The 72,089-nt window shown below is 38.1% G+C and overlaps 2 protein-coding genes and 1 long non-coding RNA gene across 5 annotated transcripts; all 3 read right to left on the bottom strand.

Annotated features, from left to right (window-relative positions):
• Nucleotides 1-8,962: 8,962 nt before the first annotated feature.
• LOC143267800 (uncharacterized) lies at nucleotides 8,963-10,552 on the bottom strand. The gene is made up of 2 exons (XM_076547581.1): nucleotides 10,415-10,552; nucleotides 8,963-10,124 (listed from the first exon to the last, which is right to left on the bottom strand). Exons 1-2 carry the CDS (start codon nucleotides 10,483-10,485, stop codon nucleotides 9,848-9,850), a joined length of 348 nt encoding a protein of 115 aa, XP_076403696.1. The 5' UTR covers nucleotides 10,486-10,552; the 3' UTR covers nucleotides 8,963-9,847.
• Nucleotides 9,699-11,832, bottom strand: LOC143267799 (uncharacterized). The gene is made up of 2 exons (XM_076547580.1): nucleotides 11,675-11,832; nucleotides 9,699-10,855 (listed from the first exon to the last, which is right to left on the bottom strand). Exons 1-2 carry the CDS (start codon nucleotides 11,830-11,832, stop codon nucleotides 10,600-10,602), a joined length of 414 nt encoding a protein of 137 aa, XP_076403695.1. The 3' UTR covers nucleotides 9,699-10,599.
• Nucleotides 11,833-13,940: 2,108 nt separating this feature from the next.
• LOC121821289 (uncharacterized) lies at nucleotides 13,941-57,592 on the bottom strand. Of its 3 annotated transcripts, XR_013043321.1 has the most exons (4): nucleotides 57,401-57,592; nucleotides 30,546-30,810; nucleotides 27,577-27,619; nucleotides 13,941-15,254 (listed from the first exon to the last, which is right to left on the bottom strand). It is a non-coding gene; the product is annotated as an uncharacterized LOC121821289 (long non-coding RNA). The 3 variants fall into 3 exon arrangements; XR_006062015.2 differs by lacking the exon at nucleotides 13,941-15,254 and having other exon boundaries at nucleotides 26,982-27,619; XR_013043320.1 differs by lacking the exon at nucleotides 13,941-15,254 and having other exon boundaries at nucleotides 26,983-27,619; nucleotides 30,608-30,810.
• Between the last annotated feature and the right edge of the window lie 14,497 nt (nucleotides 57,593-72,089).

The raw sequence follows: 72,089 nt of genomic DNA, 5'->3' as shown, positions 1-72,089 counted from the left end.
ATTCCTATCCATGTAGACCTTTTCTTTGTATGACTTCCTGGCTTGGATATGTTCCACATATCACTGCTGGATCTACCTCAGAGGGATTACTGTAGCTAAATTATATATCTGGTCAAAAGCCTAGGATAACATTTGTGTTTCAAAGTAGCTGCATAAATTTAAAACTTCATTTACAATGTACAAGAGTTCTAATGGGCTCTAATCTGCAACAAAGATAGTCTTTTATGTTTGCTTGTCTTTTGTGTTTTTGATTTTTCGCTTGGATTGTCCCAGTGAATGACTAGTGGCATCTCAGTTTTCAACTCTAAGTATTCATTATTAATAGACACTTTAATTTTTATACATTTATACATTTAAAAAATAAGTAAGTTTTAAATTTTGATGTACTCATATACACTTACTTATGATTCTTCGGCTTATAATCATAATTGAAATATTCTCCCACTTGAAGATTAACATTTTAAAAATTTACATGGAATTATCCAGCATCTGTCTGATTTAATATTTTATTTTGAAATATTTAAGTGATTGGAATTCATTCTCATGGAACTTTGCAGATAGGAATCAGATATTCATCACCTCAGGTACATTTTATTAGGGTGTGTAACTTTAGGGATGTTGATTTTGTTGTTTTATTTCACCCACAGGTGAGATTTGACTTGTCTATGCTGATTCTTCTTTCTGTGTATTATAAAACATTTGCAGGAAGCTCTTATGCTACATACATTTTTATTTTAATATTTGAGGGTAATTTTCTTGTTAAGTCTGCAATGTTAATTTAGTATTGTTTGAAGTCTTGATGTTTGTTTGGTAAAACACAATTCTGGATATTTCTTTCAGAGCATTTCTGAGAGAAAGCGTCATCAGTCAGTGCATTGGATGAGGCTGAATGACCTCACAAGTGGCAGTGGCTAATCCTCAATCCATGGACCACTCTGACAGAACAGAGGGAAGAGAAGGAGAATCTGTCTCAGTTCTTAAATTGAACCCTGGGATCTCAGGCTGCTGGACTCTTACTGTGACTCAGGCCATAGGCTTTACTGATCTGAAGGTTTGTGGGATTAGACTTGAGGCACACTGCCAGCTCTCAACCTGGCTTGTGTAAGAAAGAATCTGAAGCTCCTTAGCTTCAATACCTCTTGATCCAATTTATCATAGTAAATCTCCTTCTATATACGTTGTGCATCCTATAGGTTTTGTTTACCTAGAAAACCATGATTGATACACATATAGTCACTGTTTCCATCATTATAGTCATGAATGATTCCAATATAATTCAATATTTCAGTTTGATCCCTCACTTGCAATGAAGATTATATCATCAGAAGGATATTCTCAAAATGAACTTCTCCAGTATCAGACATTCAGCTGCTGTCTCTGAAATTTAGAAAAATCTTTGATATTGCTCAGTTGCATATTGCATTTTAGTCACTTACTACTGTCTGTCTAAACTGTCTTTTTTAAATTAAAAAAATATAAGATATAAGTTTCAATATCCTATACACCATTTTATAAATTTATCTAACATTTAGATACCATTCGTTATATTTTGACATAATAGTGGCTAACACATAGTAGGAATAAATACATATTTTAAGTGGATTGATAAACTAGCTCACATTGGAAAGTATGTTCATGACCCTTATTGAGAAAACTACCACTCTAGTTTGTAAATAGTCATGTGTTTGGTGTTTATAGGAATTTGAACTTTGAAGATATTAAAAGGACAAGTGCCAAAACACATAGATGAAGCCAAAATTGCAATTAGGATTTTTTTGGAACAGAGTCAACGTTTTATACATAGCACTAGTATAGAATAGCAAAGTGAGGACGAAAAAAAAATCAATGTTATAAAAAATTGTATTTATGGACACTTCACCAGAACCCTTTGACACTAATTTCTATGAATAACTTGTCAAGGACAAAGGATTATTCTCAGTTAGGTAAGATCTCTTATTTATAGGAGGCTTACTCTTTATCTCTCCTCTACTTATATTGGGTCATTTCTCTACCTTTCACATTGTATGCCTCTACTAGTAAAATTACTAAATCTGAAATAAGTATAAATTCTTATATAGGTTCTCAACACAAGTTTGTGATGGTAAGAACACATATTTATCTTTAACAATATTTTCAGACCATTATGATGTTCTCATAACTCTGAAAATGAAATGCTTGACACATTATAAATCATATCTATCTATCTATCTATCTATCTATCTATCTATCTATCTATCTATCTATCTATCTATCTATCTCTATCTATCTATCTATCTATCTATCTATCTATCTATCTATCTATCTATCTGTCTGTCTGTCTATATGAATGATACAGCATTGTTAAGCAGAACTAGTCCTTAAATTCAAACTGTGAGTGAAATATTCTGTTCTGAGCAGAGAAAACAGTTTTATTTTAGTTCACAATGTCCTAAAAATTTCATGTGCACACCCATGTGCATGTGCATGCATGTGTGTGTGTGTGTGTGTGTGTGTGTAGGTGTGTGCACTCTAGTGCATGTTGTGTACATGCATGTGGAGGCCAGATGTCACTTTGGCAGCCTGTTTTTTTTTTTTCACCAGAGGTCCCCACTTTCTTTTTTTTTTTAGAATCGAGTCTCTCAATGACCTGGAGACTCCTGAGTAGCCTAGGATAGCTGCTCATAGAGTTCCATGAATTAACCTATCTTGCTTCTCTGACACTGGAATCAAAACTAACCATTATGCCTGGGTTTTTATATGAATATTCTTAGAGTTCTTATGCTTACCCAGGAGGCATTTTATTGACTAAGCCCAAAGCCCTTAAAATATTTTTTAATAAGTTTTTATTTTATAATTTAATTTAATTTTACATATCAGCCATGGATTCCCTTGTCTCCCCCACCCAACCTCCCCCACCCCCACCCCCACCTTCCCCCCAGGGCACCCCCCATTTCCATCTCCTCCAGGGCAAAGACTCCCCTGGGGATTCAGTTCAACCTGGTAGATTCAGTTCAGGTAGGTTCAGTCCCCTCCTCCCAGGCTGAGCCAAGTCTCCCTGTATAAGCCCCAGGTTCCAAACAGCCAGCTCATGCACTGAGAACAGGTCCCGGTCCCACTGCCTGAATGCCTCCCAAACAGTTCAAGCTAATCAACTGTCTCACTTATCCAGAGGGCCTGATCCAGTTGGGGGTTCATCAGCTATTGGTTCATAGTTCATGTGTTTCCATTCAATAGCAGTGTTTTTTTTGTTTTGTTTTGTTTTCTTTTGAGGTGTATATGAAAAATAATATTAGTAAATACCATAAAGTTATTCTACTCCTCTCTCCAGATGAAATATTACATGGCTTTTATCCTATTAAGTCATTTGTCATTTAATTTATGAAAGATCTAAATAATTGAGGAAAATTATCATTATATTTCCAAACATTTTATGATAAGGTAATATTCATAAATTCTTGGAGCTTGGATTGGGCTATATATTTTCCTGGGCATGATTCCACCCATTATAGGCATATTTTGTTACTAATTCCTTTCATATAGGACAATGTCTAGCCGGGCGGTGGCACACACCTTTAATGCCAACACTCAGGATGTAGAGCCAGATGGATCTCCATGAGTTCGAGGCCAGCCTGGGCTACAGAGTGAGTTCCATGAAAGGCACAAAGCTACACAGAGAAACTCTGTCTTGAAAAAAACAAACAAAAAAAAGACAATGTCTGTAAAAACATAAAACTTTCTAAAATATTGTAGCTGATAAATTAAAGCTAAGATTTGAATTTAGCGAACTGGATAATGCACAATTTACCATTTTGACCAGTTGTTTCCAAGACACTCCAGAGACAGGTCTTCAAATAGAATACAGCATACCCTGATCACAGCCTCATCTGCTTATATAGCACGTGCCCACTCAGCTGCTATCACTACCAATTGACTCAGCACAGCTCAGCTAACTTCTCTGCTCCACATCTTTGTTGGCTTCGATCTACTACTCAGTGAAGTCCTACCGAAAGCTTTCTATTTTTACAGAAAGCTGAACTTTCATCTTACGTTTCCTCCCTCTACACATAGTATTCCATCCTCAGATAAGACTATGATTCCTTTTCAAAATTCTGCTAACAGACTCGAGCACATTTTCTGCAGAGAATTGCCTGGCTATGTGCCCAAGAGTCACTTTTGCAAGTTAGTAGAAATAGATCCATTGGCCATACTCTTATTTCTCTGTTGATACTGGGGAAACACTTTTCAATAGATATACATCATTTTTTTTTCAAGATTTGTTATTTTAAAAGATGTTTGGTTTTGGTTTTTGATACAGCAAACAGTTGTATATCCCTGGCTGGCTTGTTACTCACTGTGGAGTCAAGGCTGCCCTTGAACTCAAACAGTCCTCTTGGATAAGACTCTAGAGAATACTGAGATTATGAGCATGAACTAACATGCCCAGCTCTCAAATTCTCTATTGTATTAAATAGATAATATCTTACAATGCTGTTTTATTTTTACCAGAGATACAACTCAAGGCATTAACATAATTATATATATATATTTTTGCCTGCATACTACACAACCACACCTGCTAATACTCCCTCTTTGCTGAGGTTCCTACAAATGATGCTGTTATGTATACAACTGTCGAAATGTGTACTCAAAATTCCTTTTCAATTAAAAAAAATAAGTACATGATCAGGCAAAGTTCTGGGTAATTGAGTAAATTTCAGTTCATTGAGGAATTATCAGTTTTCACAGCCACTAAGTCATTTGACAAACTCATTTGATGATGAGAAAGTTTCCAAAGTCTCCATTTGTTTAAAAATACTTATAAATTCCCATAGTAGCCAACTTAATACAAGGAGTGAAATTTCACTGTACATTTAAGTTTGTATTGTGCTAACAATGTGTGTGTTTCAGAGGGTTTATATTTTCTTTGTGTATTGGTGATTGTTATGTGTATGTTAGAAAAATGTCTACTGAAGATCTTTACTCATTTTTTTTTTTGAGTTAGGTTTAGAGCTATTAGCTTTCAGGGATTCTGTATATTTATACCTGAAAAATCCTTATCATATACTTAAAAAAATTTTTTTTTGGTTTTTTTCAAGACAGGGTTTCTCTGTGTAGCTTTGTGCCTTTCCTGGAACTCACTTGGTAGCCCAGGCTGGCCTCGAACTCACAGAGATCCACCTGCCTCTGCCTCCCGAGTGCTGGGATTAAAGGCGTGCGCCACCACCGCCCGGCTAAAAATATTCTTGTCTATTAAAATTCCTTTTCTTCTGTTTATGTTGTCTTTGACCTACACTTTTAAAATATCACACAGTTGTCCAATTTATCTCTTTTTAACTGATTGTACTTTTTTTTCAGATAAAAGAAATTAATCACCAAATCCAGTCATAAGTATAGTGACCACTGAAAGGTATGTTAGTCCACCAGAAAGGAGAATTATGAACTTTCTTTCTTTTTGAAAAAAAGATAATTTTATTCCTGCTAAGCCATAATGTCTATACATACCTATATCTATACATACATGAACATATACACATATGTATTATAATATATAATTGTTTTATTTTCAAAACCTGAGCTTTAAGAAGACTGACAGATTCAATTTTTCTCTATGATTTGCCAATGGAGATGCAAAATTTCAGTACTTTAAAAAATTATTTTCAATGTAGCTGTTTTATGGAGTTTTTTGCATATGGCTTCATGTAACTATCTTGTCTTTCATTCTCTGCTATGTTGTTAAGAATTTCTTGTTAGATAAATGTAGTAGCAAAAAGCTCCTAGGTCTTGTCTTTCTGGATGTATTTTAATTTCTTTGCCACTCCTTTGAAAAAATAAGTTTGCCACATTGAAAATTCTTGGGAGAAAGTTTTATTCTTTTAGACCTTGCCGTAGATCAGGCCACTGTCTATTTGATCTCTGAAGTCATTTTTGGGAAATCTGTTGATAAGTTCACTTAAATACCCCTGTATATGGCAAGTCTCAGTCCTTCCAGCTTTCATGATTCATTTTTTTAATGATGCACTGTTGCCCCGGCCAGCAGGGCTTCAGCGGGAACTCAACCACCCTAAGGATGGATTGATAGGGACAGGGGACACAAAAGGAATACACCAAGACAAGATTCTGATCAAGGTACAACTTTATTTTTCTCCAGGAGGGTTTATATAGTTCCTGCAGGGTGGGGGGAGGAGGAAGCTGTTATCTGCATAGGATGGGGCAAGCTAACAGGATGTTTGTGTAGGATGTTTATGCAAGATGTTGACAGGGTGAAAAGGTCAAGGGCTCTGACTCAATGTCCTGTTGCCAGGCAACCTGACCTTAAGATGTTCTAGTTCCCTGTCTTATGGGGGTCTGTATTTTTCCATTAACTAGAGATTCTGTCCTTGTCCCTGACACACTGTCTCCATATGGATTCACTTTAGACTCTGTCTCTCTCTCTCTCTCTCTCTCTCTCTCTCTCTCTCTCTCTCTCTCTCCTCTCTCTCTATCTCTCTCTGTGTGTGTGTGTGTGTGTGTGTGTGTGTGTGTGTAGAGGAAGAGGGAGGGAGCGAGATTGCAAGCATATGGAAAGATTTTACCTGTTTCATCTTTACATAGACTCTCTGCCCATTATTCTTCAACATGCGTTTCTGTGCTTTCCAAAATGCATGCATGATTTGCTTGGCACTGACAAGGCTCTGTTCAGTTAGTTTGTACATTTGTTTTGAGCCTAGGCTGGCCTCAACTTCAAAATCCCCCTGCTTCAGCTTTTGCAGTGCTAAGATTTCAGGCATGAACTATCACGCTTGGCTCTGTTCAGTTTTATGTCTGTTTTCCACACTCTGTAATTTCTTGTCTTCATTATTTTTTAATGTGTCCTTTTGCTCGCATCTGCCTTTAAATCCTACCAGTAAAGTTTTCATTTCAGTTACTTTATTTTGTCAGCTTTATAAATAATTGCTTTGTTTTCCCTTTAGCTTTGTATAGATGATGTTTTTTCTTCTTCTTTCAATTTGGCCTTCTCCCCATGTTCATTTAGCCTTTGGAACATCTTTAAGATAATGGACTGAAAACGGTGTATGAGATCTGTCAGTGGGTGTTTTTAGGACCACTTAACAGATTGCTAAATTGTTTATTCTTTAAATTAATTATACTTTCAAGTTTTGGGTATGCCTTGTGAGTTTTTGTTGAGAAGTGGGCATTTGTATGTGCTAATTTAAAATTGGAAATGACACTGCCCATCCTTTTTGAATTGTATTATTTTATTAGGTCTTATTTTTGTATTCTGACTTTTGTAGTTTACCCATGCACAGAGTAGCCTGAGGCATATTTTCTGTATGTATAGCTTTTCATGGGTCTGTGTGTTCGTTTTGTGATTATTTATGCATATACGCAATTGGTGTTGAATGCCCCTGTCTTTAAAATTTGGCTCTCAAAATGGAAATAGGAAAGTAAAGTGGAAGTAGAATATGGTTTTGGGCTTTTCCTTCTTTTAGACAGAACATCAGCAGATAGGAAAAGGCTTAGAACAAAACAATGCCACAAGATCTCTGCAGCTTCTCTGCTTCATCCTTTGTTTCTCTGAGATTAGACACAGCTGTAGGAAGAGCCCAAATTTCTGATATTTATAAAAACACTTTTATATATTCTGAGTCCTAGAAGTGTATGTGAGCTATTCCAGGAACAGGTGCACATCTGGCAGAACTGGGCTGGAAAGTGGATAGTAACCTCTATGCAGAACTACAATGCACCAAAATTACTGAAGGTTCCCCCAGAGGCTACATTCCAACAAACTCTAGAATTTCTACATAGTCACATCAAACAGACTGACAAGGGTAATTGTTGTCTAGGTTGGAGTCCTCTGGAAGCCTCTTACTCAGTTGTCCTTCTAGAATTTACTGAATATATGTCTTAAAAATCTCTCTACAGTGTCCTCAATTACAAAGAGGTAAGAGAATTGCTACCTCATGTAAACTTCTTCTACTTAAGAGGCTGTCCAATGATATGTCATAGTTTACCTAGAAACAATGCAAGAGTATGTGACTTATTAAAGCATGGCTTAGTTCCTTTATGCTTAACATTTTTTTTTTACCTTAATATCTACTTGTAAGAAATAAATGAGAAAATATAGTGTGGATGTGATAATTCCTGTAATTTTCTGAGCTCAGCAATATTGTTCAGACAGTTTCTTATATTTTTTTTTATCTCTCAGATTACATGAGGTTGACAATATTAGTGTCTTCTCTTCATGAAACCCATACTCCAAAACACGGCATACCTCAACTTGCATAAAACAAGACATTTTGTTTCTTAATGTCTTTACAGGAGCACATTCAGCAAGTCAGACTACTTCTAAAAAGAATTTTTAAACAAAATCAACACAGGAAGAATGAAAAGTGCTTTAGACCCATAGTCACTCACAGCAGCTAAAGCAATAGTGAAAATTGAATGGCCTGGGCACCTCTGTGTGAAGCCTGGTTTTGACACCAGTGTGGGATGTGTTTTTCTGAACACAAAATTTCTCTGTCATGTGAGGTGTTTATACTATAGTAGTCATGCCTATTCACAGGCAGCTATGTTATTATTACACAGAGGAATATGATATGTGTGTGCAAGTGAGCATGTAATGGCATATGTGTGGAAGTCTGAAGACAACATGGTGGAGTGGGTTCTTCCCTTTCACCTTTATGTAGATTTGGGGGACTGAACTCAGGTCTCTAGTCGTGTGCAACAAGTGATTTTACCAGCTAAGCCACCTTAGTAGCCCCATGGTCTTTAAAATTGTGAAATACATCAAAGCTCTTTGAAAATTAAATTAAAATATTCTCTGAAAATTCATAACATGAATTGATGCACGTATTCAAATGCCATTCTATGGTCAGAAGCCCATCTTAGACAGGACAGCATATGGTATTTATGTTTCGGTCTGAAGTGTAGTAGTGAAAGACCCCCGGCTGAGATCTTTCTCCGGGAGAGACCCCAACCCCAAGGAACACACCGAAACCACAGATCAGATGCAAAAGCAAGAGGGTTTATTTAGACCAGGTACCTGGGGCGAAGTCTCTTGGAGGACTTGCGCGCTTTCCTAGGGCAAGGGGGACTTTTTATGGGATCCCAGGGGCAGAGGCGCGGTTACAGAAGCGAGAAGCATAGTTACAGGGTCCCTATTGGTTGTTTCAAAGAAGGCCAGGGTGAACTTGGGGTCATGTGTGTGGCTGATTTGGCCTTGTCCAGGCCAGCTGCTTATTTCTCAAGGCCAGGGGGCCAGCCATAAAATATCCTGATTTGACTTAACTGTCTTTCTCTCAAGGCCGCCGACTACAGTTATCTTTCTCAAGGCTGGCCATAGCTATCTCTGTCAAGGCCGGGTAGCTGGCTATGGCTGTGAACTCCTGTTTTTCTGATTCCTGCAGAATGGCGTTTCTAAGGCCAAGTTATAGGGGGGGGGGCGCATTTCATTGGCCCAAAGCCCCATGTCCTCATAATGGAGCGGGGGTCTTTCATTCCCCCATTTTCTTTTGTACCAAATGAAATCTTTCATTTTAGGATGGAGAATAAGGGGTTAGCTCTATCTCTGACTGTCTGAGCCTCTGATATTGTTTGGTTAGGATCAAAACCTGGGCAACAGAAACCTTATCCTTGATGAATTGCACCAATTTATTGAGGATGTATGACCCAAACAATAAAATGAGCAGGAGGACGATTAGGGGGCCCATAATGGTGGAGACAAGGGTCGTAAACCATGGTGACCTTTGGAATTATCTTTTAAATCATTTTTGTTGAGCATGGCTACTTGGAGCTGTCTGAATTGGCCGGTCTCCATAAGGGCTGCAGTCTTGTATCTACCCAGCAGCTATTTTGTTTATGGTAATTTTTTCCAGTAACAGGGCCAGCGTCAGGGAAACAGGCTCTCTGGTGATGCCCCTCCCAATGTCAGGAGGACTATTAGGGGGATCAAGGGGACCCCCGGGTGAGTCTTATCTTTAGTGGGTTTGGAGAGCGTTGAACTAGATGTCTCGGTGCCCTCAGCTTCGTCGGGTTCCTTGGCAGTCTTTACATGTGACGTGTGGACCCAAGCCGCTGTCCCGTCAACCTCGGCTCTAGGTTCCTGGATTGATGGCGTCGGACCCAGACAGAGTCCCCATACACCGTCTTTTGCATCAGTTGGAGGGCTAGTGGCAAAAGAGGAGATATCAGAGTAAAGGAAATTTACAATTGGTGGGGGAGCCCCATACATGATCTCGAACGGGGTTAGGCCATGAGGCCCAGGAGTGTTCCGGGCTCGGTAAAGGGCTAGGGGGAGTAGGAGCACCCAATCTCTAGTGCCAGTTGCAAGCGTTAATTTGGTTAAAGTCTCCTTAATGGTTTTATTTGTACGTTCTACCTGTCCTGAGCTCTGGGGGCTGTATGCACAATGAAGTTTCCAATCGATCCCCCGTAGCCTGGCCACCTCCTGACTTACCTGGGAGACGAAGGCGGGCCCATTGTCTGACCCCAATATCTGGGGTATTCTATACCTGGGAAAGATGTCATCTAGGAGTTTTTTGGTTACCACGTTAGCGGTCTTTTTCTTGGTAGGCAAGGCCTCTGTCCATCTATGATGTAAGCTTGTCGCTCGGGGCTCCATTCCGCCCCCATTTTCTTTTGTTAGTTCCTGGTCCTCCGGGCTTCCGCCATCCGGAGGGCCTGGGTCAGCGCGATCAGCTCTGCCTTTTGGGCCGATGTTCCAGGTGGCAGTGGTGAGGTCCAAACTATCTCCGATTCGGTGGTGACGGCTGCTCCGGCCCTCCGTTCTCCTTCTTGGAGGAAGCTGCTCCCATCCGTGAGCCAGGCAGCAGGGTTGCGGGGTTGAGGGAGACAACTGGTCTGAACATCACTCGGTCTGGGGGCTGCTGGACCAGAGCTTTCACCGCATGGGAGGATAACACAGTTAATGGCTGTCCCAAAGTCAGTTTCCCTGCATCCTTGAGCAAAACAGCAATAGCGGCTACCCCGCGCAGACAGGGGGCGGGCCATCCTGCAGCTACCGGGCTTTTATGGCCCCAGTCTCTGTACCAGCATTCCTTTTGCAAAGCCTGAGTTCTCGTCCACGAACAGTTTAAAGGGCTAGGACTTGTAGGGGGGTCCCTTTGGGTCCTGTCCAGATGTCAGCTGAACCTTTTTCTCGGTGGTCCTTTGATACCTCCTGTTACCTGTGGCCCCCTGGACCAAAGCTGTGCGGTCATTGAGAGAGCCTCCGGTATGGGTCAGGACTGAATGTTGAGCCCCGGTGTCCACTAGGAAGGTCACTGGCTGCCCCCTAATCTTGAGAGTTATCCTAGGTCGGGGGGAGGGGGTCTCCTGGCCTTGACCTCCCCAATCTTCCAGATTGAGGACCCTTGGCTTAGGTCTCCGAGACCCTTGAGGCTTTTTTTGATCAGTCACGAGCCCAATGTCCTCTCTGTTTACAGTAAGCACTTTGTCTTTGTCAAGCAGTGTCCTTTTTTGATCTCCCGTCCTAACTTCCTAACTCCCTCTCTGACCTGTCCCTGAGACATTATAGTGGCCAGGACTTTTTTTTGTTTGTTTTTTTTTTTTTTTTTTTTTCTGTGTCTCTCTAAGTCCTTTTTTTAAAAACGCGCTGCCGGCGTCTCTTTCTGGTAACCTGAGCCCAATCGGTAGGGGGTTAGAGCCCCTGGAGACCCGCTAAGAGCAACTGGCCAGAGATGTAGGTGTTCCCTACCTTCGCTGCTTTGTCCCGCCTTCCTCGTAGGCGACCGGCAATTGGGGAGGAAGCAGGAACTCATCCTCCGCTGTTTGGGGGCCGCTGCAGGAGCCGCCGGTCCCTCCGGCGCTGTCGGGGGGGTTGTAACACTCGGGGCGGGGTGACTCGGCGTCCATGGGTGACGCCGCCCCCTAGTCACCTTCCCCATATTGGGCCGGAGCCGGTCGTGGCACATCGCTGCGGGTCGCCGGCCAGGGGGCGGTCCCTCGCCGACCCCATCCCCGGCCCCGCCTGCGTGCCCCTGCCACATCCCGTGTCCGCCTGCGCCGCCGCTGCCGACTGTGCCGCTCGGCCGCCCATCGCGCTATCCACCGCCCCTCCGAGCGAGAGGCTGTGGGGCGCTGCCGCCGCAGGCTCTCCGCCGCCCGGGTCCCGGCCGGCCGCGCCGGGGGCTGCCGCGCTCCATGGCGGCTGGTCGCCGGCCCCGCCTCTGGCCCCGCCTGCGCCGCCGCGGGCCCCCGCGACCGCGCCGCGGCCGCGCGGACGGGAGGAGGCGTGGGGAGCTCCGGCACCCGCCGCCGCCACCGCCATCACCGCTGACGGCCTGCGGGGACTGGGCAGGGGGCGTCCCGGCGCCCTAGCTTCCCGGCAGCCCCGCCTGCGCGCCCGCCTGCGCGCCCGCCTGCGCGTTCCCATTTCCCACGCTCGCCTGCGCACCCGCCTGCGCGTTCCCATTTCCCACGCTCGCCTGCGCACCCGCCTGCGCGTTCTCTTTTCCCCGCACCCGCCTGCAAGCCTGCCCGCGCGCCCGCCTGCGCCGGAGCAGCGGCCTGCGGGGAGAGGAAAAGACTTGCTGGTGTGGGGTTAGGGAGGAACAGGGAGTGGGAGGGATCCGCCGATCTGGCTTCCTCGGCCCCGGGATTCCGCGAGCGCTGCTGCTGCCAGGGGGCTGAGGGGAAGAGAAACGGCTTAACCTATGGGGGAGGTTCTGTTGTCAGGAGTCTCCACATGGCAATGTATGGGACCTGGTCCGGGTGGCCATGGGGACTGGAAGCAAAAACTTTTCCCTCCACCTGTGAAATAAGACTGAGGTTAAAGGTTTCCTGACGAGGCCATCCTACATCCATTTTAACCCAATCGGCCTCGCAAAGAGTGATCTATTTTTTTTTTTTCTTGATTACGACTCCTTTGTTGTTGGCTCGTGTCTTTCTTTACGTCTGACCAGTGTTTAAGCATGAGGCTCAAGGGGGTGATGACAGTCTGTCCTATGGCTGTTTTTAGGAGGAGAACGGTTAAACAGAAAACAAAAAAAAACGACAGACCAATATAAATAAGACTAACACTCGCTGCGCGGCTTCGGTTCCAAACCGAAAGCAAAACCAGAAAAACCGTGCCCCCAGAGGGGTCTTCAGACCGTGCCACAGAGGGCACTTCAGATGAACCGTGGAACGTCTTCCAGGTTCCCAGATTCCCCTAGGACGTCTCCCAGGGTTCAGCGGCGAAGTCCAGACCCGTCGGTCCCCCCTTTCAGATCCACTGACACAGACAGATTATCAGACGCAGGCGCGGAGACAAACAAACAACATTTAACATTCAGACAAACAGACAACCCTCAGACTGGACAGGGATGACATAAATCAAGGCCGGCCGGCTTACCTCCTGATGGTGGGTCGGTGGTCCCAGGGAGGGGTCTCAATCCCCGTACGGGCCACCAAATGAAAGACCCCCGGCTGAGATCTTTCTCCGGGAGAGACCCCAACCCCAAGGAACACACCGAAACCACAGATCAGATGCAAAAGCAAGAGGGTTTATTTAGACCAGGTACCTGGGGCGAAGTCTCTTGGAGGACTTGCGCGCTTTCCTAGGGCAAGGGGGACTTTTTATGGGATCCCAGGGGCAGAGGCGCGGTTACAGAAGCGAGAAGCATAGTTACAGGGTCCCTATTGGTTGTTTCAAAGAAGGCCAGGGTGAACTTGGGGTCATGTGTGTGGCTGATTTGGCCTTGTCCAGGCCAGCTGCTTATTTCTCAAGGCCAGGGGGCCAGCCATAAAATATCCTGATTTGACTTAACTGTCTTTCTCTCAAGGCCGCCGACTACAGTTATCTTTCTCAAGGCTGGCCATAGCTATCTCTGTCAAGGCCGGGTAGCTGGCTATGGCTGTGAACTCCTGTTTTTCTGATTCCTGCAGAATGGCGTTTCTAAGGCCAAGTTATAGGGGGGGGGGCGCATTTCATTGGCCCAAAGCCCCATGTCCTCATAATGGAGCGGGGGTCTTTCAGTAGCTGTGAACACAGTGAAAAAGAAGCTAGCCTAGACCCCTGGCTTCCTTTCAGATTGTTGCCAAGTGTTTCATTCTAATTTTTTCCTGGGGCAATTTGCTTTCGGTATCAAAAACAAACTGACAATTTTTTTTTTCTTTAGAGGATTTTGGGTATGTTTTGTGTTAGCAACCGATATAAATACTGAAACTACCATTTTGTAGCAATTAGTTGTGATGTGGTCTTCATAAGCTATATTACGTGACTAATAGCCTCCTGACATCCAAAGGTAATGGCGTGCCATTCACTTTACATGTACAAATTTTGCCATTTCACGGTCAGAATAAACTAAGACCAGAAATCTGATTTCAAAAAAAAAATATATACCCAGTTTTAAAGGTGATTATTTTCAAAATGATTGGCACATTATACTATTAAGGTTGTTTTTGCATAATCAAAATTTAATTTTGAGAATTTCCACTCAATTTTTTTAAATTAAATATAGAAAATAGTTATGCGACTCACTGTGATTTGCTACTTTATTTTTGCGTTAGGGTCCATAAGAGTTAAGCACAGATGCGAAAACACTTTTCAACCTATTCTCATATTTTGCCTGGAGTCAAAACCCTTTAGAACTTCAAAAAAGTTAGATCAAAATTCCATTTTCACTCTTTTTTTTTTCTGTTGATCCCTCAGTGCTTTCAGATAATAAGCGGAGCGGGAGCTCAGAATGTCGAAATACTGTCAAGCGGGTTTTCTCATTGAATTTCCAATCTAAGCAGAAATCTCATGAAGAAACTACTTTTACCGTATCTCAAAAGTACAGAAAGTTTAAGTAGAATGCCAAAGTTTGGATTATTATTTAAAACAATCCTCAAATCATCTCAAGTTATCTCTATTTCCTTTGCTCTCATCATTAATAGGAAACTTTTCCCTTGGTCAGACATGGGTGCACTTGCCTATAATGCTACTGATTTGGGGAACTGAAGCAGGCCGGCATCCATGAGTTCAGGGCAGGCTTGGTGGATTACAGGCTGCCCTCTGTGATTGTCACCCTGTTTGGTTATGGCCCTGTCTTATTTTGATCCTGTGTGATTGCGGCCCTGCCTCCTTTAAAAGAGATGAAACAAAAGAAAAGCCTTTCTTACATAAGAATTTCTCTTATGATATTAACTTCATCCTTTATCAGAAATAATTAGTTCAATTTATCCTAGCATGTCAGCACTTGTTTTATTCCCAGCAGTAAGGATGTAGAAGCAGGAAGATCTCTGAATTCAAGGCCAGCACTGTCTGCAGAGTGAGTTCTAGGACAGTCAAGGATACATGGAGAAAGCTTGTCCTGGAAAAATAAATAAATAAATAAATAAATAGGAACAAAATGATTACTTTCAGAGGAAATGATAAAGTGATTATTTTCTTTTTCTTTCACAGTGCTGAAGAAATATTAATGAAAACAGGAAAGGTCTTAAACGTACAACAGTGAAGAGAAGGTATGGAGTGGGAAGGGTTTGCCATAGCTGTGTAAATGAACTTGTGGAAATGGAAAACAGATGGGAGGATAATGATGGATAATTAGCATTAAGAAGGGAGATGCTCCAAAGGAGGACAGAGTGAAAGTAGTTTGCTCTCAGAATGCAGGGAAGCCATGTCACTAGTAATTGGGGGGAGGCTGTTGAAGAAGTACATTTTGTGCCAGGAGTACTTGTTCCAGGTGCCTAACGACTAAAGGTTGCCTCTGGCTAGCACTGCTTCCTGCCTTGATCTATAGTGTATGTCACTCAGGGTAGAGTCTCTCTGGCAGAAGTCATCACAACAATGTACACTATTCCGTGAGCAAGGAGCCGGGCCTTTTCTATTACGAATGCTCCTTCTCAAATCCAGTAATTCTAGAATCCAGGCCCATTTATCATACAGTCATATAGCCTAAAGAAGAATATAAGTGCTTGTACATGCAGATGGAGTTTCTAGTAAGACGTGTAAGAAGTGAAGATATGTGATTTTTATAGAGAGAAAAAAATAATTCCAACAATTGGAGAAAAAAGACCAACTGCTAATACGAACCAATTTAGTCATTTTAAAATGGGAATGGGAAGTTTCTTCAAAGATCTTTAGCATTAGTTATTCCTCTCTATGTTCCTTTATCCTGCTTTTGTATCTCCTACCTCACTTAATCTCTGCCCCATTCTTTCTCTTTTCCTTTTCATGCTGTCTGTGTTTTTACTATATCCCCACCTTGTCATCCCCCTGTCTGGAAATACTCCCATGATACCATTCTAGTGTCCTAGCTTCTATGGGCAGTTCAAGCTAAATCTACAAATGTAAGGATTCAAAGCTAGGATCCATATATGAGAGAAAACATGAATCTTTTGCCTTTCTGGGTTATCTCACTCAGAATTATAATTTTTTGTTTTGTTTTGTTTTTCAAGACAGGGTTTCTCTGTGTAGCTTTGCACCTTTCCTGGAACTCACTCTGTAGACCAGGCTGGCCTCGAACTCACAGAGATCTGCCTGGCTCTGCCTCCCGAGTACTAGGATTAAAGGCGTGCGCCACCACCACCCGGCTGAATTATTATTTCTATGTCCATCTATTTATCTTCAAATTCTATTACTTCACTTTCTTTATAGCTGAATACAATCCCATTGCATGTTTTCATTATACACTTACAAGTTGATGGACATTTAGTATTTACATTTCACTGACTACTGTGCAGAGAGCAGCAAAGAACATGAATAATCAAGAATCTGTGTTATAGGATATAGTCATGGGTTATGCACCCAGGAGTGATAGAGCTCTGATTTCAGTTTGGAGGGATTCTCTAACACTAGATGAGGAACTGCTGGTAATGGATGGCTTCTGAAGGGTAGTCAGTTTTCCGCAGATTAAAATATTGTCTATAGAAAATATGAGAATAAAACCAAGAAAATTTCCAGAAACAAAGTAGAAAAGAGGAACCCTGAACTATCAAAAAGAAAGAGAAAAGTAAAAATAACATGACACCTCCAATCATTGAAAATCCAGTCATCAGCTCCTAGGAATTAAGAAGAAACTGAAACACGAAATAAAAAAAAAAATAATGACAGTAACAAAATAAGGTAGACTGAAATTTTTGACAAGCAAATATATCTTTAAATGCCAACATCCTTTAAATTCCAAATAAACTAAATAAAAAAAAATGATCACACAGACCTCAAAAACCTGAGTGGTGAACAACCTAGCAAAAACTGCTACTATTCAGGATATTTTTACAGATAATCGATCTCTACCAAAATCAACATAGATGCATCCTGTGGACACTACTCTAAAAAAAGTTCTGGTAATTGGAAACAAAACTGAAATTCTAGTTCTCCCTGGCATTAATACACCTCAACTATGACAGAAACATGTGTCTAGTTTACGTGACAAAATTTTTACAAGCTTGGCACCTTACTACCGTCAGCATAAGTGTGACAAGTGAAGACACACTGGACTTTCAGAAACTCATAAACTAAAATACTTAACTTGTATGAATTCTTTTGGCAAAAAAAATCCAGATGATAATTAAAGAAAAGCAATAATCCTCCAACAAATATATAGTAGAAAAAAGAAGCAATATAAATGAGGAAAAGAAAGTCTAGACTAGCAGCTAATTGTGCAGTCAGCCCCTAGAGCAAATATTTTATGCTTCACCAGAAAAATGTCACGCCCTAACAAGGATGCCCTTTCACAAACTATGGATTATGTACTGTAAGTAGTTTAATTAAAAGCATCTGTGCAAGGATGCCATTATGGCAGATGCTTAGAGAAAGACAAAGAAATTAGAATCCCAGAAAAAAAAAAAAACTTAAAAATTGCTCAATGAAATTTAAGTATATAAAGCATTTAAAAGGCTAGGATTCCTTTTGTATCTAGTTATACATTGGGATCCTGTCTTTATGGGATACAAGATGAGTGTCAAAGAAGTCAGAGTGTCACTTCCTCCCAAGTAGGTACAAGTTATTTGGTTGTGCAATTAAACTTCACTCATAATTTTAATGTACCAAATGCCATCTATTCATCTTTTAAGTAACAGCGTACAGATACAAAATTCAATTGCAGTTGGACTACTACAGAAAAGAAATCAGGAAAGGGTTTAAGTTGCTAAATTTTGTCTTACATATTGGAAAACAAGCTTTTAAATTCACCTGGCTTGCCGTGGGGTGGTGGCGCACGCTTTTAATCTCAGCACTCTGGAGGCAGAGCGGGGCAGATCTCTGTGAGTTCAAGGCCAACCTGGTCTACAGAGTGAGATCCAGGAGAGGCACCAAAACTACCACAACAAAAAGTTATTTCACCTGGCTCACCACCAAAAGATGAAATGAAGAATTAAAAATTGTAAGATATTTGGTTGATAAACAATGACCACACTGATTACAAAAAAGATAGAAGACGGACGGAACTGATTCAGAGGAATGCAAGGACAAACAAGCTAAGTCTCTGCATTTCAAAGTAGAGACAATGTGTCCTCTATAAACAGGATTAACAAGGATATAATATATACATTGCTATTCATACTGTACAAATAATGACACCAGGGTTAATAAGAGAATAACTTAAAGTGTTTGTCTTAAGGAAAAAAAAATCAGAACTACGTGATTTGTCTGACAACTTTAATTTTGTGTTTTCTTGAACTGTTTGATATTTTAACTTTTAACCAAGTGTTTAACGCCTGCATTAAATGTATGATTATTTTAGAAATAGAAATATATGTGGTTTGTTAAAAAAGAGAAGACACCCTTCAGAATGAGTGTGGGCAAAGAGCATGGAAATGCGTTCACCTCAAATAGCCTAAAACTATGCATTTTTAAAAAAAAAAAAAACTATGTATTTTTTTACACTCAATTAATTAATTAATTTAGCAAGAACATACTTTTGTGTGTGTATAAAATATTTCAGATATCTGTTGCCTCCTTTTATCTTGTGAGTTCAAATCCAGATTGTGAGCCTGGGCAGTGAGTATCTTGATTAAAATTGATTTTAATAAAAAATTATCTCACATATAAACAGATGCCTATTTATATTGGTAGATTCTTTCTACATATATTTTCATAATACCCTTTTAAAATTGATTATTTAAAGAATATTTAATGTTCACAAAACAAGCCTAACATCTTTTGTCTTAAAGATTTATTTTTATTCATGTGTCTCTGTGTGTGGGTTTGTACATATGAGTATGCATATGTCTTCAGAGGCTAAAAGAGGGAGGTGGATTCCCTTTTTCTGGAGTTACAGATGATTGTGAGCACGTAGTATTCACTGCTGGGAACAGAACTTGGGTCCTCAGTGAATCAGTATGTGCTCTTATCACTGAACCATCTCTTTAGTGCCATAACATCCATGTGTAATAACAGAATGACTTAATGGTATCATACTTGATAAAAATTTTTCTGTCTGTTGAGAATATGGGTAATCTCCATTTATTTAACTATATAAGTATGTAAAATGAGTATGTATGTGTATTGCTTATTGTACATGCTGAAAATTACAATTAAAAGAATTTATAGATAGTAAATTGTTAGATAAGATTTATTTATTAGCTGTTGACTTTCCATGCAACTTAAAAAATTAAAAATACTTCTGAATGGTGTGTGCCAGTATGTGGCCTCTGATTGGCAACCTATCATGCTTCAGAATTAAGTAGGTTGATTGCAAAAATATGAATATTTGAAACTAACCTACCAGCAACATTTTTCGTTTCTCAATTACAATATTTTTCTGTAAAATTAAGCCCTGAAAATTTACATTTCTGGCAAATATCCAGTTGATTCTAATGCTGCACCTTGCTTTTGAACCAGCTTGCTAGAAAGCAGAAAATATTTCCTTAGGTGGATGCAGTCTTCTAGTTTTTACTATGTCATTTATTTATTTATTTATTTATTATCATATTTATTTATTTTATTGTTTATTTCACTTCATTTATTTATTATCACTTCATTCACAATGTCAGCCTTTTATACCAATATGGTAAACTCATCATATATATTTCTTCTGATTATCAATAACCTTATAAATAAATCTAGAAAAAAGTGTGTTGATGTTTACCAGTGAAGTGGCCTCTTGGTTCTTCCCACTCTCTGAAATTAGTTCCCTTTAGCTTATTAATCTTCCTGAACAATCTTTCAGTAGTAAGTTTCCTAGTAAGGAATCCTCTTGGTTAATGTTTATCTGAACAGATCACTATTTGGAATTAACATTTACATAACACTTTTAAAAGATATGTAAGTCTCAAATGACAGTTTTCAGGGGTTATTTTTGTTCATTATTTTAGAAAAATTCTAGTTCCAGTAGCCAGCCTTGCTTTGGTTTGCCCTTGCTTTTACTGGATCGGAGTATCATTCCCTTGTTAACACCAATTGCAGTTTAATCTCACCACACTGATTTATTTTCCATCTTCCGTGTACAGTCAGTTCTTATTGAAATATGTTCTCATTATTCAAATCATAGTGTCTTGAATCATCTACTAATAAACAAATCTGTCTTTTAAACCCAGTCCCATAATACAATATCAAAAAAACATTTTTGTGCCTTAAATTCTGAACTGTTCTTAACTCTACACATTTTGTCTGACCCTACATAAAATCTTTATCATTACAGAGCACTTCTTTATGTCACTGTCTTGTGTAATCTAAACTACTAGATCAGTAGTAACTAGGAAAGTTATGTTACTGTTATATTCATATTTCTACTTCCTTAATCTCCAACATACTTATTGTATAAATACCATATATATTTCTTAGTCAAAATATACCAAGAAAATACAGCTAGTATAATAGGTATACTGTTGATGACAATAATTTTTAAGCTACTTAATGAATTTCAAACTACCTACACAAGTTTCTGGATCATTTTCTTCTCATTTTAGCTGAAGACAGCGGACATGACTGATTTGTTGCATATGGTGTGATGATCTATGGCTGGACATTGTGTGCTACCTGGATTCTTCTTTCATGAATCACAGATCTACTTCCCTAGCTCTGGGAGCACTGATGATAAGATACTCTCAGATGTTAATCCCTATCAGTGTTATAACTTCAGAGAGTCACTGTGCCCAAGCTCATGGACTGAGGGATGCCTCATCGGAAAACAACTATCACTAAGATCAAGTCCAGCTACCTCCTCACAATATGCATACATCTCCATGCAAGTCCAGAGGTATCTTTAGTGGAGACTTTAGTCAAGACTCTTACCCTCTTCTTCCCACCTATGCTGGACCTTCCATAGAAAAATTAGTCTAATATTCATTGCATTGACTTACCTGGGGAAACTCACTTCACTTCACAAGATTAAGATTAATCCAATGCAAATGTAAATTGTCATTCTTTTGTAATAAGTGTGCTTTAAAAATCTCGTTTTCTTTAGAAGATCCTAATCAATTACTGTGTAGGAATGCAAACAGAAAGCTATATTTATCCAACAATAACTACAACAGTAAATTTATTCTGGAAATACCAATCTAAAGTCATACTGAGCCAATCTGATTTTTCACTTTTTTATATATCTCTCTCCCATTGATTTTCCTGAGCTCATGTAGACAAGAGCACAACAAGTAGACAGAATATATTAACTCCATTTAATATGTGAATGTAATATAAATGAACCCCAGTGAATACTTAACATGAATGCATATTCATGGATCCCAACACCGCCCTTATTAGACACTTCCAGGGAGCCTGAAATTGTAGTTTCAAGAAAGATAAACTGAACATATTTATGGAACTGGTCATAAAGCCATTTTGCAAAAACTGCTCCCTTCCTCACCTGCTGACTGAAGCAATATCTGATCATTGTGGTTCAGAGAAGAAATCGATCATAATTTTTTTTAAACTAGGATACAAATAAAAACAAATTGAGGATAAATGAGAAAAGGTGTTTCTGTTCCACTTAATGTCTATTTAAACTGCTTACATCCTGGTTTTTAAATTGAAGCTCAGCCCTTCTGATTTCTGTTTCTTTGAAAGGTGTGGAAAAACCATTCTCAGAGTCAATAAAGAACACAAAATACAAGCACCAGCTTTGTGTACACTGGTTTTATATTATATTGAAGAAAAGGGATTTCTCATGATGCTCTTAAATTTTCTTTCTGCTTTTGATCCTCTGAGTGTTTTGTTGTAGATGAGAGGTGTAAAAGAGAGAGACAAAGCAGCCAAAGGTTCAGGTTCTAGCAAAGAAGGAAGGCGAACAAATACATTAACAAATACATTAACTAACCAAACTGCTGTTATGTGGGGCATGGACTGATGGGCAGGAAACCAGTATTTTCATTACACAGTAAGTTAATATGGGACAAGAACGAGTCACAAGAAAATTGTTCCAATATGCGGCATGGCTGACCTCTGGCTCTTCAGAGCAGAGCCTCTGCAAGGAACAAATCCTTCACTTCTTGTTCGATTGTGCACATCATCTGGAAATAAACACTTCTCACAAAAAACCATTTCAGTTAAAGCTTTATTCTTCAAACCATAATGTATGCCTGTGTATATACTGAATAAAAAGGTTTCTCAGGTCATTTACCTTTGCTAAAATGCCATTTTGACCAATTAGGTAAGTATGATAAAAAAGATACGTTTTTTAATTTCAATTTGTACGGTGACGGTAAAGTGGCTCTGGTGGTAGTTAACTTTGGATTGTATTAAGCTATTTTCATTTTAAGTTGCTACATTGTAATTATAAATATTTGTTGAATACACTGTGCCATTTTGTAACCTATATGCACTGTGAAATGCTATCAAACTTTAAAAATATTCATCATTTCTTTTTGTTAGGAACGTTGAGCATCTTCTGCAACACCGATCATGAGATAAAACGTAACTGTGGTCAGCCACAGCTAGCGGTTATTCTGCTGTACCAGACCATCACATCATTTTCCCAATTGCCCTGCAGATGAAGGGACAAAGTACAATGATATATGTATGATAATGTCATAATGGAGTCCATTATGTGTATGCTTATTTAAAAGATAAAAATAAGTTATTCTAAAAATATAAAAAATGTTATTTTTCAACCAATTGTATTATGTTTTAGTTTGCTTCATTTTTATTGTTTTGATTTTTTGTAGACAGTGTTTCATATAGTCTAAGACGGCTTTGAGCTCAGGATATAACCAAGCATGGCCTAGAACTCTGATCCTCCTGCCTCTGCCTCCTACCTGTTGGGAACACAGTTGTGAGTCACTATCCCTTGCTGCATCCTGTAGCAATAAACCATCCTTCCTCTACTTGTTTCTGATAATAGTATTATAAGTATTAAGTAGAAAAGCATATTCTGACACACTAGGCAAAAACATCCTCTTCTGTGGACTTAAATGAAAAGAAAGGCGTAGGATAGGAATTCATTAATTCATCTATTCATTTATTATTTGGGAGATTTTTTTTGAGAGAGGAATGTTTTATTTTTCCCTTTTATCTCTGACCCAAAGGTAATAGAGAGAAACTTACTGTAGAAGCAAATTATGTGGATGTGATGAAGAAAATGATTTAAAAGAAAAGAGATGGGACATGAAAGAGAAGGAACCAGGGACAGGAAAGGGAGAAGCAGATGGATAGGGAGGGAAAGAGGGAGAGGGATAAATATTTGAAGTGCTCTTGAGTTTACTCAGAGCATCAAGGAACACACAGAGAGCTGGAAAGGTGTGTTCAGGTGTATGCTAAGAGTGATGTGTAGCTAAGAAGCCCCCAAAGGAAAATCTGGTCTGTGCTTCACATTCATAGCAGACCTCAGATGAAAACCATTGTCTTAGTTAGGCTTTTATAGCTGTGAAGAGACACCATGACCATGGCAACTCTTACAAAGATAACATTTAATTGGAGTGGCTCACTCACAGTTTCAGAAGTTCAGTCCATTATTATCCTGAGGCAGATGGTGGTGGTTTTCAGGCAGATGTGGTGCTGGAGCTGGGAGTTCTACATCTTTCAGTCAATAGGAAGTCAACTGACACACTGGGTGGTATCCTGAGTGTAGGAAACCTCAAAACCCACCCCCACAGTGACACGTTTCCTCCAACAAGGCCACACCCACTCCAACAAAGCCACATCTCCTAATGGCGCCACTCCCTATGAGATTATGGAGGCCAATTTACATTCAAACTATCACAACAGTGTTCTAACTTTTAAGTGAAGTAAGTTTATAAAACCATGTATGTCGATTTTTATGAATGTGTTTTTCAAATATTTTATTTCATTCAGTGTAATGTTGTAAATACACCTCATTTTCATTCCAGTTGATAAATGTTCACCATTTTTTCTATATAGTAAAAGTATCAGAAAGTGGAATAGTCCCAGACTCTCATAATTTCTGAAAGGCTCTGGCTATGAGAGCTATTCATCTTACCGAAAGCATGCTGACATAATTGATGCCAATACCACTTCCTCCCCTTTCATAGGCTGGAAGCAGTTTTCAATAGTTCATTATAGAAGAGGAACCACTCCTCTGTCTAGTAATGAATGTATCTGATTCTATTCTGTTCTCCCCATCCCATTATCCTATTTCTGAAAGTCTACTCCTATGCCCTCAAGCTTTCTTAGCAAGTGTATTTCACAAGAAGCTTTTCGGCCTGAGACACAGTCTTTCCACTCACTCTACACATGAGCTATGTTTTACCTGTACAGTCTCTGGTATTCATTCAATTATATATAATCATTACAAGCCAAGCAGTATTCTCAGTTGTGTGTGTTAGGTAGTAAATAAAAAAAAATATATAAACCTTCTATGCTAGTGGCTCTTACAACTTAAACATTTTATTAATGTTATTCATTCAGATAGAACATGAATATTTGTTATTAGTTTGCTGACAGTAGATTTTGCAAAGTTATTAAAAATAAGAAGGGATGATGGAGATTTCTGCCAGCCTTCATAATGAGCTAAGTTTAGAAAAAGAGTGTATGTAGAAATGGTTTTGTGTGGTAAGGTCGTGAACAATCCTAAAACTAAGAATTATTTAGGCGAGATTTGCTAATTCAAGTGAGCTATCAAATTTCTTTGCACAACTATTCTCTTCAGGGTGCAATTTTTTTGTTAGTATCAGGGAAAAGGAATATAAACTCTAATGCAATATTTCAGGATTTTTTTTTCAATTTTGGAAGCTGAGTTGCAAAATATATAACTTCCTCCCAAGGCAGAGCTCTGCTTTCCCAAAGAGACACTTAGGCAGGGTGTTGGCTTGGGTGTTGAACACTAAATAGTCAAGCTGGCTTTGAAGTCTCATGCTGCCCCCCAACACGTTTGTTTTCTCAGAATCTATTTAGCCCAGCAGGGCATGGTATGAAGGTACTGAGAGCCAAGCTGCTACCCAGCAATCTAGGATGCTTGCCATGACTTCCTTAATTACCTCAGTGGTGCATATGGCTGAGCGTTTACTGTGTGTGCAGAAGCTGTGGCATATACACATAAGAGTAAGTTTATGGCTAGACCTACATTTTACCCCCAGAGAGCTAGGTAGAGACACGATAGGGGAGAAAGAAATAGAAGAACACCCATATTAAAGGTAAATATCAGTCACCAATAGATGTGATGAGATGTTCACATAGAATATACAGACATGGTCTGATTCTGTAGCAGTGTGTCTTATTTGTATAGTTATTTAGGATTTATTCACCAGTTTATTCATTTTGAAACAAGTCTTGTATGTAGCCCAATCAGGCATTGAAACTGTGATATAGCTCAGTCTGACTTGAATTCATGATCCTTGGCCTTCTTGGTCACTGCTACTCCTGGCAGCTACGTTCAACAAAATACCTCTCCCAACAGAGCACTATCATCACCCCACTATCTTTTTCCCTTGCTAGTCAGAAGGGTATGTGGACAATGAGTCTATTTCCTAGCCTCCCCTGGGCCTAAAACTAGATGAATGGTTAGTTCTTGATAATGAATGATAAATAAAATTGATAAGTACAAGTTGTAATCTCATCCTTATGAGATTTTTGTCTTTTGCTTTCCCTCTCTCTTTCTCCTAGTATGGATTATGGTAAAGAGGGACAAGGCTACCTTTTCCACTAGAATAATGAAGGCTAATATCCTGGAAGACAGAGGCACAAACAGTGGCATTTGTGTCTTTCTATATCTGTTCTTATCTCTATGTGTACAAGTGGGATGCAATGCCTGTTATTTACAGATTGTTGCATTAGTTATACTCCCTACAGATATTAAAATATGCATGTTCTTTATGAAAAATCAATTCTCCTAATAAACATTTTATGAACTTTTTAATTTTGTAGGACAAAAGTAGCTATTAAGCGTCCTGCCCTGGTGAAATATACTTTCAAAATATTGTCTGTAATCATTTAGTAATGGGCTTTATTCAGATCCTGTTTCTTCTGACAAATTGTGATATGGGCTTTCTTAAGTTTGTGTTCACATTTAGAATCCTAACATATTCAAGATGCCCTGCCCTCGAGTAGTTATGCAACAAAAATGGACTTTGGGTTTGTTGTTGTTTTTGGGCTTTTTGTTTCATTTTGATACTTTTTTGGTCTTATTGTTTTGTTTTAATTTTTCTTTTTTGTTGTTGTTGTCTTTTGAAAAAGAGAAAGATGGATGAATATGAAGGTGCAGAGGACCTGGGAAGAATTTAGGAGGGAAAATATCAAAACAAGTTGTATGAAAAGATTTTTTTTAAATAATTAAATTATAAAATTGTCAAGATCTCTTTTTATGTCTAAACAGTGCTTCTTTCTTTCTGGCCTGGTGACCAATACTGACTTGTCTCTTCATTTTTCTATTTATAGAATGTGGGAGATTTGCTATTCCCTGTGTTTTAATTACTTGACAATAGATTTTTTCTGTGAGTATGTATCAGCTTATATTTCTGGTGAACAAAATTTCATGTGCCTGGACCATTACAGTAGCTGTTTATAGGACATTTATTTCCCAGATATAGATGTGTCAATCAGAATGTATGACAGATGGAAGTCTACAAATGTTAGTGTCCAATCTCCTTCATGTACAACCTACCAGTGTAGCAACTGACCAGCAACATCCTTCCCACACTTAACCAATAAAAATTGTTCTGTTGGTTTAAACTTTGGAATATGATCTATACTGCCCCCCCCCAAAAAAAAACCTTCAAATGTCTCTTAAATTTTCTTTGATCTAGTCTTGTTAGTATTAACTAATGGTGTATAGTGAAAAGCAATTATTGGAGACTGTCCAATAGACAGGGTTGTCACAGATGCTATTTTTTATTATTATTTTCTCAGAGGAATTAAATCAGTTAACATGACTGGGTTCGTTGCTATAAGATGGACATACTGTATAGTGAGAAAAAATAATTCATATGTGCACCAATGACAGAGATGCTGTGGAAAACCTTGGACTTGCATATTTATTCCCTTATTTAATTTATGGCCAGTGTTGATGTTTTTCTTTTCTTTATATTTACTGAAATGTTCACTTAAATGTAGATTCTTTTTAAACTCTTTCTTGTCCTTGTCCTCAATCTTCCAAGGAGAGAGTACAGATGGTATTTTAAGACCCAAAGAAGTAAAGCTCTAAGAAGTCTAGAACTGAATTCTTGAATATGTATTCTTTATGGATATGCACTTATTTCCACTTAAATTTGAATAGTTAAACCCTAGTAAAATTTAAAAAAAAATAGTTCTTTAGTTGCCTTGGCTAATTCTTCAGAGTTGTCCTCTGACCTCTACATATGCACCTTGGCATGGGTGTATCCACATTCATTTGCACACCATTCACACCTGAAAATGAAATAACAATAAGTGAAATTAAAATTGTAAGATAATTTTAAAGTTCAGATAATTTTATCCCTTTAGTGTGCCAATCTGGATAATAAAGAAACTATTATCTAATGTTAACATAAGGGCAGTAATGGGGTGAGATTTACACTGCCAAAACATCTATGGTCTCAGCAATATAAATCAGTTTCCAGCTTGATTTCTGCCTAGACTCGGGGCCTGTCCCAAAACATAGAGTTGTCAACCTCTGTCTCCTTTACAGTTGCCATCAATAAATCAGTAATGTTATTGAGAACAGAAAAGCTAACCAATATAGGAGTATGGACACAATAAAAATAGGAGGAGGTGACCCAAGGTATCTACAAGGTGAGAGCCATAAAAAGCAAAAGAAGTGATTTAGTATAAACAATACAAACCATGACATGTAAGTCATGGGAGCATTACATACACTAACAATAAAACATGAATGGGGGCTTCTTTGTATTTGAGGGAAACAGCTTTCTGTTTGTACAGTATACATAAACTACAAAATTCAAGCTTTTTTTTCTTAGTTATACATGTTAACAATGAAAGCAATTTACATGAGAATTTTGCATCTAACATTTAACATTATATAAAGGAAAGAATGATTGATTTAATGTTTTGATGAGTTCCTGTTGAAGAAAGAGTAATTTTAACGAACAGTGGATTGTACAGAAGTTAACTGAAATCTTGTATTTGTTTGTCCTCTATGTAAGCCCATATTTCAAATAAACTTAATGTGGTTTAAATTGATACACCTTTTGTTTTCTACTTTCATTTATTGATTGAAAAATTTCATATATGTATGTATACAATGTGCTTTGACCCAGTCTGTCTTCCATTTTTTTCACTTCAATACTTCCCCTTTCATCCTCCACCACTTTTGCCTTCCAACTTCATGCACTCTTGAAAACCAATAACCTGATTCTCTTTAGTGCTGGTTGGATGTCTGTGACTGTGGGACCATCTACAGGTGAAAGCGTAGTGGCCCAGTTCCTGACTTTCTGAAAAACATTGACTTCCTCTTCCAGTACTGTTGATTGACAGTAGCTCCGTGGATAGGAGTGGGACTTCTTGAGCTACTCCTGGATCCATGCTGAAATTTTGGCTGGCTCAATCTTGTGAAGGTCTTGTGCATACAGTGTAAGCTACTGTGGGTTCATGTGTACAAATGGCAATGGTATATATAACTACATTGACATGTCTAACAAATATTGTTTTACTGAAGATGTCTAGGCCCTCTGTTTCTCACTTTTTAAATTAATGGAATAAAAAATTTAAAATGAAAAAAAAAAAACCCAGCAACATAGTTCCCGAGATAGCTATAGAAAGATCTTTTTTGTTGTTATTGATGATGTTTATTTGTTTCATAAAAGGAGTCTAATCCTGTAGCCACAGTTGAATTCAGTGTCCCCTGACATCAGACTGACATTGAATTCAGTGTCCTCTGAGTGCTGAGACTAAGGGTGTGTACCAACACACTCAATTATCTAGCTTTTTCAGTTAACAAATAAATAATTTAAACTGAAAAAAAATGAAGAAGGTTTACAAGATAGTTACATAAATATTAAGACAGACAGACAGACAGACAGACAGACAGACAGACAGACACATACACACACAGAGAGAGGGGGGGAGACAGAGACAGAGACAGAGAGACAGAGAGAGCCACCCTTCAGCTCCCATGGAAAGGACTTTATCACATAATCACTAAGAACAACCGTCCTTCGAACCTGAACAGTATGAGTAGGAAGTTATTGGTATAGTTAACAATTCATATTCTAAATTCCAACATACTGATCTTAGCATCTATTTTTCCAATTAAGACCTAGCCATTCTTTCTGGATCATGGGACTTCCAAACAACTGGGAGATGACAAGCTGTGGAGTAATGTTATCATCCTATGGAAGACAAATGTACTGGGAGGTAAACAGAAAGATACCTTTAGTAGTCTCTATAGCTGGACCAAGCTTATTTGACATCTTCCTCTCTGTTACAGACTTCCCTTGTCTCAAAATGTTGATTTTGGAAAGCCTATAAGTTTTTTTCCTCTTCTTTTGAGGTATAAGTATTTTTACAGTTTCTGAACACTTTGCCAGGTTGAAAAATCCTCAGTAACCTTGGGCCATTTCCTTGAAATGCAGTCACTGAAGAAATTAGAGCCTCCTTCTCCTCGTCACTGTGGGGAAAGAGATGCCTATTTTTCTTCCTTGTTTCAAGCTATAAAATAATCCTTCATGTATTGTAGGTGAAGTCAGTTAGTACATAGATAATTTGAGATCCCAGAACACAGGTAAGTAAAATCTCTCCATGTTTGTCTTCACAGAGTTGTATGTGTATTGTTGGATGAGCTCTCTTATTTATTTGTAGCAGTGATAGAATAATAATGGTAATATATAATTCATAATTTTGCCCCAGTGAGCCTCCCTTAACAATACATAGCTGACAAAAGATGCTTGGTTTTGATTTCAAGACATATTATTTTGATAATTTTCAGTCAAGACACTGAAATATTGACTTTCTAATGCTCTTCCACTTTTCCTTGTTTTCTTTTTTTTTTTTTTTTTTTTTTTTGGTTTTTCGAGACAGGGTTTCTCTGTGTAGCTTTGCGCCTTTCCTGGAGCTCACTTGGTAGCCCAGGCTGGCCTCGAACTCACAGAGATCCGCCTGGCTCTGCCTCCCGAGTGCTGGGATTAAAGGCGTGCGCCACCAACGCCCGGCTTTTTCCTTGTTTTCATATTAGAAATTCAAACTCTTATTCCTCAGTGCTCACTGTTGATAGGTTAATTGGTATTCTATATATTTTCCTATACTTCTATTACAAAACTCCTTCAAATATTAGCTAATAAAGATATAACTTTTGGGAGCTTTATTTTTCCCAGGTCATGGCTACAAATATAAAGCTAACCATCACTGATATGTCAGCCTCCATCTGAGCCTTCTGATCCAAATTCATCTACTATTCCTTACATTCTTCATAAGGTTGATTTCTTCCTTTGTGTTCACCTAAGCACTTCCATTTTCTTTAATCACTATTTCAACATTCAATCTTATTACAAATGAATCTTGATGCCTGGGATGACAGCACACACTTCTAATCCCAGCTCTCACGAAGATGATGTAGGAGAATATTAAGTTTGAAGCCAGCCCAGTTGGATGCTAATAGGAAGATTCTGAAACGAAAAGAAAAATGAAGGAGGGAGTGAAACAGAGAAGGGAAACGAACGCAAAAACAAACAGACATTGGTACTTTGACTTTGTGTGAGATGAAAGCTCTGTTTATAGGACCAGAGACACTGCAAGGGTGACTCCTTCACAATGCACTCAGTCGTATGATTTGCAGATCTTGTGAAACTTCACTCAGATCTTTTTTAGGCTGTTAGTCACTGCATCACTCTTGTTGCTGTAGCTTCGCTTTGGATAACATTTGAATGTGTCCCTCAAAGGTTCATGCATTGAGACATAATGTTTATAAAAGAAAGGGTAAACTTAATGCACATCTAGTTTTAGAGGCTGGGACTTTGGGAGGGGATTAGGATTTGACAAAGCCATCATTGGGTGAAGCTCCCCCGACTTCATCCTGGTAAACTAGCAAATAGAGCAAGATGTTAGAGGATTCCCAGGTGTGTTGCTCATCACTTGCTGTGTTTTGCTCTGCACTGCCTGAAGATGGCGCTATCAAAAAGGTATTGTAGATGTGTATCCTTAACCTCCAGATGGGGGAGCTATACAAAGTACCTTATAGGTTACCAAGTCCATGGCATTATACTATCAGAAACAGAAAAGGGGATAATATACTAATTTTCCTTGGAGAACTACAAATCATTTTATTAATAGTATTCATATAGCCATGGATAATACTATTAGTGCTTGGTATCATTTGTGCTAGCAAAGGAAGGTGGCTTACTATAGTAAGTACTTTGTGATGCTGCTGTGTGGACCAGTACACAAGAAGACCAGATTAAATATGTGGTTAATTGAGGAAGATCCATGTGGACCTTGGGATGTGTGTTGTGTTCCAACTCTGTCCATGTAGGCTTCTAGTTTCTGTGTATTACCCGAAACAATAGTGATTTGTGGTAAAGAACTATAGTGGAGTTGATTGGTGAGTCCTGTCCAGTGTCCTTATAGTTAATATGTGGCCATCATCTTAGATGGTAGCTTATTGTATAAAGGAAAAATTAAAAATAAAACTTTATTTAGAGAATTTTTTGTTTAGGTTCTTTTGATTAATGAGTTTCCAGCTTTGCTCTTGGCTTAAAAAAAAAAGATTGAGAAGGAATAAAGGAAGGGAATGAAAGTCATGAGAATGAAAGATACAGAAGAAAAATATTAAGAAAACAAAGCCCGTTGATAGCTTCATTTGTAGCTGCCCCCATTGCTGGCAAAGCCTTGGTATTTTCACACTATGTCACCATTTATTTAATGAGAATTGTGAGTGACCATGAGAACCTTTCAAAGCTATGTCTCAACAACAAATAACACACAGACATAGTCTAATAGTGATCACCAGATACTTTGTTTCCAGCTTTATTCAATGACTGCTACTTTTCCAGCGGCAACTGTAACCCCTGATTTATTTTCTATGACTTAGGAAAAGATCCCCAACATCAAGATGTATTTACGTGTTGGCAATAGCCAATACAAAGAACATGCCTGCTCCTTTCCAACTACCCTCCAGATGAAATCTTGTAAACATGAATCTCTTTTCTCTTAAGGTTTCAAACACATCTGGATCTCACCAGGTCTGGAAAGATGGCTCCATTGCTGCACCAGAAGGAATAAACCTAACTTTGGTGGTTCCACCTCAGATGCACTTTCTAGTGGCTTTTAGCTTTGCCATGGATCAAATACCACTCTATCACAGAACTTGAGGCAGATTGTTAATTCATTCATTTTTGGTCACATGACCATTTAGGGACAAAAAAAATAAGCACAGGGATTCTGGCTCATACATTCATATTCTCACATGTATGCTGTACTTAAATGATAGGCTGTGAGAAAGTAGCCAAACCAAAGAATATCTATTCAAGCTGCCACTAATGAAACCAGGAAGCCAACAGCATGCCACACTTTACTAAAAAAGATGTACAAAAGAGATGCCTGGTAGTTTCTATATACCTGGATTTAGAAGAGTTCAGCCATTTATCTAAATATTTATGATCACATATCTTATTCAAGGATTTACAATTCCTTCCATTGCCTGAGGTCTAAACAAAGCTGTAAATGTAAAGGAAGTTGCTTTTACTATGGTATGAATATACTTTTTCTAATCCTTTCCTCTTTTCTGTTCATGAGAATGTTATTTATGGAAGAATTGTTTGGCTCTAACTTAGTAATAGAAGAGAAGAAAAAGTAGGAAGGGGAATCAAAGACTGGCAAAAAGTGAATCTGAGTGATGTCGAGTCAATTTACAGGAACTACACAGAGTTACTGTGTGCTCAGGAGAAATCTGCAAAGCAGCTGACAAGAAGCATTTCATCTTCATTTTTAATATGAATTTCCCACTCTGCCTTATTGCTTTTCTGCTTTATGAATTCTCTTTCTTGTAATTTCTCCAGATATGTGATGATTATATTCTAGAATAAACATCCTTTGCCTGTGGAATACACAAAATATAGTATGCCATACTTAGGGTCAGACCATTGATTAAAAATGAAAGGTAATTACAGTTATGCAATGGAATATATATTTGCTTTTGGGTATTTTTTCTTTGAGTAAATTATAGCTCTTTGCTGTATTTTTGTAGTCCTGTGGGCAAAGCAATTAGTGATTTGAACTACCAAATCTGTTTGGAAATAATGGAGCTTATATAGTCTTGTGCTATAATTGCTTTTCTGGGCCCCTCCCCATCTCCCTGCCTCCCCCTCATCACTTACCCACATTTAATCCTGTTTAAATAGCAACATGTCAAACATGTCTGCTAATCAGCTGGCTTAGTATCCCATGGAGATTTCTGCAGTTTTAAGCACTACATTTCACTATGTAAGGATTTTTCCCAAATATTGACTTTTGGTTTTCAAGGTTACTGATGATGTGTTCCAGGACATTAATCATTCTAACCACCTCAACAAAGAAGCTCATTAAAAAGACAAATACATTTATCAAGCAAATCATCAAGAAGATTATATACTTTCTACCCATAACAGATTATAGCTGAATAAATGACTTGAGTACTTTATAATTAAACATGCAGAACCCTTAATATGTTAATACTCAGATCCTTCATTGAGGAATAGGATGGTCTGGGTTTTCTAACACATAATTAATATAGCACAATTTAGTTGCAATTATGTGAGTTAAAACAGGACTAGTGCTGTGAGTATACAAACTCAATAAGGTTTTAATATTGTGATCAAGCCTAAATGCAAGGACATTAGAAACTGAAATGTCTGGAAGTTTGAGATTTCTGCAGAACATGTATCTGGATTTTTGGTATCTAACAAACACACGGTCTCTGGCTTTGAAATAAAGCTTCAGGTGGAAGAGACACAGCTAACCAGACCTTCGCCCTCAGGCTTCACTGAAGCTGGAATGATTATTTCTTTTGTCAGCCAAAATAATACTTTAAAGGTTCAGGAAAGGCCTGAGGGGTCAGTTTCCTCTCCGGGTCCAATCTCATCTCTTGTTCTATCTCTCACCCACCTACCTCACACAGATCTGACTTTTGCTCCAGAAATTTTGCAGTCCTATCTCCAGGTCTCCAAATTAATGGTCACAGATAACCTTGAATTGCAGCCCTCCGGCAGGGGAGATATCTCAGCAAGTTCATATTTCATTAAATATCTGATTTTAGGCTCAAAGTAAGTATACTGCTTTCTAGTAGAGCCTTACTAAAACATGTGCAAAAAAGCTAACATCCTCAACTATCAAAATAAATAAATAAATAATAAAAAAAACACTGCTATCAGATCTCTCTACTGAATCCAAAGGCTAATGGGCTACAGAGTCATTAAAATTTGTGTCACTATCTAAAACACACTTGCTGACTTCAGTGAGTGGTATCAAAGTAAAAATTGCATCAAAGTTATGTGTGCAAGGAAGAGTCTATTCGATGTTCTTCCAATGGAGAAAAGAAGACTGATGGTGGACATAGTTTAGGCAAAACAGTGACTTTAAGAACTGGCAGTGGAGGGTGGAAGATGGATGTCACATGTTGTCTGTGTGTGACAGCTGGCCTTACCTAAGGGAAGAGTATACTTTATCTTTACATCAAGTGCTCCTGTGTTTTGAGCTCATTATGTTCTGCTCTAAATTACTGCTGATTACATAAAACAGTGATTATTTTAGACTATGTCTTGCCTTCAGTGAGTTCATTTTACAAGCAGCGTTGGACTCTATTTTGAAGATGGTAGATCACTGTTCACCTGAGAGGACACATGAATGCCACCATCTGTCTTTCACCAACCATACAGCACAGACTAGTAAATAACTTATTTGGGACATTATTCTGTAAATTTCTTGAGGTGAATTGGTAATCTAGGGGTATATGGAAGAGGATACTAACATCATATCAGGAAAACCATGCCCAAGAATTTATTGGACACATTGGGATAAAAATGAAATTAACTCACTCACTTAGATACCATAAAGATGTAGAGAGCTAGCCTCACCATGGTGATCGACCTTACTAATTCTGTCATTTGATTACCATGCATGTGTCAAGGAACATTGATTGTCCCAGGGGATTCAGCTTGGTCCCCACTATTGAAGTTGCATAGTCAGCTTCTGTCAGCCAGTCCTCCTCTTTGTCCATCTCAACACACTCTCCATGCTTCCACCTGCTCCTGCATCTTGATGAGGTCATGCCCTTTTCCTTGCATCTTGCCTCATGTCTAGAGTTTTGCTTAAACCTATTGCCCAAGCAGTTGTGTTCTTCATCTTCTTCCCTGAAGCTTGCCTTAGTTCCCCGTCTTTCAAATACACATTCTATATATATTTTTATCGCCCACTTCTCAACCCTCTTTAACTTTTCTGGGACCATTTAGCCTTTTTAGAAGCAAAGAGTGTAGCTGGAGGGCTTCTCTCCAGGTTCCCCAAGCCCCACAGTCCCATAATCCACTTATAAAATAATCACTCAGATGCTTATATCACTTGCAAACTGTATGGCTGTGGCAGGCTTCTTGCTAACCGTTCTTTTATCTTAAATTAACCATTTCCATAAATCTATACCTTGCCACGTGGCTGGTGGCTTACTGGCATCTTCACATGCTGCTGGTCATGGCGGTGGCTGCAGTGTCTCTCCTAAGCCTTCCGCTTCCCAGAATTCTCCTCTCTCCTTGTCCCACCTACTTCCTGCCTGGCCACTGGCCAACAGTGTTTTATTTATTGACCAATTAGAGCAATTTGACATACAGACCATCCCACAACACTTCCCCTTTCTTTTTTTTTTTTTTAAAGGAAGGTTTGAACTTTTACACATCTCCAAAGTCAGCTTGGTATATTTGGGAATTTGGGCGTAGCTTCTCTTACTACTTCCTGCAGGAGGGGGGCGCTGTATCCTATGGGGCATGGAGTAGTCCACGAGGCTGTATCGTCTGAGCCAATTGTCTTGAAACGATTCTGGATATTGGATCATCTGGGCCATGGTGTCATCACAGACCTTTCAGGGGGTCTTGGCTGGTCAAACCTGATGTATCTTAATCTGGAACAAATCCATAGCCTCTGGCTTTCTGTAGAAACAAAAACAGAGCCTCCTTTCCAAAGCAACATATCCTTACATCCAAATTTTGAAGTCAAGGTACCTTTAAATAATACATTTTGGCATAACTCAACAGCTTTGGCAATCAAATGTTTTTCTTCAGTTACAAATATCAAAGAGAACATAATCCAGATTCTCTGTGTGGTAGCCATCTTTATGTGGCTTTTTTTTTTATATTACCTTGAGCCTATTGCTTTAAACTGCAGCCTTTTAAGCCTGAAACGGCACTGTGGCTGCTGGCTCCACCCACTTCAGCTTCCCAACATGGCGGTGGTACGTTTTCTGCCAGCTCTGGGAGCCATCGTGGGTCTGTGCTTTTATCCAAGCAGCGTGTAGCCCAGAAACCTCTTTTTTTTTTTTTTTTTTTTTTGTACTAGCAAAGGCTAAATCCACCATGCAGCTTAATGTGCCACTTGCAGAGGCCTCATTCCCGCCATACTACAGATCAAGCTTGCATGCTAGGAACCCGCCAGTAGCTCAAACCGGCAGGCTGCTGCTCATTTGAGAGAGACAATTAGGAAGCTGTTTTTAGTTTCATTTTAGAATCTTTTCTCAGGTTTTAGGTGAAAACTCTTGCCAACTCGTTGGGCACCATTTGTAGCTGGAGGGCTTCTCTCCAGGTTCCCCAAGCCCCACAGTCCCACAATCCACTTATAAAATAATCACTCAGACGCTTATATCACTTACAAACTGTATGGCCGTGGCAGGCTTCTTGCTAACTGTTCTTTTATCTTAAATTAACCATTTCCATAAATCTATACCTTGCCACGTGGCTGGTGGCTTACTGGCATCTTCACATGCTGCTGGTCATGGCGGTGGCTGCAGTGTCTCTCCTAAGCCTTCCGCTTCCCAGAATTCTCCTCTCTCCTTGTCCCACCTATTTCCTGCCTGGCCACTGGCCAACAGTGTTTTATTTATTGACCAATTAGAGCAATTTGACATACAGACCGTCCCACAGCAAAAGAGATAGACTGTGTGAAGTGATCTGAGAGCTAATATCGGTGAATAAGTTTGGAGTGAAAGGACATGCGTTCTCCACAGTCAAGATGACCAAGGAAAGTGACAACATCTGGTGAACAGGTGCCACTAAAACCACCATACATTATGAATGTGTTGTTATTAAACATATTCTGACATTGTAGAAGGACACAATCTCATTGCTCTAGGTTTCTTTACTCCTAAAGAGACTTCAAATAAGAGGATTATCATTTAATCCTATATGTAGAAGGAATCAGTCTCGGGTTCTTGAGAAAGATATTCTTGGTATGCAAAGCTGGAATAAAATGTGAAAATACTGTCATATCAAAGGGGCAGAGGAAGAATTTTCAAGTTTTTTGAGACAGGGTCATTCTCTGCTATAGAATGCAGAAATATGAAGTAGGAATTTAGCTGACTATTACAAAGCTATATCTGGAAGAAGTCAAGGACATTTCCAGAGGATAAAGCCAAGACTCAAGGAGGACTTGGCCTTATTGGCTTTTGAATATTATCTGTCTCCTGCAATGAATTTCTTGCATGCTATCATAGCTCTTCTGTTCTTTTTCTAAGAACAGTGTATTTGATCATTCATTGAGCACAATTTCCCCATTACTATTGGAATATTTGGACAACCTTCTCCTAACTGTGCTAACATCAGTAACACAGCCAGACCCCTAATGTCAGGCCTTTCTGTAATTATCATCATTAGCAACATCTGGCCAGGACTTTCTCTGGATGAAAGTATCTTATCTGAAATACCTCCCAGACTTTCTAAGAACAGACTTAAGCTTCTAGACTATCTGTTTGAGAAGGTCTGGCAGATGTGCTAAGCTTAACCTTCTTTCTTCCAAATGTTATCTCTGCTCTAGATCAATAAACTCAGAACTAATGGGTTTTTACTTACCAGGTAGATGAAGCTGTAACTCAGCTTGCCTAGCCACCAAGTGCACTCCCCTGCCCTGCCAGAAAATGGTGGCAGCCAAAATAGCTCAGAGAGATAAAGGGCCAGAGGAAAATAAGGTAGTTTTATTTTTACTTGTCGCTGATAGACTACTAATACTTTACCTAACCACTTCTAAGAATTTAGTTTGAATGCATAATTTTCCTTCTAACCAAATTTAGCCCTAAGTTGATTCTGTTCCCCTTTAGTCACTTTTGGGTTGTAAATGGTAGCTGATAATTACTGCTCTTTGTGGGAATCTTATCAACCCCCACTTTGACACAGAGAGAATACAAGCCTGGTGACCTTGCCTTAGCCAGAGCATTGCTATTGCATAGGTATATAACAGTAAACAGTAAATACTTGAAGAAGACTAGATAGGAGTACCAGAAGAATTAGATGGAAGGTGGGGAAGAACAAGATGAAGAAGAACTGGATGAGAAAGAAGGAGATGGGAAGAACTAAGGAGATGGGAAAGAACTAGATAGGGAAGAATGCAAGAGAGAACTTAGAAAAATAAAGAGAGGAACTAAGATGGGAGAGGAGCTACGATGGGAAAGAAATAGACGGATGAGAACCTAGATGAGGCAGAACTAGATGAAGGAATTAAGATAGCACATAGAGGGAAGAGAATAAAATTGTAGAGAGAAATCAGGCAAGAAAAGAGCTAATTATGAGAGCAGAAAAGAAGCTGTGCAGAGAGAGAACTGACTCAGAAGAATAAAGTGAATGGACTAAAGAGTTTCGGGTCATATATTCATTTGATATCTTCAATGATTAGATTATCAGATGGTTGTAGATTCTTCCACAGACCCTGGGAAAAGGCTATTGAGGGGCTGGACCCAAATAGTCTTTGTTGTTTCTCTAGGGTCTGGGCCTTGACAATTAGGTTATGCTTGCTGGTTAACAAGCTCCAGACACCTATCTGTCTTTCCTTCTTTAACATCTGGATTATAAAGTGCCTCCATGCTTGGCATTTTAAATGTGTCCTGGGGGGTTGGGTCAACTATAGTCTTTATGCATGCAATGCCAACATTTTATCTAATGAGCTATTTCCCCCAACCCCTGATTGATTGATTGATTCTATAACCCACATTGGCCTTGAGTTCATAGAAGAGCACAGGGTGGTCTTAAACATGGTAATCATTTAGCCTTAGCACCCCAAGTATTAAGATTTAGGCTTAAAGCATCACACTCAGCCTAAATTGGTTTAAGCAATGAGTTGACTAAGAGATCTAAAGGCAGAAGTGACTAAAGCTTCTATAAACAGGCTAAATTTAGATCTAGTGCAGTAGGAGTTAGTAACATATTCTGGTTGAATTCCCCATAATAGGATGGCTGAAAAAATAGCAAAGGGGCTATATATTCACAGCCCAGGGAAAGACTTGAAGGTAGCAGCTTCTTACAGTTTCAAATAAAATATTTAAGGTTTATACCGATGGGCCCGTCTATGAATCAAAGTATCTGATCAGAGATTTCCATATACAGATTCATTCGAGACTCAGTGGCTGTGGTAAGACAGATAGGGATTCTATAGGGGATAAAGTATGCCTGGAGCAAGGTGGAGACTTAGTTCTTCCAACTTCTTGATTCTGGCAGGGAACGAAAATGAATTTCCTGTGGTGTCTCAGGGTTCAAGGGTTGCTGGGTTTTATGCTTACTTTTGCTACTGCCAATTGTGTCCTTGTAAAACTTGAACATCACAAAAGTTCTAAAGTCCATCAATTAAAATAATTTTGGCCTGGTGATATATTGCTATTGTGAATGTGAATTTACCCAAAAGTAAAGTCAGTCTCACAAACTTACCTTTCCTTCTAAGTATACCATTTTTTAATAAGGTAACCGGGGAATCTTTTAAACTTAAATTCTGTCCGTTACTAACTACTTGAATGTGAGTGAATTATTACATGACCTTTCCATATTTTTGGCTTTGTTTTAGTGTTTGTTTTTGAGATGAGATCTGACGAAGTCCAGGCTGGCCAGGAACTCACTGTGCAACTGAGGATGACCTTGAACTTCTTAGCATCCTTTCCACCTCTGAACTGCTGGGAATACAGGCATATGCCTTTGTGACTATCTTATTCTATTTCTAAAATAGAACCTAACATATCTCTCTGGTCCAGTGCCAGGAAAGTTAAAAGCATAATCATTTTAATGTGTCTGGCACTGCCCAGGCCCATGAAAGATATCCATTCAAAGCCACTATATTTCCTACTTTCCAATGTCTATCTCAATGGATAAAGCTCTTTTGTCTGGAGTCTCAAAAACTTCATCATCATAATTACCTATTCACTTATCACTTTCTTTAGTGAGATAAACAGAATTTGTTACCTGACCCCCAGCACCTGCCATACTCTCTTAAGCTTTTCCCTGCTCTTTAGCCCTTTCTAAAGTTCCCCACTCTGTACCTCATGGCCTTAGACATCCAAAGTACTGTTATAGATTATAATTCATATTCTCTGAGGGTGAACATGCAGCAATTAATGCTTTAACTGGGGTCATATAGGCTTTAACTGAGCGTGACCTGGTTCTTTCTATAAAATTCTGTGTAATTTGTGTGAATCTCCGTATATCTGAGTTTGCCTCTAATATACTAGAAAGAAAATGCATCAGTTGCATTGGCTATGGTCAAATTTAAAAGAGATATTGTAGATTTCAGGCAGTTACTAATCCATGAGAAATGCAGTAATTGCTACTGCTGTACTGACATTCTATATCCTTTAACTGTTTTTATATGGACAATCAACCAAAAGGGTTGTAAACATTGCTTCTTTTCTTTTCTTTCTTTGTTTCTTCTCCCCCTATCTCTCTCCCTCCCTTACACATCTCCTTGCAAAATCCTCTGAGAATTTTTGTCTATTAAAAATGACTATAAAGATTTGATAAATTCTCCTAAAATATTTCTTAAATTAGATGATTGTGAATAAAATGGATAAAAGGAACCTCGTTGATGCTTTTCAAAGAACAAATCATTCCACTTGAAATGCAGGAAAACAGAAATTTAATAAAATACTGTAATGCATGCTGAGCATTAATTCTTAAGTTCATTAAGTTGATAGTTTCAGAGGGCTGATTTCCAAACCAATGACCCCAATCCTTGTTCTGGTTCAGAACAATTTGAGAAATAAAAGAGGAATGGGTTGAAAAAATCTATCCATCACTTTCATAACTGGAGATTGGAGGACATGAGCTCAAGCAATATTACATAACTGGCTGTATTTATAAGAACATTTAAATGATGCTGACAAACTTTCTCCTGAAATATAAGTTATACAAGAGGAGAACAGGATTCATCTTGAAGACAGAAACCATTACGAGGTCGTGGAAAGCAGAATCCTTACTCTCTTGATGCTGCTGTCTTTCTTTGCCATCAAAGCAAAAGTGTAGTCTCTGAGAATATAGCTGCTCCCAAGAGGGAGGCAAAAGCAACATCATACACTCTAAGATTATTCTTACAAACTCCCACTGGGTCATATGGCTGGGTGAGGAAAATTGGGTGGGAAAGAGGCTAAAGCATGTTTAAGGAAATCTTCCCCTTACCTTATTACAAATTCACTCATAAGAGGACCACAATACATCTTCTCCTTTACCATAACTGCCCAAAGAGATGAACAAACACATCACCTTTTCCAGAAAGACACATATGGGCTAACATACACAAAATAGCTTTATTTTTTAAAAAAGGATTTCTCAAGAGCCTTAAATTAAAAGGATGTCATGGTAAATTGTCCTTATTTTAATTTTCTTCATTTAAATTTTTATAATTAATTTTATTTTTGATTAGATGTGTCTCTTCTCTTTTTATTCACTGTAATGGTTTCTGTTCATGATTTTACAGGCTTTGTGATAATTTTAATGATTGAAATTTTCTTTTTATTTCTCTTAAATAATAGAGTGTGTGTTCTGGATTTGTTATATGTATTATATTAAAGACTAGATGCAGATGATGCAGATATGGAAATGACTGTGAATTCAGGACAACTAAAGAAACTAAAGAATAAGAGCAGGAGGTATTTCAGTGTGGAGAGTATTATTATATTTCCTCCCCTGGAATACTAACCAGGACAGTCAAACACATATGACAGTTGCTGACATTCTTTTATGGATGCATTTTTTCCCCAGGAATAAACTGATGCCAAAGCAACGGGAACAGATTTAGAAGACTTGGGTCGTGCAGCCAGGGCCACCTCTGCTATCAGATTCTGATGTTTTGCTCTGTGCTTTTATGTGAAAGTGCTGTAAAACTGATGAGCATTCTTGGGAAAGATCCACTGTCAGGTGGTGGCAGATGTTACAGCAGCTGCACTCATGCTTTCAAGTGTGTCCTCTGCAATCCAGCCTGATGCCATGCAGAGCAGCCTGTGGAGGGTATACCACAGCCGAGGCTGCAGAGACCTTCCAGGGATAGAGACTGCTGAAGAGTCTAAATGGCTACAAAAGACTGTAAAGCTGGGCTGATGAAAATCCAATCACAATCCCCTCTCTACTCGTATGCCAGGTGGGAAGGAAAAGGACAGAAGGAGAGATGCCAGCTGCTGCTCTTGGGGTTAGAATGAATTTGATTCTGCAATGAATAATTTCAGCACTATTTTTCTCCAAAATCTCATCAGCTTCCTGTACCTGCTCATTCACAGGCAAAACTCTAAAGTCAACATTCATCCAATCAACTAATATTTATTGAGCTTCTGCTGTAACCAGGATTGTGAAGTCCTAGGGGCTCAGCAATAAATAGGAAAACACTTTTCCCTTCAAGGAACTTAATGCTACCGATAAGAAAAATATCACACAGAGGTAAAAGACCCTGTTTCATCATTGGGGCTAATATATGGTAAACAATGAGTGCTCAAACATCAAAACTGCTTCTCATATTGGAAGAACAGAGGAGATATATCTATCTTCAAAGACTGATTGAACTTGTTTTCTAAGAAAAATGGAAACTAAGAGTGTTTAAATACCATGAAAGGACTGTATCTTTTATAGGCAGGTAAATACTGGAAGCAAACACTTCTCCCAGTTTATCTGGAAATAACTTATCCCAACAATTCACTGCTAACGTACAGTTTGTTTGATGTATAAAGTCTAAAGATCAGTACTGATGATCAGGTGTTGGTCTCCCAATAAAGATAAGCGTGAGAATATAATAACGGTTGAAGTTGGCCGTTTTAAGCTCCATAGCTCTTTAGTTACTTATGAGCATTCTACTTAAGGCCAGTCACCATTGCTCAACCACTCATTTAGAGGACATTCTCTGATTGCATTACTTAAGGTCTGTCCTTTCCATGAATGAGAGGATCATGGCGTATTGCTGTTATTATGAGATAGAATATAATGGCTGTATCATCTTAACTTCAAGACAAGTGCAAATCTAGGGGGAAAAAACCAACTGATTTCACAGCTAGCCATCTCTATCCTTTCTCTTCACCTCTCTCCAAATTGTCCTTTTGAATTTCCCACATCATCACAGTCAGGGCTGATTCATGGGCTTTCCCACAGCAGTCTCACTGCTCCAGACTTGGGTGGGGCTCATACAGCATTAAAATTTTTAACAACATTATCTTTGGGTCTGGGTTGAGTGGGACAGCCGAACATCGGTTTAGGGAACCCGAGCCTCTGCTGAAATTCAGCCCTCCTTCCTACTGCATCTAGACTTCTCAGAATGGTTTCTCAGCTACCCACTTCCAGAGGCTGCTCACTAACCATTGCAACCAATCACCCTCTTTAGAGACTTAGGCTGAGGTATCAGTAGGGCTAAAATTAGGGTCCACACTCTAGGCACAAGTGGGACCTTGGTAGCAGGGAAGGTCTGTCCACATTTTGGAGGTTTCTTTGCACCTGAGGAGATGTCAAACAACTGACATATATCCCAGCAAGAAATAGAACACATAGAGACAGGTAAATAGCCCTGTTTTGCTTTATGAATGAAGGATGTTGCATTTTGGTTTGGTTGATGTTTACCACTAATTATGTAGATGTAGACAGCTCTACAGAGAGCTGAGGGAGAGATTGTCTCTAGGAGCAAGCTGGGTGATTGTGAATTTGATAGAATCCAGACTCTCTCTGTTGGCTCCTGCACTGAGATGGAATGTTAGCATGATTGCCTTTATTCCTCCTGGTCTCCCTCGGTTTTGGAAATTTTATTCTGACTTTCAGTGCTGTTGTATAGAATACAGCTTGCTAGGAATACTTTCAGTGAGAGCTACAGTTTGAGAGAAATAATAAAGATCAACTGAAAAGCAGGATTTAGTAGCATGATACAACATGGAGGGAAAACAGAGTCTGTCTCTGAGTCCTGACCAAGAGAGATGTACAACAGAAAACCATTCTTCTGAAATGCAAGTTCTAAATTAGAGTGAATAAAGGGAATTAAGATCTTCTTTTAGCCATCTAATCTCTCTTGTATTATTGCATATGTGTTACTGTTTTACACAGTCATCACATTATTCTATACCATGACACAGCAATTAATATACTTGAATTAAAAAATAGTTTTGAAAAACAATTTACAGATTTTTAATTACTTTTTAAGCACTTTGTCTTTTGCAAATTATGTTTCTAAGATGCTTGTGGGATATTTTAGAGATGGGATTCAAAAGATAGTTCATGAGATAAAGACACCATTAGAAACAAAGCTACAAGTAATGATTAATTACAATTGTTATAAGCAAGTCAGCTGCCAGGATTACAGTGGAAATCTGAAAGTGTTTTATCAGTAGGTTGATTCTGAGTGAAGAAACTACAATGGAGGCAATGTAATGAGATGTCTTCAGAAGTGAAACTCAGAAGCAGGAGTGGGTTAGTCCCTGTAAATAGAATAAGTGGATCATTAGAAACAGTGTATAGAAGGACTCTTGATATACAAAGAGAAAATTTTAATTTATGTCACTGAGGTAAACTTTTTAGTAAAAGGATGGATTAATTAATTTGGTCTTTCATGACATGAAAAGTAGATCTTAGGTCTTACATTAAAATAGTTGTATTGAGTCAAATACCCATTGAATTTCTTTCCACTTATAAAAATTTTATATTGCCATGTTAATTTCTTTGGAATATAAATCGCCAACTATTTCCACCATTTTCACAGCAATGCCTTATTTACAGTTTATAAATAATAAACTTAACAAGTTCATCAGCTGACCAGCTTAAGAAAATCATAAACAGGTTCTTTCTTTTCATTTTTTCCCCTTTCTTTTCTTTTTTTAAACAACTCCCAGTAGGTTTCAAGGACATTGTAAACACCGGGGAAGCCTTTAATAAAGTCACAAAATTGTATGTTGTCATCAATACAGGTGTGCTCTGCTCTTGAGAGCAACGCAGATGGAAAACTGCAGAGTCAGTATACAGTATGTGCTTCCAGGGTTAAATCTCCAGGGAACACATTGCCAAGGTTAGCTCAGGTTCCGGTGCTGCTGCCAAGTTCAAGAGATTGTCTTTGTTCCTTCAGAATTATTTCACTGGCTCCCTGAGCTTTCTTAAAATTGAGTGATAAGTACTGTCCATGTTATGGTATAAACAATGTCACATTGTGACTTACAATCTTTAAGATCTCAAGAACCATTTTTTTTCAGTAGATATTAGAAGCCAGGCTCAGCAAAGAAATATGAATAGAAGAATGACTGACATTGGCCTCTGGACAGGATTATGATGATGGCATGGATTCAAAAAAAGAAAAAAAAGAAAAGAATAAAAAGTACAGGAAACTATAATCATTAGAATAGAACAGAAGTAACTAAGATGATGCTGAGAAGACAGAATGTAGGGGAAGAGCGCTCTCCTATCTGTTAGAAGAGCAGAGATCGCAGGAGGAAACAAAAAATATGAAGCCAATATAAGTAAAAATATAAAAATCACTATTTGCTAGAAGATAGAGAAAGCAGTTTTTATTGGGCTTATAAAATAGAAAGATATTAGGCCTCAGTAAAACTATGGAAAATATATTTATATTTTATACATATATACATAAGTATATATTTATACACTGATAAATATATATATATGATATATAAAATATTAAGTTATATTAGGAAATACTTTTGAAAAGTTGTGATTTAAATGAAATCTCTTTGAAGACAAAATTCTAGTCAATCCTGTGAAAACTTCTGAGTGCCCACTGTGTTTTCATTATTGCTTTGGCATGAAGGGAATGATGGAGGGCACACAGATGTGACTGGTCCATAGCATCATGCAGAGAAACGATGTGTATTTAGATACAGATGGAATTGTCTTGTATCTTTGGGAATCTGTAGATACTCATTTCAATGTCACTTATTTGAAATAATCTGACTTATAGGACACGTTCTACTTTCTCATGACTAGCTATATTGGCTTGTAAAAGATAATTTGAAAACTCATTTACCTTTCCTACAGTGCCATAGACTTTGCTGAGTAAATCCACTTAGTGAATGAACTGACAGAGTTTAAAGAGTGGGAAATGTTTCTTAATTTACAGTGTCTCAAGATGAAGTGGGTCACTATCCACTTCCCTTAAGCACTGATGAGCTGACAAAATGACCTTAAGTGGCTTATTCTCATAAAAACCAAGATCATCAACCAAAGTTAATTCTGCTTTACATTTTCTCCTCTACCCAAATATTATTTTTTATTAAAATTACCTTTAGGCTTTCCCTGTTAGTAAAGTATAAACTATAAATCATATTTTCCATTTGAGATACTTCTTATCCCCCAGGAAAAAATCAATACATCAAAATTAAATTTCAAAATTGCATTAACACATCTTTGAGGCCAGATATTCTAATAGTCTCTGGGTAGAAACTAAATTATAGAGTTAGTTATTTTATGTAGCCAATATAATTATTTTTAATACCTTTTACTTTATAGGATACAACAACAAAAAAGATTAAATCTGATATAATGATTTACCTAGAAAATAAAAGCATGTTTCCCCGTTTTACTGTAACATCACTGAACTTAATTTTTACATCAATATTACCATTAACTTTCAGAATCTGGATTAAAGTAAAGGTTTTAAGATTTACTTCTTTTAAAATACCTAAATTATAAACAAAAATTCATTCAATTTCAGCAATTGACCATTCTTTCAGAGACATTAAAGTATTATTTAATCTAATTGGAAAGCTGGAAAAAAACAGAAATCAATGAATAAAATTATATTTATTTTAAAGAAAATTAGACCTATAATAGTGAAACAGTGGCTATCAATTTCATCTCATATTAATTATCTTCACAAGCTGTTCTTTTTTGCCATACTGTATTTCCTTTTATATATTTTCCTCATTGTTTGGCAGTTAATCCCTTGAGACATTTGGATACTTTTATTCCCTATTTGTTCTACAAAGTCAGGAATTGACATTTGATGTATCCCTAGGTGCACATCTGTGTGGTTATGGGGTCTCAAAGAAGGATGGTAGATGTGTGTTAGGGGTAGAGATACAGTCATGGCCTCATTGTCAGGACCAAACAACTTTTTTGGACCTTAATATAAAAATCATCATGATCTTGACCCAGCTAAAGTCTTTTGACAGGATAGACTATTATGCCATAATGAAGCTAGAGACATCTTTTTTTTATTAATATATGTCAGAGACTACACAGTAAATGATTAATGTCTGTTCACCTTTATTAATTCAAATGCTTCCTTTACATTTACCAGAATCAAGTAGAAATTATGCTTGCCAGTCTACCAACTCACTAGCTTTGTCCATGTAATTAACTTTTGCACATTAGAATCTGAACAATGAGAGTATGTCCCACAAGCTTACAAATAAGCAAATACTCATTACTTCCTTTTATTTCCTCTTTACTGCTGGCTGTTCTGTGGAGGCACTAAGAGTGAATTAATTCTAACCAAGAATGGAAAAACCTTCACTTCAAATGATGGTGAATAACAAAACGATCCAGGCACAATGGTTTACACCTAAAATCCCAGCACCCAGAAGGTTAAGGTATGAGGATCATCATGGATTTGGGGTCATCTTGGGATATACACTGAGTTACAGACTACCCTGAGCAACAAAATAAGATTGTTTTTAACCTATTGCAGCACACTTGTCATCTCAGAATAACATTATTACAGAGAAAGTATTACTATCCTGACTTTATAAGTGAGGAAATAGAAGCTTACAGACACTAAGGAATGTTCCTCAAATCACGTAGTTAATAGCATGGTATATTTATAGGGATCTAGGGGCCATCTCATTAATACTTGACAACACATTATTTTTATAGTGCATCACCACCAAGCAATTCTGAAGATCTTTCTTTCTGAAATATGAGGACTGAGGCTGGTGAAAGTCCCAAGTCACTGGCAATGGTGGAGTTCGCACTTTATTTTGCTATGAGGCAACAACAAGCATTTGTTTCTCTTTCTTCTACCCCTAAACACGAGCAAGTTAAATTTTTAGAAGAGACCATGACAAATAACTGAATGTGATCTGGATCAATAAAGCAGGCTGCTATAAAGCAGCTCCAGGCTCCAGAATTTTGGCTACACTATCAAAATCGAATGTCAGGCTGTTATTTGAGGGACGAAAGTCAGAATGATATCTAGAAAGTAATTTTCTTTTTTTATATTTCAGAGTTTGAATTTGGTCAGTTTTCAAATTGTTTAATATGAAAAACAAAATGTGAGTATTCATATTTCTGATAACATGCTTACTTATTATAATTCTGAGAATGTCTCAAAGGGAAACCTACTTAGCAAAAATCACATATTTACATATTATGGGAATATCAACATTGATTATATCCTACTTACTCTTCTACCTGCCAGCCCTGCCTCTCCTTTTCCTGCCCAGCTATTGGCTTTTTCAGCTTTTTATTAGAGCAATCAGGTGCCTTAGGCAGGCAAGGTGAAACAAATGTAAAGCATTTTTACTTAGTCAAACAAATATAACACAAACAAATGTAATGCATCTTTACATCATTAACAAAGGCAGCAGAAACAAATGTAACACACTTTCACATAGTTAAAGTAGTATTCTGCAGCATAAACAAATATAACACATCTTTACACAGTTAAAATAATATTCCACAATACTACATAGAAAACACCTAAAAACCACAACTACAGTGTGACATTATGTACTCAGATCATAGGAGCTTGAGAAAGGAAATGATAGCATTTGTTAAAAGAATGGAAGGACCAAGTTGCAAGAGCTCACGTTTGCTAAGTATGGCTTTATTTGCCCTCAAAATTATAATAAATGTAAATGACTAAACATATTGAATTGTAAACCTCTAAAACTTCATTATGATTCTCACATTGTTGAGCAAAAGCCAAGTGGCAAAGGAGTAAAATTCACTGGAAAGCATTGGAAATAGGTATAGCACCCTATTCTTACCATCTGGTCTTCATGGAATTCAGCTTCTTCTAGCTGAGAAACTTTCCTTGCAGGTAAAATTCATCTAAAGTCTTGAAAAAATGAAGATACTAGGCAATAGCTGTTTTATATAGTTTAGATAATAGGGATCATGAAGGGATGAAACCACCAGGTGGAAGACTGAGGGGGGATTCAAAGGAGCTGGTGCCAGAAGAAGAATCACTGAACATCAACAGAAAGTAGGACAGTGTTTGTACTCAATGTGACCAAGGAACTTCTGGAGTACTATCTGTGAACTACTCTTACCCCAAATGAGGAATCTGTAAATAAAGCCAATTTATAGTTATAGGGAATAGAATGGATAACGATAGGTGATGAGAGCCTAGTTGAGTGACACTAGAAGAAAAGGAATTCAAAGATCACACTCTGACATCTTCTATAAGGTAACTACCTCAGTGCAATAAGGAGAAAATAAATAAATTGAGGCCCAGAGTAAGAATATGATCGTTTTCACTAGCTCTAAGAAATTCTGAGGCATCACTGTAAGATAAAATCGTTTGGTCTTGTTTCAGATGCTCCCTAGAGTGACCATAAATAAAATAAATAGGGAACTTTGATGTAGTATGACATTGAAGAATGACTTCAGTTACTTATTATAACAATACCATAATTAAAGTTCTAAGTCCATCTATTAGTTACTCTTCTATTGCTGTGATAATGGACCATAATCAATGCAACTTACATATGAAAGAGTTTATTTGTGCTTACAGTTCCTAAGGGACATGAGTCCATGACAGGGAATCCAGGCAGCAGGGGGCAGGCATAGCAACAGGAATAGCTGAGAGCTCATATGGCAAATCCCAAGCTCTCAAGTTATTTTGTGATGCCTGAGTTTTCTTGTAGTGTGTACAGCCAAGTTGAGGATCGCATGTGACTACTTATGAGACTGACATCTCAGGTCACATCCACGCATTATCGTCCTAATAACTCTGTGAAAAATAAGCCCAAACTCAACAAATATTGTTCTGCGTCAAAATAGGGTTTCCACAGTGAAGTATATATAACCAACAATAAGAACTAAGACATTGAATAACACTAAATTTCATTCCTGTGTTAGACTATTAGAATGTAATACTCTGGATATCAGTCCTCTGTCAGATGTGGGGTTGGTGAAGACCTTTTCCCATTCTGTAGGCTGTTGCTTTGTCTTGACCGTATTTTTTTGCTCTACAAAAGCTTCTCAGTTTCAAGAGGTCCCATTGATTGATTGTTTTTCTCAGTGTCTGAGAGAAATTTAGGAAGTGATCTCAGGTGCCAGTGCATTCAAGAATACTTCCTATTTTCTCTTCTGTCAGGTTCAAAGTAACTGCAATTATGTTGAGGCCTTTGATCCACTTGGACTGAAGTTTTGTGCACAGTAACAGATATGGATCTATTTGCAACCAGAATATATAAAGAAATTAGAAATCAAAATGCCCAACAGTCCAATTAAGAAATGGGCTATAGAACTAAACAGAGACTTCTCAACAGAGGAAACTCAAATGGCTGAAAGACATTTAAGGAATTGCTCAACATCCCTAATTATCAGGGAAATGCAAATCAAAGTGACTCTGAGATACCACCTTACACCTGTCAGAATGGCTAAGATCACAAACACTGAAAACAGCTTATGCTGGAGAGCATGTGGAGCTAGGGGAACTCTCCTCCACTGCTGGTGGGAATGCAAGCTTGTACAACCACTTTGGAAATCAATATGGTGCTTTCTTTAAAAAATGGGTATCAATCTCCCCCAAGATCCAGCTATACCACTCTTGGGCATATACCTAAGGAATGCTCAATCATACCACAAGGGCACTTGCTCAGCTATGTTCATATCAGCATTGTTTGTAGTAGCCAAAACCTGGAAACAACCTAGATGCCCTTCAACTGAAGAATGGATAAATAAAATGTGGTACATATACACAATGGAATACTACTCAGCAGAGAAAAACAATGACATCATGAGGTTTGCAGGCAAATGGATAGATCTAGAAAAAAATCATTCTGAGTGAGGTAACCCAGACTCAGAAAGACAAACATGGTATGTACTCACTCATAGGAGGATACTAGATGTAAAACAAAGATGACTAGACTGCTACGCACAACTCCAGGGAGGCTACCTAGAAAACAGAACCCCAAGAAAGACACATGGATTGCTCAATGACAAAGAAATGAATGAGATCTACATGAACAACATGGACATGAGTGGGAGTAAGGAAGAGCAAGGGTCAAGGAAAAGAGAGCTTAGGGGAGTGGGAGATCCCAGCTGGATCAAGAACAGAGAGGGAGAACAAGGAATAAAAGACCATGATAAATGAAGACCACATGAGAATAGGAAGAAGCAAAATGCTAGAGAGGTCCACAGAAATTCACAAAGATACCCCAACAATAGACTACTGGCAATGGTCAAAAGACAGCCGGAACTGACCTACTCTGACAATAGGATGGCCAAACACCCTAACTGTTGTGCTAGAAACCCCATCCAATGACTGAGGGAACCAGATGCAGAGAACCATTGCCAGGCCCCAGATGGAGCTCCAGGAGTCCAATTGGTGAGAAAGAGGAGGGTTTGTATGAGCAAGAATTGTTGAGACCAAGGTTGGAAAAAGCACAGGGACAAATATCCAAACAAAAGGAAACACATGAACTATGAACCAATAGCTGAGGAGCCCCCAACTGGATCAGGCCCTCTGGATAAATAAGACAGTTGATTAGCTTGATCTGCTTGGGAGGCATCCAGACAGTGGGACCGGGTCCTGTCCTCAGTGCATGAACTGGCTGTTTGGAGCCTGGGAGAAGCGGACTGAACCTGCCTGGACTAAATCTACCAGGTTGAACTCAATCCTCACGGGAGTCTTTGCCCTGGAGGAGATGGGAATGGGGGGTGGGCTAGAGGGAAGGAGGAGGAGCGGAAGGGGGGAGAACAAGGCCATCCGTGGTTGATATGTAAAATTAAATTTAATAAATAAATTTTAAAAAAGAATGTAATACTCAATCAAAAAAACTGTGTATGATGCACAAGTTTTTTTGTCATCAGGTATTTTTCTAAGCTTCAATAACAATTGTTTATAATTTTTTTGTATGAGAAAACCTCATACAAAATTTCCCATTGTACTCCATGAATTTGAATTTAAATGAACCAACACTGAACAGAACTAAGATGTTCGAAATGATAGTGTTGAAATTGAGGGAAGAAAAAAATGACACATGCAAAAAAGAAAATGTCTGCTGTAGTACAGAGATTGTCCGTGAACCAAATTTTGTATCACAGTATTCTGCATCTTTATAAAGCGAATGTCAACATGTTTGATTTATAATAACTATGCCGTATGAAAAAGATAACACAACCCTTGTAAGGTTGATTTTTTATCTTTTTATTATTATATTGTTTTATATTCAATGACCAATTGATCATATTTTATTGATCTTATTGTGCCTTTTTAAAAAATTAATTCTTCAGTCGGGCGATGGTGGCGCACGCCTTTAATCCCAGCACTCGGGAGGCAGAGCCAGGAGGATCTCTGTGAGTTCGAGGCCAGCCTGGGTTACCAAGTGAGCTCCAGGAAAGGCGCAAAGCTACACAGAGAAACCCTGTCTCGAAAAACCAAAAAAAAAAATAAAATAAAATAAAATTAATTCTTCTATATTCCATTATACTGCTCACAGTAGGTCAAGCGGTCTTGACACCCTGAAGTAAACTTGAATTCTCAACCAGCAATAGACTATGCATCAAATATTCAATTTGGCAATGGGTCTACATTCTTACAGGACATGGTCTTGGGGAACTGATTACACAGAAACAGACATAAAATGACAACTTCCTGGATGGCATTGCCATATTTTTGGGCAGCTCCTTGAACATACATATTTGCTCACCATGCCTGATATTGAGATGTATATCTTGAAAAATGTCAAACAACTTCATGCTTCATGTACCTAATACCATTTTCATTGGCATGTGCTGAGTCCACTCTAGGAGTTTCTCCATGTCTTATACGGAGATCACATTATATTTTACTGAGCAGCTATAATTGCAGGATGACTTCTCCTTTTTCTTTGTCCTATTAACTTGCTTTATGTTTTAAAAGTATGTTTTATTTGGAAAACACTATGTAGTTACAACTTTTGCTTTCTACTAACTTTGCTGCTCTTGTAATTAAATTTTCTACCACAATACTTAAGTCCATTTCACTTATACATGAAATACCAAATGGACTATTTCTAGCTCTCTGGATTCAGTGGGACATGTTATACATGTTCAGCACTGTAACTCTGTACCAGTTCTTCTGTAAAGCTGTTATCCATGACCAATCATGGATTCTTTGCATGTTGAAACTACCATAGCTACTGCTATGATTCTCATTTGAATCTAATTTGTCTCAGACCAAAGAGCAGCTTAAGGGATGAGATGATGGGGGGTTCCAAGAATAAAGGCATGTCTGCGTAAACAATGTGAAATGAATCATGTAATAAGTAGTAGGCAAGACCTCACATTTAATTAGACGAATTCAGCTTTGTAGTGAATAAAAGGTTTCCTACCCCCATTCCTTGGAGGTCTGTGAGCAAACCTGTCTGGACTTAAGCCTGCATTTCGATAAAAACTCAAGCAGCCCATGTGAATTTCAGCGCTCTGCAGGCAGTTGACACTTTGAGAGACTTAATGCCATGAAAATAGACAACAAGTTCTGTTTCCAGAAATTGCAGTACCATTCTTCCTTAGTGCAGGCTCCTCTGCTTCTTCCACAAGAACAGATTGAGGTCTGTCCTATTGAGTAGGTGGTCTTCTATCAACAATACACTGCAGCAAGCCCATAATCATGTCCTGAAAAGCCCCACCTAGAACATTTGGCTCTAGTGAATGAATTAGCCAACAGGTAGGAATACCAGTGGAAGAATGTAGACCTTCTCTAAACACACACACACACACACACACACACACACACACACACACACACACACATACACACACATATCCTACAACTTCCCAAGTTCTTCTGGTTTTTAAGATATCCTGAAGGTGTAATAGATTCAGTGGCAGCAGCCTCAGAATGGCAAATCTCATTTTATTTTCTATTTCTCTAGTTACAGCCACACTTCCAGACATGCTCTCCTCTTCCTGCTTTTCAGTTTTATTCAGCTTGCACTGATTTCATCTTTTAGTAAGTTGGGCTATTTTTTACTTTAATTTTTGCTGCTAACTTCACCATAACACAAGAACACTTTCTTTACCAGTGGTTTTACTGGGAGACCAAATATCAATCAAATATAAAACATGCTAGGTTAAACTGAGTTGATTCAAATGATGACTTTGATTCCAGAATAAATCTGGTTAAGCATTGCCTTATTGTAGAATTGCCAATGCCTGCACTTGATGAGACAAATGTTTGATGGGTTTGCTAATTTGACTTTGAAGATTAATCGGGTACTTTGTAGAAGACTAATAAATATGTAAAAAGAAAATAAGAAGTTAACTCTGAAAGTAAAGACTCCACCATTTTAGCCGGGATAAATCTGTCTTCATCAGTGGCAATCACTGAGATTAATATTAATTATAATCAATACACTGAAGACAGATTACTTCTGTCCATTTATTTCCCTCTGTCATTTATTCAAACAGCATCACAGATCTGAAAGGGGAAAACTACTCCCTGTAAGAAAATTGTTCACCCATGTGAGGTAAATTAACTCTTCCAGACACAAGGGTATCATTTGGTAAATGGTGTCTCTTTGTGCTTGAATTGATAACCTCGTGTCCTTTAAATGCTCAGTCATTTCCATGGTATTGGACATGGGTAGTGACATCTCTCTCCATTTTCTTCCTAAATAGAATTTCATCTTTTAAAAAAGTATTTCTGTTTTTAATTATCCTAAGCATGTGTGTGTGTGTGTGTGTGTGTGTGTGTGTGCATATGTGTGTGCATATGTGTATGAGTGTGTGAATGTACGTGTGTTTTGTGTTACTAGAGTTTGGACCTGGGGCCTCACACATGCCAAGCTCCATCACCTGAGCTATGTCTTCAAATCTGAACCTCAGTTTTAAAATAAAACTGAAACAAGGATATTTATTTCATGTAATAATTGGAGCACAAACAAATATTAGGAATTTTTTAATATTTAAAATTTAGCAGGTAAACATCTATAAGAAAAAAAACTAAAACTAGCAAAACACTTAATACACATTCTCAAAACATGAAACAAATGTGATTTTATGTATTTATTTCTAATGCATATCAGATATACATATTGTGAATCTGATACTGTAATAATGAAAGAAGCTCATGACAAGTTATGATGGATACTCAAGTCCTTTTCACAGAGCTGGACTGATATATTTCAAATTGATAACAACATAGGCTCTCTCCCTTGTACTACATAGGTCCTTTAAAAACAGTAATAACCCTTTACTGGTTCTATTATTAGAAATATTTTCTTGTACTATAATTTCTCTTAGAATCAAACAAAAATTGTTAGCATGACTCACTAGACCCTGGGTGACCTTTTTTCTACTTAACATTCATATCTAACACCTGGTTGCATCAACTCCCCATTCAAAGTGCATTGTGGTGGTTTGAATAGAATGTCCCCTATAGGCTCATGGATTTGAAAACCTGGTCATTAGGGAGTGGCACTGTTTGAAGGGATTAGCAGGTATAACCTTGGTGGAGGAAGTGTATCACTCATGAGGAACTTTGGTATTTCAAATGTTCAAGCCAGGTCCAGTGTTTATATATTCCTGCTGCCTTTGGATCCAGATGTAGATCTCAGTTACCATCTCTACCTGAGTGCTACCATGTTCCCTGCTCTCAGGGTAATGAACTAAACCTCTGAAAGCAAGCTTCAATTAAAAGCTTTTATTCTGTAGAAGCTTCCATTGTCCTGGTATCTCCTCACAGCAATAGAACTCTGACAAAGACATGCATATAATTCATTTTTATATAATATACAAGTATCTCATTTAGTATCTCTTGTGCTGAACACTGGAATGCCTGGTAAGCAAAAGCTGGTACTGAAAATTTTGTGTTTAGCAAGTGCTTTAAAATACATGCAATTAGCCGGGCGGTGGTGGCACATGCCTTTAATCCCAGCACTTGGGAGGCAGAGCCAGGCGGATCTCTGTAAATTCGAGGCCAGCCTGGGCTACCAAGTGAGTTCCAGGAAAGGTGCAAAGCTACACAGAGAAACCCTGTCTCAACCCCCCCCCCCAAAAAAAAATACATTCATACATTCAATGTAGTTCTATTTTTGTAACTGTAATTCTTAGATTTCATCAAGCACATCGGATGTTCATCTTTCATTCATTTTTATATTTGGGCTCTATGAAGGCTGCTGCCTCTGCCTAGAAAAAAACCACAGCACTCTCATTTTTCCAAAATGTTCTGTCCATTTTATCTAGCTAAGTACTATGGATCCTATTATTACTCAACTTAAATTGTATATCTTCAGGAAAGAAAACAAACTTCAGAAATCTCCCAAACTTTGCTTACATATACAATGTATCTGAGCACAATTACTCTGTACTCTTAAGACTTATTAAACTAGAACCTCCAGAAATGGATAATATCCACAATACTCAGAACTTTATCTTGTAGTTTATACCAACATCCAGAAAATTATGTGGAATATTGTGGCTGTTAGACACAAAAATATTGGAGTGAATATTACGTATTTTAAACATGTCATATTTATATTGGACATGGTCTATAATAGACATCTGAGATCTTTATAATTATACCCATTTTATATAAGATAGCAATATATTCCAAGAAAGCTAAATCTAGTACAGAATTCACTGTGCAGCTCAGGCTTACCTCAAATTTGGTATCTTTCAACTTCAGCATCTGCCTCTGGGCTTATTCATGTTAGGGTCCTGGAGAAGTCCCACAAAAGACCATCATCCACATATGCAATCAGCAAGATCATTTTTGTATTCCAGCATGCTGGGATCGACCATCCCATACAAAGGCAAAACTGTGATGACCTTGAGAGGAGTTCCCCAGGCTTCTTTTAAGCATAGCTAAGGGGCATTCCCAGAGCAGTTAGGTCATTTTAGATGTGATTGGCTTAAGCAAGCAGCAATCATATTAGTGTGTCCTAATTGGCCAGAGCTAATAAGGGTTGGCTAAGGCTACAGTTTTTCCATTTTGGGGCAGACCTGGACAAGTCTCAGGCTCAGTCCTTATTTGGCTATTCGACTGTGGCTCAGAGCTGGCCTGGCCAGTTATTGAATGTACCAGGCCCTGTACTTGTCCTTGCTGTCAGGGGTGTAGGAGACTGATTGTCCTTTGTTTGTGGCTCCCTCAGAAACTGCTTGCTCAGTCTCGGGAAACTGGAACTAAGACCTGATCTCTGACAGAAAACTGAGCAGTCTGTTATGATATTTGCCCAGCCCTCTCAATACACATGTATCACCATGCTCTTTTTCTTTTTGAAAATATGTTTAAGTGATGAAAAATGTTACCAAGGTTCTAAAAATAAAGAATAATAAGTTATTATATGTGGTGGCATTTATGAGGTTATTTTATTTTCCTAGGCACTTCTCTTTGAAGGCTTTCAGTGATGAAGAGAACATTCAGTTTTGGAACTGCCACCCATCTATTCAAAACAACCCGATTGTTAAACAATCTTTCCCAACTAGTAACAATTTAACCCCTCACAAATTCTATCCCTTTAACTTGAGTACACATTGGTACCTACATAGAATTCTAAGATCACATTGTGGTGGAAGCTAATTCGGTGCAGAATAACTCAGCTCACATTTCCCAACTCCAGGAGAATCATTTGTTCTTCAGAAAGGTCTCCAAGCTTTCCACGAATGTCCTTATGTTACACAGCTTCCAACTTTTATCTCCTTGTTATCCTTTGAAGATAGTCTAATCCTCATAGTTCTAATTTACATTGAACCGATGTTAATATTCTTTTTTAAAAACAGACTTCATCCAGACAATTAGTTCTTTCCATACTCCTCCTTTAATAGCTTTGAGTAGCTACTCAGTATGTATGGCTTATTGTAAGTATGAAGAAAATTAAATGCTAGAAGTCACCACTAAGAAGAATTCTTACATTTACCATATTAAAATTTTTATTGAAATTTGTAAAGCCAATTTTTTTTTTCTGAGAGTAAAATATATTGGTACTGTCCAAGAAAGTAGTGCACAGAAGAGAAAATCTGTTTGGTGTGATTCTGACTGTAGACTGTAATAAGGGCTGGAAACAATATGGTGATATTGACTTCAGACTGGGAAGTTTGCCTGAAGACAATGTGGTCCTTGTACTTCGATAGCTTAGCAAACTATCTCAAAAAGACAGGAGAGTCTTTTTTCCTCTCGCTCAAAGCACAGTGTGTCTTCAGTTTAAGTTGGAGGCCCTCCAGTTCTCCTTTCAGATTTAGGAAAATCAAAACACTTCTTATAGAACACATAGAACATGGTGTTCTGACAACGTTCTGTGGCAATCCCCATGCTTTTGAATTTTTTTGTTAAGTGCACTTTAAAATTAAAAGAAAAATGTAGGACTCCAGTTGTGCCTTCACAATGAATCTATAGTCTATTATAGTTTAAGCTCTCAGACTTCTACTTCTCTCGTCTTTTAACATTGAGATTATGGGATAAGATAAATTATAGGTATTAGGTTTCTGGTAAAATCTAGTTTAGGGCACTGCAGGTTTAGCACAAAGTAAAAAAAAATTCAATCTTTTCTGCTGTCATAAAGCTTATTGAAAACTTCTCTTGTGCCATTAAAATTAATGTAATTGCCTTTCTCTCTCTTTCTTAGTCACACTGCCCTTTGCCCAGCTCCTTCAGGTCATCTCCTTCTGAAGACAATGAGTTCCTTCTAGTTCTTTCCATCTAAATTAAAACTGGAAACTAATGCTGCCAAACAATGCCCTCCTAATTCATATTTTACACAAAAAGATCTAATTTTCTCACAAGATTGCTGAATTTCCATTTGGATATTTCCCATACTCTTTATATCACTTAAAACCCATAGCTATAGAAATGTGGAGGAAAACGAGTTCTTCTTTTTGAAATATGACTGAGAAAAGCATTAAATCTGAAATAATTACAGCAACTTTTTGATTTAAGACAAAACTTTGGGGGTTTTATTAGGCTTGAGTGACAAGTTCGGCAGTAATTTATCGGATATTAATATTTAAATGTAAGGGATTACACAGGCTATGCAATTTGGGTTTTAACTTAAAATGTAGTTTCAATACATTCAATATTAATTTAAACATTTGCTTAAGAAAAGGTAGCTTCATTGATGTGCTGTAATATTAAATGCATACGAACGTTTACTGCCTGACTGTCCACCGGTGAGTTAACCTTACTTACCTTAACACAGAGAAGTTTGGGTTCTGCTCACCTCTTCAGGAAGGCTGCCAGTTATGCTTCAGCTGGGGTAGACAAGATATTGGAACAGTAGGACACTCACCGCAGTTCATTGTGGAGGGTCTCTTCGTCTATCCCTCTTTCTTCCCCTTCTCATCAGATAAAAAATTATTGGCTATTATAAACAACAATCAAGTCACGTTCCCCCAAGATGCATCACTGATACTTAGTCGGAATGTAATATAAATCACTTTTATCGAAATGAAAGGCAAGTGATAAAGTGAAATCATTCAAACAGGACAACTTACAGATATCCAGTTCATTTATTTAAGTCTTTCCCAGAATTTTTTTTTTGTTACTGCTTGATAATATGACATACCCCCTTTATTTTCTTACTAGACACAGAGACCCTGCTTTCACTCTTTGGTTGTCAATATCAAAGGTCATCCAGGAAAACATACATACAAGTCACGTTATAAAGACAAAATGCTTTCTGTGCCTTTGGCCTGAGTTTCTTCTACTTTCTATTATTCATAGATTTTGTCTTTTTATTGTGTCCCCAGATTTCCTGGATGTTATGTACCTGAAGTTTTTTTGTTTGGTTTGGTTTTTTGTTTGTTTGTTTGTTTTTCAGAATTAACTTTTTCTGTTTTCTGACTGAAGCATCCATTTTTTTCTATTTTATCTTCGATAACTGAGATTTCCTTTTCCATCTCTTGTTTTCTGTTAGTGAGGTTTGGTTCTGGTTCAAGTTCTTAAATTGTTCATTTCCAGATTTCTCTCAGTTTGGGTTTTCTTTGGTGACTTTATTTTCACTTTCATGTCTTGAATTGGTTTTGTTTGTTTGATTGTTTGATGGTTTTTCATTTCTTTCCACTCTTTGTGTTTTCCTAGATTTCTTTAAGGGGTTTATTCCTTTCCTTTTTAAGGACCTCTATCCTATTCCTAATGGTTATTTTGAGGTCCTTGTCTTGTATTACAGCTGTATTGCATTTCTCGGGTGCTGCTGCAGTAGCATTGCTGGGATCTAGTGGAGACAATTTGTCCTGGCTGTTCCTGATGTGTTTTTACCATGAAATCTAGGCATGTGGGTTTGAGACGATTGTAATTCTAGGTGCTGTCATCTGGCCTTATCTCTGTTGGGTGGGTGTTCTTTTTTTTTTTTTTTTTTTTTCCGTTGGTTTCTGTTGCACCTTGGGTTCTGTTCTGGTTCATAGGAGAGTGTGTTGGCTGTGTGGTGCTTGGTAAGGAATTCTTCTCAGATCCTGCCAGATATGGCCACTAGGTTTTTCCAGGTACAATGTATTTCTAGGTATTGAGAGTTGACACTTAGGAATGGTGATGGGCTAGAAGGGTGGGCGAGCTGAGGGAGCCACAGGAAGGAGGAAAGCAGGATGTTCTTCTAGGATCTGTTTAGTCTGCTGGGAATGGAGGTAGAGAGTGAGGAGGAGCCACAAAAGGTAATCTGCTACAGAACTGGGGATAAGACTATGGGATTGGATTTGGAGAGGAGGGCGAGGTAAAGATCTGCAGTTACTCTACCTGGTTCCCTGGCAGGTGGGCTGCCTTGTCTAAATCTTAAAAATGAAAAAAAAAAATGTTCATACATCTGAAGTAAATGACTGCCTTCCTTAAGGTCCTATTGTGATATGAGTGGTATTTTTAAAATAATGGCATAAATTGCTTAAAGAAGAGCTTTGAATTCCAATTAACTGTCAGTGATTGCTTTGGCTGTGGGTCAATTGCACAGATGTGTTCAGAGATCAGTGATTTTGGAGATGGACAAAAGAGAGTATAGCAGAGGCTAGAGGAGCTCTCAATAACCTTGAAGGGCATCCATTTAGCTCCAGGCGTGTTGGAAATTTACTTAAGGAGCACACCACATTTCTCAGTGTTAGAGAAGTGAAGAGTTTATGATCCTTTACATGCTTATATTGGACTATTTCCTGAATTTTCAGTCTTCAGCTTCTTATTTTTAACCTTACTAATTATATTGAGATGACAACCTGGAAAAGAAAATATTTCAAATATTTTAAACTTTTGGTAAGAGCAAAGGATGCTGATAAAAGCCAAATATTTTATGCATCAGCTGTAGAATGCAATTAAATATTTTACCTTCTATTAATTGTATTACATTATGTAGCATTCAATAAATGCAGTCTTTATATTCATTCATTCATTTAGACCTTATAAAAATCCTTTATGATCATTTTTATATTATACATGAGAAAAAGTATTTTGAACTGTTATCCTATAAAAATACTGAGTGAATAATTGGTATAGAATTTATAAAGTGACTGGTATGCAAAATGAATAAAAAAATTCTTAATGAAAAAATAGGAAAAAAAGAAGTTACAAAGGTGAAAATGCAGCTTATTTCTTTTTCTTTTTTTTGGATTTTTTAATTTGTTTTATTTTACATACCAACTAGTTTTCCCGCCTTCTCTCCTCTAGTCCCCTCCCCCCACCTCCTCTACTCCCTCATCCACCCCTCCTCTCTTTCAATTCAGATGGGGTAAGGTCTCCTTGGAAATCAACTAAGCATGAAATATCAAGTTACTGCAGGACCAAGCTCCTCCCCTCTGCATCAAGACTGAACAAGGCATCCCACTGCAGGGAATAGGTTCCAAAGAGCCAGTTCATGTATCAGGGACGGATCCTGGGCCCACTACCAGGGAGTTCATAGGCCCTATACAAGACCAAGCCACACAACTGTCACCCAGATGCAGAGGGCCTAGTTTGGTCCCATGCCAGCTCCCTAGCTGTCCATTTAGAGTCCATGAGCTCAGGTCAGCTGTCTCTGTGGATTTTGCCATCATGTTCTAGGAGCCCTCTTGCTCACATAATCCCTCTACCTTCTCTTCAACTGGACTCCCAGAGCTTGGCCCAGTGCTAGGCTATGGATCTCTGCATCTGCTTCCATCAGTTACTAGATGAGGATTCTATGATGACAATTAGGGTAGTCACTAATCTGATTACAGGGGAAGCAGGGATGTGGGAGTACAGCTCCCACCTTTTAAGGGGTTCTTGGGTAGAGGAGAGAGGAATGAAGAAACGTTAGATAGAAAGATAGAATGAGACAATAAGAAAGAGAGAGATACAGGATAGCTTTGGAAGGCCCTGGGGTCAATACCCAGTCTCCCAGAGCTTTATTCAGAAGGGCTTTTTATAATATGCCAAGGGGAGAGACAAAAGACCTCTCCTTTGTAAGATCAAAACACACTGTACAGCCAAGTGTAGACCCTTCCCAACACCCGGTAAACATGCCTGTGGCCAAATCATCCCATTTTGCAGCCCTGCTGGGCAAAGCAAGCCCAGACTTTCTGACCTTGAATAAGGTCTTAGTAGGAAGCCTGTGTGAGCCACCACACAGGGAAAAGCCAGTTCAAGCGCCCTCTCCACTATTGCTAGGAGTCTTAGCTGGCATCATCCTTGTGATTTCCTGGGAGTTTTGCTGGCACCAGGTTTGTCTGTAACCCCTTAACGGCACCGTCTAACAAGGTATTTCTTTTATTACTCACACCTTCTGTAGGGTCCCCAACTTGGCCGTCCTGATCCTGATCCCTCATGTTCCCATCCCTCCATCCCCCCCACTGCCAGTTTACCCATGACATCTCATTTATATCTCTTCCCAGGATGATCCATGTATCTCTTTTAGGGCCTTCCTTGTTACCTAGCTTCTCTAAGAATGAGGATTGTAGTCTGGTTATCCTTTGCATTACATATAATACCCACTTATGAGTGAATACATACCGTGTTTGTCTTTCTTGGTCTGGGTTACCTCACTCAGGATGATTTTTTCTAGTTTCTACTTGTCTGCAAATTTCATGATGTCATTGTTTTTTTTTACTGTTGAATAATACTCCATTGTGTATATGTACCCCATTTTCTTTATCCATTCTTCAGTTGAGAGGCATCCAGGTTGTTTCCAGGTTCTGGCTATTATGAGTAATGCAAAAATTCAGATTTTTTTCAATCCATGTTCTCTCTCTCTCTCTCTTTCTCTAACTCTTTTGCTCTCTCTTTTTCTAGCAATAGCTCCCTATGTCGCACAGGCTGGCCACCAAGTCAGGACCCTCCTGCCTCACAGCTGTACTTGTGTTTCTGCATGCACAAACCTGCCACATTTTGATCATTGCTCTTAGTATTAATAGTATTATTAAGAAATAAGGTATGAGTATTAATACCTTATCAATACTACTAAATATTAATAGGAAAATAAGGACTAACAATGTTTTCCTCATGCTTTGTGTTTCAATAGAACTGTACTCTTGCTTTTCTGCAGCTGCCTCCATTTCATCCTCTATTTGTAGTACTGGGTGAGTTTCAGCACAGAAGATAAATGTCTCCGCCTCACTTCTCCGTTTCTAAAAGCTGGTCACCTGGCTGAAAGGATATGCTCTAGCTGATTCTCTTCAAGGCACCATGGTCAATGCTAAATTTTCTTGTGCTATCTAAACCCAAAAGCCATTTAGTTCAGTCCAGCTACTGGCAGCAGAGCTGACATTTTGATTATCATTTGCTGACTCCCGTGGTCCTTCAGTGAGTACTGGCCTTTAGAGTTGTTGGAAGGAAAGACAGAGATTTATTAGTCCTCTAAATACCAACATAGTACCAAGAGATAAATGCTACTTCAGAGTTATTGAACAAAGCGTCAAAACGTTACAGGACCTAATTCAGGGAGTTGCCTCATTGCCATCAGATTTGAAGCAGGCTGCACAAAGGAGGTCAAGGTCAACTTCAGGTCAGTGTAGAGGGAAGAAGAATGCTTTTCTAGAAAAACCTAAGGAAGATGACACTTTAGGTTGATGAAGTGTATAATATATATTCAGTCACACATTTTAATTACTAAAAACTCGTTATTTACTTCATTCGTATAGATGTTTATCTGTATGTTTGTCTGCAACAACTGTGTGCCTAGGTATCACAGAGGCCAGAAGAGGATATTGGGTCCCCAGGGACTGGAGTAACAGATGCTTGTGAATTACCATGTGGTTCTGGAAATTGAACTTTGGTCCATTGGAAAAGCAGCTAGTGTTCTTTTCTGCTGCACCATCTCTTTATCCTCTCATTTAAACTTCATAAAATCCCTACTTGACAATTCTTATTTCATATTCAAGAAACTGTGATTTATATCAGTATATCTTCCAAAGCATCAGCTTCACTTTAAACAGCTACAATGGTACCTGCTAAAGAAGGAAGAAAGCTAAAACTAGCATGGTCAGATAATGAAGCAAAGACATTTCAGTTGGCAAGCAAAAGACTCAATGAAGCTACATCTTGTACATAATTGATGTGTTTTAAGAAGCTAAGTCGATAAAAGAGGACATGTACAGACCCTAGTTGGGGAAGATGAAACATCAGTCTTTTGGAGCATCAGATTACATTATGAACTGTCTAGATGGCTCAGTGAGTGAAGATTTCTGCTGCTCAAACCTAACAACCTTAATTTGATTCTTATATCCCCTTGTAGAGGGAGAGAACTGACTCCTGAGTGTTGTCCTCTGTGGTGGTTTGAATAAGAATGATGCTCATAGGCTCAAATATTTCACCTGGTTCCCAGTTGGTAGAGTGTTGGGAAGAATTAGTAGTTATGGTCTTTTTGGACGAAGTGTATTGCTTAGAGTAGACTTTGAGGTTTCAAAAGTCGACATCATTCCCAGTGCCTCTCGCACTCTCTTTGCCTGCTGACTGTGGATCAGAATGCAAAGTTCTCAGCTACTGTTCCAGCACCATGCATGCTTGCATGCTGCCATGTTCTACCATGCCGGTAATGAACTAATACTCTCAAACTGTAGTCAAGCCCTCAAATAAATACTTTCTTTTATAAGAGTTGCATTGGTTATAGTGTCTCTTCACAGCAATAAAAATCCTAAGACATCACCTGACCTCCATATGCACCCATCTCTCTCTCTCTCTCTCTCTCTCTCTCTCTCTCTCTCTCTCTCTCTCTCTCTCTCTCTCTCTCCCACATACACACACACTGAATTAAAAAGAAAGATGATGAGGGCAAAAATAAAAGAATTTTCAGGTAAAAGTATAGAGAAAAGATAGTGCATGATCACATGGAAATACATTCTTTAATATTCAAGGGTAGTCTGGACATAGATGGAAAGAGAAATTTGGTTGACATATAGCAAATATATATAATTTCAAATATTACTTTTACATAGGTAAGTAAGGACTGAAATATGTAACTTTATTTTGAATGCTATAAAATTGAGGGAAATGATTTCTGTGAACTATAATAAATTTTATATCACTTTGAATTTTACAAAATTAAATTATTATTTCATAACACAACCCTGGGCTTAGGTTTCAGTTATTTTAATATGTCAAATATCTTGTTAGTGGTTAGTTAAAAAATTATCAAAACAATTTTTGGGTGACATAGTTCTTGGTAAGAACAGCATGAATAAACATCAACTTACCTGACTTGGGAAACCAATTACAGACAAAAGTTAGGATAATACTAGAATCCAAGTTGGTATAGGATGAGCTCTTTGGAGTTACCTAAAAGAGTATTGGTTATGAGCACACAAGAGCATGAATGACTCAGAAGCCATTGCCTTTCTGAAAGCCCACTGCAGCATGGGTGTTCACTCAGAAAAGCTGGAAGTCTCTGCATAACTTGCAGGGGATTCTACCCCATACAAAAGAGTCTCCCTTTCTCAGTAATCCTTACTTCTTTGAGAAGGAAGTGGCCATGTGCATCTGCAACATTTCAAGGAATTCACGAGATACATGTCATCCTTACTGCAAGAATATTAAAGAATCTCCTTTTTAGAATTTCCTGAATATTAATGAACTTCTCTCTTATGGAATGTTTCAACCCAAGAATAATTGCTATATAACTTCAAATAGATAAAATTATGCTTAAAATGTTATACAATGAAGTACCTTAGTGAGAAGAAGAGGTAGGGGAAAGAAAATATAAATCTGAAGCACAGAGCAAATATGGAAGCTAGTAGCCACTTCTATTGGTCAGAATGGGACCTGATTTTCTGTTAGTTATACTATATACTAGATAAGAAGTAAAACAGAGACCTGGGAAAGATGCATTACTGTCTTTTAATACAATATGCTTTAGTCTCTTTTTGCATTATTATAACAAAATGCCTGAGGAGGAATCCTTAAAAGCAAAGGGATTTGTTTTGCTCTTGCTTTTGAGCCTGAAAGTTCAAATGATATGTAATGGTCTCTAATAAGGCCGTATTCCATCTGAGCTGCATTCCCATGCTGGGTTCTAATGGCAGGAGCTCATGTAACATGAGCATCATGTGGACAGATAGAAACTTAAGTAATATTGGGTGGATCAAGGCACAACCTTTCATAACATGCCCTTCTAGATAACTACCAAAGGTTACAAAATAGGGTCGTATCTCTCAATGATTTAAAAACCTCCCTAAGTTCTACCTCAAAGAATCTATCACATGACCAGGATCAGCTGAGGACCATCTTCCTAAGAAAGGAACCATTAGAGAGAAGAACATTTTTATGCATATGTATAAAATGATAAAACCTACAAAATGCATAGAGTGAAGGTTATCAGGTAAACAGTAAGAATCAGACTCATGAAGATTTAAAAAATGAAGAGGATTCCCAAAATAAAAAATCTACCAGTCTATTGGTAGGTAGTGGATTAAAAGGATCTCTTTTAATCTTGAGCTGCTCAAAAAGCCTTAGGATAGTAAGTCTGAATGTGAACATCCTTTACCTTTTTGTTCTAACCATACCACTACTGATAATTTGAGATGCAGAACACATTGTGGTGGAGGGCTGTCATGTACATAGTGGGATGTTTAGCATCATCTCTGGATTCCACCAACTAAAGGCCATTACTATTTTTGTGATCCACTACATAGTGGTGTCAGCCAAGTATTGTGTCTGGAGATAGAAAATTATTTCCTGCAGGACAAAATTTACATGCCACTAAAATTAATTGCTCTCTGCCTGGCAACTGGATTCCTAAATTTGTTGCAGAGCAATGTTAGCATTTTCCCATCAGGAATTGTGGACAGTAATTAGAGTAGTATTTTTTTTAAAACAAGGAACTAGATACTGCTAGAAATGCACAGAAGTATCATGGTCCACTAAAGAGTGAAATAGTACACAAATCACTATTGTGTGACAGAAAACCCCTCAACACAGTATGAGACATAGAAAATATAGGCATCTCATACAATCTGATAAAATTATTTCAGAATATATAGTTGGATGAGAAATATAAAAATTGTCAAAATACATATACAAAATATATTCAGTATATATATATATATATATATATATATATATATATATATTCTGGTGTTAACTACTTGATAAAAATATAATGAAAAAGAGACAAAAAATTAAAGTAAGATAATGCCTACTTCTTAAGGGAAGAAAAATATGTGAAAGAAACTACATATTTGGAAAACATTTAAATGTATTTTTATATATTTTAATTATTGTAAAATCACATCTTTTCCCTTTCCTTTCTATGTCTCACCCTTAATCCTATTCATATCGAGGGCCTCTTTTTCTTTGATTATTATTATTATACACATATCCAGACAAATACATCAATTACATCCTCCTGAGTTCTTTTTTGTTGCTTATGTGTATAGCAGGCCTGAAGGCTTTGAATTGGACAACCAGTTAGGGAGCTCCTCTCTGGGAAAGGCTAATTTTTCAGTGTCTCAGCAGCCATTAGTGACATGTTGTTCTTTCTCTAGGGGAGGGACTCTGTGACTTTCATATTAGCATATCTAATATTGAGATTGTCATTGTTTGGGTCTTGTTTAGGCAGCCATTTCTAGAAGACATGGTCTCACAGCTGGCTTCTTGGTCCTTTCCTTCTTGTAGTCTTACTGCCTCCCCTCTAGTTCCTGAGATGAGATCTTAAAGACTTCCCATCCGTGAACCTTAGGTACAGCAGTTGCATGGTAGATGCAGATGTTGGGGCTAAGTCCACACAATCCCTTGAAGTCTGTGTTACGTCTAGGTGGTCTTTAGGAACAGTCTCGATTTCCTATGAGAAGAAGCTTCTTTCATGATAAGAGTTGCACATATCTGTGGGGATAATGATGAATTTTTACAATGAAGGTAGGAATTATGCTGGTCGAATAAAATGGTGGTAGTAGAGTTTCTTTCAAGCATCATGATTCCACTAAAATATTGATAAAGAATGAATATTTGAAAAATACAGAAATCATTTGGATATCTCAGTGTTTAGCACATGAGTATCCATTTAAAATTATTTTTTTCAACCTGTTTTTTGACACATTTCACAATTACAACTTCAAAATATTTTTACCACAGCCTAATATATATTTCTTCTCAGAAATGCACCATACCCCCTTATGATAAACTGTAGAACTATTCCCATCACCATTATACACAAGCTTTTCTAATGTAGGTGGTGAGGTCAGTTTGCTCCATGGCCACAAGGGGTAGTCAAGATTCACCTGCCATTGTGATACTTCTAGAGATTGCTGGGACTGCCATAATAAAACACCACAGACAGCCTCTTAAATGACAGAAAATATTTTTCCATAGTTCTGAAAACTGTCCAGTCAAGCTGTTAAAGTGTGGCATTTTGGGGGTGGGGGTGGGGGCTTAGACCTGTCTCTTGTTATGCTGGGTGGCCTTTTTGCCTCATTTTCACAAGGTCTTTCCTTTGTGTTCAGACACTTGATGTCTTTCTACATATCGAAATCTCTACTATTTATAGGGATATGAGCCATACAGAATTAGGTCTGCCTCAGCTGTCTCATTTTAGCTCAATGACACATGTAAATGTCTTGCATCCAAACACAGTTAACATTCTAAGGTTCCAGGGATTAGCACTTCAGAATACAGATTTGGGCAGAAATACAATTCAGCCAGTAAGAGTTCTCTGCCTTGCCACTCTGTGCATGAATTTTGGATTCCTATCTGCCTATGACATGGTATGGCCACTCAGTTACTACAAAGATCATGTGTAGACACATATGCACTATTAGGGTTTTTTTCTGAAATCTGTAACTGTGTCTGATGAGCCTCACAGAAAGTCCAAAAAGGGAGAGAGCTACAATTATGCATTATAGCCCATTTCTCCAGCAGTAGCTTCATTATAGTGGACAGGGTCTGACTATTAAAATATCTAAGCTTCCTTAACTTTTACTTGCACAAGTTGATTGACAGAGAGAAACCAAGTCCTATGGGAAACAAACCATCAGCAATGAGCACTTATACCAGCATATTTTACAGAATTCATTTTTAACTTTTAAAATGAAATGTCATAATCTATCATTGGTTTCACCTAATTGCATAAGGTAATACTTTTTTTTTTTTTTTTTTTTTGGTTTTTTCGAGACAGGGTTTCTCTGTGTAGCTTTGCGCCTTTCCTGGAGCTCACTTGGAAGGTAATACTTTTCTAGTATAATTTTTAATGTTTTTCATACAAGTTGATGTCATACTCTAAAATATATATTTGGAATTTTTCTCTAATCAATATATATTATTGTTAGCAGGTTATTGGTCTTTGAATCTCATGTAATGTCTGGATTTGTTCATATTTCAATTAAAACTATCTAAATGTATTTGAGTCTGACAGTGTAGGTCTGCAATCCAGGTACTTAAGAGGTTGAAGTAGGAGGATCAGAAATCCAAAGCTGCAGCAACTGAGTCAGATTGTATGTCAGAACAAAAATCTGGAAAAATAAATTAAAAAAATAATTTAAAGAAAACAATTAGAACTATTAACAGATTTCCAGTCCATGTACACAATACCAAGCCAGTAATCCTAACACTTGGGGAGAATGAAGTAAAAGGATTATGAGTTCAAGGTCAGGCTATGTATACTAGAAGTTCCTGACAAGTTTCACAACACCACCATAGTCTTTTGTAAAATTCCCTCTTGTGGTATTGTGAAAAATTTAACCAGAGCAGAATGAGTCTAAAGACACTGAAGTTAGTAGGTCCATGCAGTCATCCACAGGACATAAGTAAACAGGGATTTCATGTACATTTTTCATGAGCTGATTTATATAACTCAGAGTCATCATAGTTTAAAGTGTCAACATTTTAACTATCATGCTGACCAGAAAATAAAATGGATTTCTTATTAAACTTGCATTAAAATGGAAATCTTTATGTCAGCATTCATTAAAAAGGCAAAGGGAAAAAACAATTTGCAAGATTACAATGATGAAAATAGAAACAGAGCCTGAAAGAACAGAAGTTGATTGACTACAGTATTACTGAGCATGACATGCATTTTACTTAAATTATTCATTCCATCTTCTAGCTAAAACCTGACATCTCCAGGAGCCGATGTAATCATCATTCTAAAGCTGGTGCTTTAATAAAGCCCTAATCAATCTTGAATTTCTCTTATATAATAAACTTCCATCTGAGAATTGAATATCCCAGTGATAGCCTAACACACTCAACTTGGAAATGTAGGAACTACAGTCTTTAAGGAAAAGAGAAGGGGCCAAAAATGGTACATCATTGTCATTTTTAAAAAAAGAGAAGTGTGTGTGTGGGGGGGCTTTTATCTATCTATTTATCTCTCTATCTATCTATCTATCTATCTATCTATCTATCTATCTATCTATCTGTCTGTCTGTCTGTCTGTCTGTCTGTCTGCCTGCCTGTCTATCTATCTAGTGTCTGTGTCTCCTCACATGTTAGAATGCCACAATGTATGTGTGGTAGGTAAAGAACATCTTGTGGGAGTTGACTTTCTTTCTATGTCTTGTGTTTTGGATTGGAAACCAGGCTATTTGCATCAGGGACATGCATCCTTGCCCACTGACCCTTATGCCAACAACTCATATTCAGAATTTTGCTGAAGACACTGAATCTCTACAGCAGTTATGGAAAATGGGTATCTTTATAATATTGGCTCTTCTAATCCATGAGCACAAAATAGGTTTTATTTAGTTTCATTTACTTCATCACTGTTTTATAATTCCCTAGCCCATAGAACTTATTTTGTTAAATATTAACATACATATCATTTTGTAGATTTTGGTGTTATTTTAAGTACCCATTCATCTTATATGGTAAACTCTCAGGTGGCATAGTAGTACATTGTAACTATTTTGGGTAAACATTAAGTGTTTCATCTGAGCATGCACAGAATTTCTTTATTTTTATCAATGTCTCATCAACTTGCATAATGTCAAGCATCTGAAAT

This window comes from Peromyscus maniculatus, chromosome 11 (genome assembly GCF_049852395.1).
Source record: "Peromyscus maniculatus bairdii isolate BWxNUB_F1_BW_parent chromosome 11, HU_Pman_BW_mat_3.1, whole genome shotgun sequence".
Taxonomy (NCBI): Eukaryota; Metazoa; Chordata; class Mammalia; order Rodentia; family Cricetidae; genus Peromyscus; species Peromyscus maniculatus.
Note: the sequence above shows the minus strand (reverse complement) of the source record. Positions and strands in the feature narration are given on the sequence as shown.

What these genes read in the sequence shown, in the direction of transcription:
- LOC143267800 (XM_076547581.1), bottom strand. Translation starts at nt 10,485, where the DNA reads ATGACATCTTTCCCAGGTATAGAATACCCCAGATATTGGGGTCAGACA. An exon ending in GGCCCGCCTTCGTCTCCCAG is followed by an intron (nt 10,125 to 10,414) that starts GTAAGTCAGGAG and finishes TTTTGCCACTAG; the next exon opens with CCCTCCAACTGATGCAAAAG.
- LOC143267799 (XM_076547580.1), bottom strand. Translation starts at nt 11,832, where the DNA reads ATGGACGCCGAGTCACCCCGCCCCGAGTGTTACAACCCCCCCGACAGC. An exon ending in GGCGGGACAAAGCAGCGAAG is followed by an intron (nt 10,856 to 11,674) that starts GTAGGGAACACC and finishes ATGCGGTGAAAG; the next exon opens with CTCTGGTCCAGCAGCCCCCA.